The sequence below is a fragment of the Cupressus sempervirens genome, chromosome 2, assembly GCF_028749045.1.
Source record: "Cupressus sempervirens isolate cs-2001-9-10 chromosome 2, ASM2874904v1, whole genome shotgun sequence".
In the NCBI taxonomy this organism is placed as follows: domain Eukaryota; kingdom Viridiplantae; phylum Streptophyta; class Pinopsida; order Cupressales; family Cupressaceae; genus Cupressus; species Cupressus sempervirens.
In genome coordinates this window covers 82,903,079-82,975,167 of record NC_143119.1, presented here as the reverse complement: position 1 = coordinate 82,975,167, position 72,089 = coordinate 82,903,079, and the positions used below count along the sequence as shown (strand labels likewise).

Genomic DNA, 72,089 nt, shown 5'->3' with positions numbered 1-72,089 from the left:
AGTGTTCTTTGAAGAATACGTCATTTAGCTTGAGGCTTCTAGAATCTCCTGGTGGTGGCTGATTTTATTTTTTATTTTATTTTTCCGAACGCCTTAACCCCATCAAAATTAACATTGGCCAATCACAAAATTGAAATTGAAATTTCTGTACACAAAATATTTTATAAATAATAACAACGCTGACTGTATGGTTTTCGATTTTTGAATGCAACAAAATTAATGCCCATTGGCATCCCGCAACACCAGTCAAATTGAAATCTTCCTTAGGGACTAATAAAAGCCATCACCGTCAGGGAATTGTACAACGTCAAATTGAAATCTGTGAGGAAAGCTTTTGCCTTTTGCAGATTCTCGGAACCACGAGATAATGTCGAGAATACTACGTCACAAAGCTTGTGCCACTTGTGTTAAGCACCACATCCAATTAATTCTGCTGTCACTTCAATAGCCACATCTGGCAGGTTTGTACTCATCAATATCACATCAATTCCTCCCCACTTTCTATTTGCGGAAGCATCCTGAACATGCCCCTGTTAACCGCTGTACCACGCCCAGCCTTGCATTTGCATACATTGAATGCCTACAGCACTAAAGACTACTTTTAGCCATTATTTAATCCTCTCTTCTGAAACGATCCACACAGAAAATCTTGATTTTGACAGGTGTTATGGACTCAGATCGCAGAGGAGAGCCGAAGAAGCAGCAATCGCAGGAACAAGAAGAAGAAGCGGAAGTGGACCAATTTTTTGCTCTGATCCAGCGAATTAGGGAAACAAGTAAGCAATTTCCTGCTCTCCGAAAGCCAAATGCTGTTAGATCCCTAAATTCTTTAAAGGCGGGTTGTTCAAATCCTGCGTGGCGGCTGTCGTTCGAGTGGGAAGATTTTTGCAGCACCGGGAGTGGAACCCGCGACCTCAAACCCTGCACCGCATCAAAGGCGCAGCTGGTGATGACTCTGAACTCCAGACGAGGCGTGAAAAGGCAGAGCGCGTGTTTGGAAGAGGAAAAAAATGGCGATTCAGAGATGCCGGATCTCAACCTGCCCTCCACACCGCCAGTGCTGCAGCTCTTTCACTAAATCGGCATTCTTCTGGCTTTTTAACAGGTTTCTTTATCTGTTCTTGAGGTGCTTATTTAGTGCTTTAACGGCAAAATAGGGTTCTGAGTCAGGGTTTCAGTTGTAACACTTTTTCCCTTATTTTTACGAAGTCTTTTCTGGTTTCGGTTTAATGAGTGCTTCCGGACGTAAAATTATTAGTTACATCAATGGTTATGTTTTATGGTTTGAAATGTTTCTGTAAATCGTTTTCAGTCAATCTACTGAAATGAAATGAGGCGGTTGACGTAAATACAATTCTTTACATTATGTTTTTTATGGGCATTTCAGAGGTTATTTTTGGAGAAAATATGTGTAGCTCTGGCAAGGCATTAAAATTAAGGTGGCATGTTGGCTCTAAATGCACTTTGTTTATTCCGAAGAAGAAAACACTATTTATTCTGATGGATAAAACCCTAAATGTGAAGAATAGAGAAGGGGTTCCTAGTTGGTCAATCATATCCGAAAACTCACCAAGAAAGTTTCTCCAATACACTCGGGTTCCCTGCAAGGAAGATTCAAAATGCATCAATTTTTTAGCCAATTGAGAGTTGGACAATTGTGGACAATTGTGGTATGTGACTGCAAAGGTTTTCAATGGTTGTTGGGATGGAGTCATCTAGATTTTTCCTAACAAACACATGAAAGAGTCATTGATTGTGATATCTCATCATTAGATACAATACAAAATAGCTAAACCTCAAGGGTGGTTTCCAAATCTTCTATCATGGAATCTAATTAAGTGTAATACATATTTATGCATTTTAACTTGATAATAGTGAGATTGCATTCACAATGCAATATCATTTGAGCAGAGTGTGGGAAAAGCCATTTCTAGAAGTCCCTCAATATTATATCCTTTTGCTTGAGAGGATTCAAGCTTGAGTGAATGAATAAGAGTGTCATTTGTAACTGTAATTTGCAAGGTTTCTTTGATGATATTTATCTTAGGTGTCATTGTTCAATATTAATTGATAGCTCAATTTCATGGTCAACATCAATGTCGTGAAGCATGTTTGAAATGTTTATACTTGTATCAATAGAATTACAGAAATTGAAAGTAATCAAGGTTTCCTGCTTGATGATCTGAATGAGATATAACAAGAAACAATTTCTTTCTTTTGAAACTCTCTCTTAATAATTGAGACTTATTAGATCTTAATTCCAAACAAACCTTTCCAAACGGCATCCCTAAAACCCTTGATTATGTAGTCACCAAATCTATCCATCTTTTCTTTAATCACATAGAAACAAGTTTTTTTTTCCTCTTTTTAAATGCAGCCAGTTAATTGCACTCAATTCTTTAGAGAAAAATAAGCAATGTTGCATGACAAGTCATGATTAAAATAGTTCATGCTTGGTAGTCAATACTCCATTGGTTGATTGGTAATATGTAATGTCCCTTCAGTTTGAAGTGTAGGAAAAAATTGAGCAAGTCAAGTTGGCACTTTTATCGAGTGAGAATATAAGTTGGGAACACTTTGTAGAAACTCTTTGATCCAAGCAATATTTATTGGCCACATTGTAATGTTGAAAAAGGTAACATATTGTTCTACATATGTCCACTAGCAAAATCTATTTGACTTTACGACTGACTATGGCTAGTGGTTTTCTTGGTAGAGCTTTCAAGCTTGTGCAAATGGATCTTGTATTTCTGCTGCAAATTTCCGCACCATGGAATTATGAAGTGCTTTATGAGAAGTTTAATAGGAAAATAGGAAAAATCCTAAAGAAAATTAATAACCTAGTCAAAATATGACACCATTTTCATAACGCAAAAGATGAGTGTGCATTGATTGGTTGTTGTTATGTTGTAGTTTGTACTTTTGAAATTTTAATGTATATTAATCAAATGTTTTTAATTTGAATTGATTTTAATAGATATATCTTGGATGTTTTACTTAAAATCAAAGCTAGAATAGCTATTAGATCGCACAACACTTTTAAAATAGTTTAAGTCATGTTATTTGTATATTAGGAGGAAGTTACTATGAAAACCTTTTGGAATGTTTACTGATTTAAGTTTGGGGTTGAAAGTGGTTATTGAAAGAGCTTATTTATCCTCTAACCATTTCCTTTTTTTGACTATTTCTTTCTTGCAAACCACAAAAATAATGAATAATTTTAATTTATAGAATATATTTCCTTTCATTTTTGTCCTACACGTCTATTCAATTGTTAGATTTGTAAATTATAAACAAACAAGTTATAGGGTTTGTTGGCAATGTGTGCATTATTTTAATAGGTATATCTTGAATGTTTTACTCAAAGTCAAAGTTGGAATAACTATTAGATAACACAATTCTTTAAAAAAGGCATTGCTATTTATATATTAGGAGGAAGTTACTATGAAAGCCTTTTGGAATGTTTACTGATTCCATTTTGGAATCAAATGGTAATTAAAAGAGAATCCTTTTTGTCTAACCATTTTGTTTATTTATTATTGTTTCTTTCTTACAAACCACAAAAATAATGATTATTTTTTATTTGTATAATACATTTCCTTTCATTTTTGTCTTACACATATCTTCAATTGTTAGATTTGTGAAGTATAAACTAACACTATATGGTTCATTGGCAACTTCTAGATTTATAATCACTTGAGTAGCTAGATTAGATAAATTTGCATAAATAAACCACCTTATTATGAATAAGCCTAATATACTTATAGAAACATAAGTCCTTTGTATATTGTGGCACACTATCTATATCTTTTTTAGAAAATAAGAAATCTTTTCTTTATAATTCTAAAATGGTTTTTGGCTTTCATATGAATTAATTTATATATCCATATAGTCAACTTTTTTTCTGTATGGTCTACAAATTTATTTTAGTGTGGTTCCCAAAATTGAATTATTGAGTCTTCCTCTAACAAACTTGTCTTTTTTCACATCCAACATTCTTGTGCCATGAGTCATGTTGTGGTGAAAACCATATGGATTATAACAATTGACTCTATAGTCAAACCTTACTCCTTAGTCTCTCTTTTCTATTACCAACATAAGTTTTAAACTATAGTTGCATTATACATATGTGGAAAATCATAGGGCTAAATGCAATGCAATTGCATAGGCTTAAAATGAAAAAAAGTATTGGAAAAAAGGGGTAGTTTAGAAGTTGTCAAATGCTCATTTCATAGAAAAAGTAGCTGCAAATATTTTTTCACACCAAATAGAATGTGTAGAAAGAGAATAGTTATTATAAATTATCAATGTTTGAGAGAATCCTTACTCGAGAGTGATAAGTCCTTAGTCAATTTTCATAACTAATATATAAAACAAAATCCAAGAATACAATAATTCAAAATTCACAAAATTTCTGCTTTGCTAGACTTGTCTTTCATTCTCAAAATTCTACTTATCTCATACTTGATATACTATTATGTCATTATATACTATTCTTCTAATGACAGTGCTCTATTTCTATTGTTTAAAATTTATTCTAACACCTCATATTGTTTTCTCTTATGAGGAACATAAATGACCAATGTAAAAAATAGAAAATAAAAAAATTAGGCTAAATGCTTGTAAACATGAAGTCAATACTAGAAACTGAATTCTAGGGGTCTTTCGTACTTGAGAGATTCATAAACTAACTTAAATGATATTGCCTCTAAAACTTCAATGGTATCATTTTTTACTTTGATTGAGCTTGTGTGTGCATGTATCTCTATATTGCCCATTTTTCATAGAATTCATGTCTCCATTCCCATTATCCTAATTCAATAGGGAAAAACACATATAATACAAACATACAACATAGATAGTTTTCATGCAAATGTAGAGTTAAGAAAACTAGTCATACACATGCTAACACTAATAGTCATCATTTCTATTTGATTTTTAAAATTTTTCTATTTTAAATTTCTCTAGGAAAACTAAAAAATAGAGTTTAGATTTAGATTAGAAATGACATAAAAATGTGAAAAATCAAGCTCACTTGTTCATCAAAATCTGCATAGGCTTTAACAATCAAGACTTGGATCTTAGGAAACCTGCGCTACCCTAACTACTATGCCAATAGAAATGCAACAAACATTCAATGGTGATGTCTAAGGCAATGGAGGAGATTCATAGTGATTAGTGAGAGACTACTCTCTGGCCTCCACCCCCATTTTGTGATTATGTCACCATAGCCTAGCTCTATAGGGAATTTTTACTCTCACCAAGAGAGGTCATAAGATTAAGACCATGCAAGAAGCGATTTCACTACAATAAACTTGCCAAGACAACAAATGATTTTTTGAATTTAAAATTTAGCTATCAAATGTTTTCAACTTGGGAGAATGTGCTCAAGATTCAACACCACCTCCTCCAACAACATCAACATTGGTACCTCCAAGAGCGATGTTAATGCAAGATGCAACCCATATTCCATCAGAGTAAGTATCTCACAAAGGAGACTATCATGTTCAAGCAAGAAGAGATTCGAATGATTAAAATTGTTCAAGTTTAAGTAGGAAATCTCAAGAATATTTTCAAACCCTAGCTATTCTTGGAAAAACTCCTAGAAAACTAGTGTTGGGTCTATCCACTTGTCCTTTATCTTGTTATTTTTAATAATGCTTAGAAATCTGAAGACACATTGCTACATATCATCCAATTTGAAATGTAACTTTAATATGCACCCCCAAATTGGCCTAAGATAGGAACAAAATATGATCATGTAGAACACCATTGAAGCATGTAGAAGCTGTAAAAGTAATTATTGATCTGAAAAACCTCCATTGAAATTGAACCTGACCATGTAGAGAAGACTGTAATCTACATCGAATCAAGAGGCACATAAAGGAAAACATGTGAACTTGAATATACATATGACATGAAACACCAAAGCCTAAAGAGTTGATTAATTAAACCAATGAAGCATGAGAAACAACTAATTAACCACCCCTAATGCAAACAAGGGTGAGGTAATAGGCAATTGGAAAAGTGGACCAAAATAGCTGCATGTCAAGGAACCATGATCAAGATGCACAAAAGAGTACATATGTGTGTACTGAGTTGATCAATCTCAGACATGTCATGAGGCTAATGTCATGGAAGGGACCCTCACTGGACAAAGGATGATGGAAAACAAAGGAAAAATATCAACTCCCCATGAAACTTATTAGACTAGTGCATGTACAATAAGGCACAAGATATGGTGAATCTCAAGAATACAATAATCTACATGAGTGTCTTCAAATGACACTACTCGAATCAAAAGGAAAAGCAAGGAAAACAACTGAAATGAAAATATAGATGCAGTAGGACACTTTATCTCAGTGTGTTTGCAAGAATGCATACAAATGATATCTAAATAGACTAGAAGAGACATAAGAGTAATAAAATAGATAATACAAGTCATGACGAATCATCTAAAGAAAAGAAATCAATCCTTGGACTTGAAACAACCAAGATATCCACCAAAATGCAAAAATGCAAAAGATTAAATAGAATGTCTCTAGAGCAAAATCTGAAAAAACAACCAACATCACTGGAAAGATCTTGGAAAGAGCTTCCCAACAATATAAATAATTCCCAAATTAGAGATCGAATGCTCAAGATATGTCTCTCCGAGTGCAAAACTGAACTCTTAACTTTGATAGAAGAAAATGCTATCAAAACAAAAAACTAACTGTACTACTATGACAACCTAGGAACCAGCTTTCGAACAATATCTTGTTTGCAAAAACAGAGTTTGTGTGCTTGAGATATCAGCAAAAAAGCAAAGGTAGGTCCAAACAGAGCGCAAGGAGGTGACATGAAATGTTGATGTAGTGCTAACATGGAACTGATGTCAGCAAGTGATGAGCACAAATTTAATGGTCAAATGACCAGCGAGGCAAAGAAAAAAAGCTAGAAAATGAACCCTATTGGAAAAAATATTTGACCACTGGAAACACAATGCCAGACAAAGGGTCGATATTGGATTAAAAACTGATGGCCAAAAAAGGAAGTCAAAAAGCATTTACTTGCTAAATAAGGTAAACAAATAATAGCTTGACAATTAAACCCCCGTAGGTCACAAGTCCAAAATGTAAAACCACCAATCAAAAAATGAAACCATTATCTAGATGGAGGAAGATGTGGGATCTTATTTAAAATTGTGCACCCAAAACCATGCTAATGATGGAGTTCAACAAGTGCAATCCACATGCCGAACATGGAATTGATTGTATTAAAAGATTTCAAATTCATGGAGATTGCAGTGGCACCCTAAGGTGCTAATTTGGCACAAAACACACATGAAGGACAAGGGACAAAGCACTCCAAAGAAATATGTAGGCCCAGTCAAGTCCATCAATCATTTTTTTAAAATTAACAAAAGAACACCTTCAGAGGTGTGGAAATTGCAAAGCGGTATGAGAGATGGGCCTAAGGAATCACTGGAGTTGCATGCTGAATAAGGCGCATTGTGAGGAGCCCAAAAATTGCGTATCAAACTCCAAGAAACTCACATGCACTTAAAGCACTATCTAAATAATAGCCCACCAAACTTGGTGTGTGCACCAAAAATATTGTACTCCAAAAAGAAGCAGAGGATGTCGAAGATTGGGTTAGAAAATATTGCGATGGGCCTCTAAGGCAGGGGTCCCATGGGAGGTGCTTGGGCTCTATTTTTGTGGATCAAGTGGCTCCATGGTAATATTTCAGAGGGGGCTAAAATTTTAATTGGAATCTTTTTCCTGCAAAATAGGAGCCCCAGATTTTTAACCCTCTCAATTTGAGCGAGTGAAAATGGGGTGGGGCTGGATTTAGCCCCGCTAGCTTAGGGAAGATTAATGTCATTTGTCAATTCTACTCTTCATTTTCCCACCAAAAATAAAATAATCCCACTAAATTTTTTTATGAAGAAATATATTTTTAAAATTTTGAAATTCATGAGACAATCATCTTCCTTGAATTTAGGGGCTACTTTTTAAAGTGGATTCACATATAAATCCATAGGGCCGCTTCCCTTTTTAAATATGCCTAAAAAGTCTCAGTGGCACCCGCTCTACTTTTAAGGAAGCGGGTGCCCATGGGACCCTAGCTTAAGTCCACCAAATATAGAGTGCTCCAAGCCAAATTGGAACCAGACTAGTAGAGGGCACAAACAATCCTTGCTCCACCAAATACATCCATGTCTACGAGACACAGACTTCCATGTGGTTCTTGATTCACATAACCCATAACCATGACTAGTGGTGCAGAAGAAAGCCCACCAAAAGTGGCTTGTTCTCTAACAAATGATATGTCTCCACCAAAAACAATAGAGAGGGGACACAAAACAAATGGAGGTGATTGAGGCCTCACATGCATAGGCAATAGTGAACGGTAAGAAAAGACCTACAGAATGTCACGTTTTCTAAGGGAGTCGCTCCATAAAAGGTGGCATGAGTCCAAGATAAGGGGCACCATAACATATAGCACCTAAATGCAAAGGAGAGAGCATGCACACGGCAGAGAATCCTATGAGTAGCCAGAGATTCCATTCAATGTGGCATTGATGTGCATGTGTTGTCAGAGAAAGAATCCACATAAAGAGGTGGGGTCTGGGTCTCGTGTATTTTAAAAATTATCCCTCTAGTATAAAAACTAAACTCCACCATGCATTTGTGTCTATGTTGCAAATCACAGACAAGTCAACAAGGCTTGGGCTAAGCTTGGAGGGCAGATTGTTGACATGCATGTGGGGGTTGTAAAAAAATGGAGTATGGTTTGCAGGTCAACTCTTCGATTGCCTCACAAAAAATCATGTACACCTCAAAATTGTGTTTATAAAATTAAAAAAATTATTAATGCTGCTCCCAAACATATTTTGAAGAATAAAAAAAATATTCACTATCTCAGTTTGTGTGCCCAAGTCAATAGGACCTAGGTGCAAAAATATTTTGCCTCAAATTTCAACAACATCCAAAGTGGATGTATTTTATATAGAAATTGGGGTTTTCAAGCACTTTGAGCTTAATGGTGATGTTCATTTGGGCTCATAGTGCTCCAAAAATATGTCCCCTCAAATTCAATACAAAATCCTCTGAAAGTCACAGATTTGAAAACTGATGTCGAATCTCTTATGAACAGAATAGGGGCATGAAGATTTGGTGCTTTGATACCATGTTGGAGTTGATGAAAGATCAATCCCATAGCTCCCAAGAATCATTTGCATGCAAACACATGTCACATAAAGAGAGGAAAAAAGCTATGAAGGCATGAATTGTCAGATCCATAGATGAGACATTCTTGATGAGCAAAAAAGAAAGACTGTTATTATCAACAATGAATTAATCTCAATTCTTAATTTTTACAATGAGAGATCATCCTTATAAAGGAGATCAAAACCCTAAAAAGGTCTAACCTAGGTTGCATCATAATAATTAATAAAAATAATTAATTAGTAGATGCCTAAAGTTTAACTTAAGCAACTAGAGTTAATTAGGAAATATCTAATTACTCTAACAAAAATAATATAAGATTATTAGAATGAGAGAAAAAAGAACCAAATTAGTTATAAATTTTCTAAGAGGAGAACCAATGAGGATCCCCAACATTATTTTGATAATAGATCAAAGATCTCATAAATTAATGTACAAGTCCTACACAACTAAATCTATGAATTTAAATTTAACTAAGTATTAAAAAATTGTCACAATCATAAAGTGGGAACCACTACAACATTTGGGCTCAAATTGCGATGGTCCCCTATCGCCTAAGCGACAATACCAAGAATTGGCTCCCATCGGATGGGCGTCAAACTTTTGTTGTCGCAAATTGTGATGACAAGCGCTCCTGTCATAATTGCGACGCCTATAGCCATCACAATTTGAAAGAAAGAAAGGAAAGAGTCCATCTTCATGTCGTGGATATTGTGATGGTCTACTGTTACAAAAATAATGACTTACATTTTCAATATGTCATCGCTAGTGTGATGGTTGTGCTACATGGCTGACAACAACCCATCTGATAGGTCATCGCAATTATGACAACATGCAACGATAATGCTATTGGAGTGACAACTATGTGTTGGATAGGTCATCACAATTACGATGACTTGTTGAATTGTAGTTAAAAATTTGGTTAGGATGGAAAAGCTATGATCAATGTGCCCATTTAAAGATTGTGTGTGAATTATGTGAGCCAATGCCTCATGACTATGCTCTCGTAAGCTCTCTGGGGGGGTTAGATCCATTACTATAGAACTAGCTTGAGATAGATCTACATTCATAGGATTGTTCCATTATAAAGATCAAAAAATCTAATTTTCAGAAAGAAAATTGATGACAATGTGTGACTGAAATGAATATATGAATATGCTATTTGTAGTCTATTTAATGCATTTCAAAAGTTCTAATCAAAATTATGTACAATTTGAAATGACTTTGACAAAGTTGTCTCTTCATACATAATTGCTTAGTTGAAAGCAACTTTTGAATTGGATGTACTCTACTTCAAATTGTTATAAATTTTCTATTTAATGTTATAGTTGTTGACATCAAGAAAATAAGACAAGAAAACTATCAATATATATATATATATATATATATACAATGTGACCTTCTTACTGATCTCTCAAACTAATGTACATTACTATTTATGAAATATTTATGAACACTTAAAAAAATTACACTTAAAAATCATCAAAATTAAAATACAAAGCTTAACCAATTTAAACTGATGTGAGTTATCAAGTTGCTCAGTGTTATGACTACCAGAAGATATGTATATTTAGAGAGAGACAATGATGACAACATTCATTTGGTTTCACATTTCCCAAGCTCACTGCCTTTCAATACTTCTCAAAAACCATGGTTGTTGGCAATGGTTGTCCACAACTTTTTTTGAGGCCCACAACAACTATCAAATAGTACAAACCCTCCTCAAAAGATGATGTGTCTTACATCAATGGTGTCCTACATGATCAATGTGCCCATTTAAAGATCGCATGTGAATTATGTAAGTCAATGCCTCATGATTGTGCTCTCATAGGCATTCATCCAAAATGTGGAATCATTAATTTGGCTTGTATATAATTTTAGCCAAATACCCCAAATTGACATAGCCATCTTCAACATACTTCCACATGGGTTCAATTTCCTATTTCATCTATCATCATGGACTTCACTTGTAAATTTTTGGTAGCAAAAAAATGAAGAAGTTGGTAGAAAAAATTGTAAAAAGCATATGTGCAACATATGTAGATCTCTCACTTAAAATGTCTTCTCTCCATTCTAGTTGCGGTAGGAATGAGGTACTAGACTATTTGATAAAGTGTCCTCTGAGTAGTTATTTCCAATGCAAGGTGAAATTGTAGGAAAGTGCACAAAGCTGCCACCTCTTACATTTTCTCCATCTTGGTTGATATCTCCATGCACACAGACACACCCTAAATCTCATTCTGACCCATACGCTAGAGGACAAGCCTTGAATCAAGATTTTAATATTCTTTAAAGCATGATTGAAGTCATTGAAACAATATGGATCGTATTTTCCATAATCTAACTTTTATGTCCAAGTAAAGAATGCACAATGTACTTAGGCAATAACTTGTAAAGGAAAACATGAGCATTTTAAGTAACCAATATTCCTCAAACAAAGCACTGTCACAATTAAAGAGCAATTTAGGCATATAACTTAAAAGCTAAAACATAGATTACCTTGACACAAGAGAACAATAATGCAAGACTATAAGTATTGGCAACTACCTCAAAATTTGCTAGTGCATTTTCAGGGTATATTGCTTGAATAAATAGAGAGGAAAGTAAAAGTGTCATTTGATATCCACTCAACCTTAGAGAGCATGTTTCTTGAAAAAGCTTGGATAAGAGAGATCCTTTGTCTTGACAACCCTTGTGCCTCAAATGCTTAAAAAAGAAAAGCCCAAACTTTTGAGTAATTATCTAGTGATGCTAGCAACAACTAGGAATATAAGGAACAAAGACATGCCTTATTATAATATGAATGATTTGGTATAGATGATATGATAAGTGCAATAAGATACATTGCTGCAATTGTTTTTTGGCTACAACAGTGGTTGTAGAAAGATTATCCAATGAGACAACCATCCTGTCAAGAATTGGACCAGCATCACCAACTTGAAAACCCAAAAGTTATTGTGATGAAACTCCTTTACTATCTAACATCTATTTTTTTCTAGGAAAAACTCTACTTTCCTTGTCTATAGGCATTTCTTATTCTTTTAGACAATTTCTTGGCACTTCTTTAGGATTCTATCTAAACAAGTTGAACTTTGCAATTAGATTTACCAACTCTACATATTAGTGAATATTTAATACTAATTTCATATGTTTCTAATGACTTGTGCATTCAAGGAAGGAAAATAACTCTTAAATTTATCACATTTTTTGCAAATTGCACCAGCCACTCTCCAATTGCAGCTTAAAAAACACTTGTTCCAATTGCTTATATCATCACTAAGATTGGAAGCCTCATAAGTACAATGCATGCTCTTGGACAAATGCCTTGCCAAATCAAACATGGCCGCAACCATTGCTACATAAGCTTGTGATTTTGATTGTTATGCAAGGATAGCAAAAATTTCAATGATATTAATCTACATTTGAGGTTATTGCACCACACTCTTGTGATCAAGATGTTTAATGAGCATGGACAATAGCAAACAAGTAGAATGGCCTACAAATTGACCAATAGAAAAGCATGAAATATTATAAAATAAATTAAAATGAAAAGATGAATTTGGCTTTTGGAACCAGTACTGAAATATTCACATATAAATTATAATTTAACTAGAGTATTTTGAAAGTAAAATTCAAAATTCAAATCAGTTCTAGATATCATATAAAAATCATGTAATGAGGATGGTGGTATGCGATATATCATCTCTCCGACATAAAAATTAGTGTTTATTGGAGGAAGTTCATTGGGGACCCATTATTTCTGCAGATGTTTGTACCTAAAGGGCACATCAGAGTCACCTTCACTCTCATTATCATAAGAACATGAGCCCCCTTGAGCAAGGAAAAATTTCATGTGCTTATTGAATTTATTTTTGATATTTTGACCTCGAGTCGATCTCCTTGATTTAGACATATTAAATGTCTCACTTTCTTCTTCCATTCCTACATTTTCCTCGCTTGAGGAAGACAAATCTGAAAAATACCTATTCGCTGGTACCATATTTTGATCAAATTCCCTTGTATTATCTGACATGATCCTTCTTCATAGGAACAACTTATTCTTGTACTCTTATTGAGTTTGTTGCATATATCTGCAAAACTATTTCACATGTTGTACTTAATGTTAAATATCTTCACATATGGTTTTGATAGAAAAATTTGGTGTAATTAATTGTATATCTACAAAAATCATGGACATGTTGTACTTATTGTTTATATTTGCATATATGGTTTTGAAAGAAAAATTTGGTGTATTTATGCCTCTTCATTTTGATTTTGTTCAAGGGAAGCCCATCAATGGTAATGGAAAACAAGAATGCATCTTTTAAGAGTTTACAATTGTTCAAAAAAATTAATGTTTTACAATAAAATGCACCTAAAGACCTATTAGCTCATAAGGAACAACATGGTGTTGAAACAATACAAAAAGTGCTTAACATGAGAGGTCTGCAAGAGAGGGTGTTGACCAATCTTGAAAACTTGAATGCTAAAATGAAAGCTATCGAGGATCAAACACCTATGCCAAAGTTCATTTGGTTCTTGTACATCTTTCATTAGTTCATATTTCAATGAAATTCTATTTTCCTTCAACTTAGCCATCTATTGGTTTATCCACGTGTGAGTGAATGGTGTTAAACATGAAACATTATTGTGTCAAAACTTTATCTTTGCTCGAAATAGCATCTAATCACCTTGTAACTACAAATTGCAAAAAAAAAAACATGAAAATGACCAAAAATTACACCACCGTCACAAATTGACCCCAAATATACTAGTGAGAAATGAAAAATAAGAGCTCTGGGTGAGCAAAAGTCCCTGCCTTGTGCAAGGTTGGAAAATAGGGAATGAAGGTGCAAGGTGCAAGGTTTTGTTATGATAAAAGAGAGAATTAAAAGAAAGAGTGACTAAGTATATCTATACAAAATAATTGTAGGTATCAATGTTAGGAATAGAAATTTGTTAAATTTTACAATTTTTTCATATCTACAATTTTAAAAAACACATATGGAAGCATCATATCAATGTAGCCTCAGATTGAGAGATAGAGGCATAGTAAATGCATTCTTCATAAATTGCTATTTTGGTTGATGCTAAATGTAGGGATGCTTTATTTTATCAAAGCATTTGTTCTTCATCTTCCTTTTAAAAAATTTAAATCTTTTATTTTGTGGCAAAAAGTCATCTTAAGAGGGCGCATACAAGAAATCTACTCTGATCTGAATAACCTATATAGCTCTCAAAACTTTGTAACACATATAAACATGTAGAAAATATAGTGAAATTTATTCTGATAAGAATATTAGACTTGGAATCAACTGACTCTCAAAAGTTAAATACATTGAGAAACATTGGAAGTCAGATCCTTGCAAGTGAGTTCCATAGATTATAATACATCTAAGACACAACATGTTCAAAAAATAGGAAGATAATGTTGTACACAATTGTTCCTTTAGCCTTAGGATTGTATAACTAAAATATTCAAGAGCATAGTTTGAGAAGTAACTAGAACATATAGGTGTTCATTGAGGTCACACACCATGTTTTAGTCTAGTTGATGCAGTTGACTTTCATTATTTATTTAACTAATAAATTTGATAAGATCTAGTATACTCTAGAATAAAAACATTAAGCAACTCTAAAAAAAATGGACAATTTTTAACTTTTCATGTCTCCTAAAAAATGGAATCAATTAAGATGGCTTCTAGTTCTCATGTTCCAAAGACTTGAAAATTTCACATGTAAAAAGAAGCGTTAACCAAATTATGGATATGATATCAAATATCATTGTGTCATCATTAAATATTAGAAAGCATAAAATAAATTGTTAGAATGACTAATTCACATAGAGTGGACAATACATGGATTTAAATGTTTTGTTGTTCAATAGTGTTATTATATTATGTTTGTATAATAACAATTTAATGATTTTACGAACTAGTTATTTATTTAATCATAATATTACTATCTTGAACTATAGTTATATTTGTTTTTTTAATGTTATATTACTATATAATATATTATCACATTTAAGTAACATGATGTTACATTATTAATAAAAAATTATAATTATAATAATTAGTGGTGCATGTCCATGGGATGTACTCGCAGTTTGAGGGCATAAACAATAGAAGTAAACTTATGCATGTAGAGGACATTTGCCTTAGGTTGGTTACCTTGAAGTAACAATACTTCCTTTTTTAACAAATTACAGACATAATTTTGGGTGAAGAATATTTAAAGTTGGAACTTCTTTATCATTAACACCAGTTGAGCTTTTGTGAGCTATGTTTTGGATCTGGGTTCCAAAGAGAGTGCATTCTGTGATGAGGGAATGTGTGAGGCCAAAGTGTTGTGATAGAATGAAGGTCATTTCAGAAATGGCTAAGCTAATCATATCGATTGCTATAATAGTCTTTGGGTTCACAATGAAGATTATTAGTGACTTAGTTGTGTGAACATATTGGTGCAATTGTTTCTCATCTAGAGCATCTTCAAGAATAGGATTAAAAGACATGTAAAAGATAAAATTGATTGAGAGTTGCTAAAGAATTATTTAGGAGAACACAAAGGGTCTAATCAAACATTTTAGGCATGACATAATTTTTATAGCATTAAAAGAACTCTTTTATGTGCATAGTCACACTTGGTTTGTTAATTCTTTTTCCATACAAAAGGTATTTTAAAAATATCAAATTACAATGAAATTTCTTTTCTTCCAAATTTTAGCATATGATCTTACTTATCTGCACACATTGTTGTAAATTCAAACAAAAAGGTGAAGAAAACAAAGTGTTTTCCAAAAAAATTAATTTGAAAAAAAAAGAAGGATGTATAATTCAAAAGTACACATGTCAATTGCATTAGCTTGAAGATTTTCAACAATCTCAACAAATAAATTTGTGCAAATCTTGTTATTAATATGTTCATATATTATGCTTCTAATAGCCTATTCTAGGGCCCAGGCAAAGGGAATTTTGGCAAAGGTTATAACATAATTTCAAAATCTTAAATAGAAATCAAGGAAGAAAGATCAAGAAAAAACATATTTAGTAAGAAACCTATGGAAAATTGCTTTGTACTTTTAAAATGTCTAAAGGAACCAATAAAAGAAATGGAAACAAATGTTGCAAAATGTATATGATTTTGAAAATCCTGACAAGCGTACTTTGTAAGGGATATCTGCGCATGAGAAGCCTAATTTGCAGAGGATGTCCTGCCCAAACCTTTAGTTTTGTCTTTTATCCTTCACTCTCGGACTGCTCATATTGAGTCCCTTGGTTCCATAGTATTCTTTGAAGAATGAGTCATTGAGCTCCAGCGGCTTCCAGAATGTGTCGGTGTGGTGGCTGATTTTATTTTTTATTTTATTTTTTCCAATGCCTTAATCCCTAGCAAAAATAACATTGGCCAATCACAAAATTGAAATTTGTGTACAAAAAATACTTTTTAAATAATAACAACACGACTTTATATTTTTCAATTTTTAATACAAAAAAATTAATGCCCATTGGCATTCGGGAACTAGGCCTGAAATTTGATGGCTGCCCCTTCCTGATATATATTTTTTCATGACTGCTAATATTTTTAAGAAAAAGGTTGATTGTCAATTTTTTTGTTTTAAAACAATTCAATAGATCATTTTAAGTTTAAAATTTTAAAAATAATAAATATTAATTAATAATATATGCAAAATTATCTATGAATAACTTATAATTAGTAATTAGTAATCTATACAAAAGTCTCAAATAAAGAAACAAGTTTCTAAATTTATGTATATGCTTTAACATATTTAAAAATTAATATATTTATATTTAAAAAGAGTTTTTAAAATTTATTATATATTATATTTTAACAAATTTTTAAATTAATATAAATATGCAATTATCAAAATGCAAAATAAAAACATATCTAAACAGAAAAAAAAAGAGAAACATATAAATATAAACTATTATATATATATATATATATATATATCACATATATTATACATCACTAAATAAAATACTAAATTGCCTATAACAAATAACAAATATTGATAATTTACTGATAAATTTATTTGTCATATTGATAGTTCTATAAACATTTACCAGCAGAACGTCAAATTGAAAACTGCAAGGAAAGCTTTTTCCTTTTGCAGATTCTCGAGACCACGGGATGACGCGTCACAAAGCTTGTGCCGCGTGTCTAAACCACCGCACCCACACAATTCTGCTGTCACTGCAATAGCTACATTGGCAGGTTTGTACTTATCAATATCACATCAATTCCTCCCCACTTACTATTTACGGAAGCATCCTGAACATGCCCCTGTTAACCACTGTACCACGACCAGCCTTGCATTTGCATACATTGAATGCCTACAGCACTCGAGATCACTTTTAGCTATTATTTAATCCTCTCTTCTGAAAGGATCCACACAGAAAATCTTGATTTTGACAGGTGTTATGGACTCAGATCGCAGAGGAGACCCGAAAAAGCAGCCATCGCAAGAACAAGAAGAAGAAGCGGAAGTGGACGAATTTTTTGCTCTGATCCAGCGAATTAGGGAAACAAGTAAGCAATTTCCTGCTCTCCGAAAGCAAAATGCTGTTAAATCCCTAAATTCTTTGAAGGCGGGTGGTTCAAATCCTGCGTGGCGGCTGTCGTTCGAGTGGGAAGATTTTTGCAGCGCCGGGAATGGAAACCGCGACCTCAAACCCTGCACCGCATCAAAGGCACAGCCGGTGATGACTCTGAACTCCAGACGAGGCGTGAAAAGGCAGAGTGCGTCTTTGGAAGAGGAAGAAAATGGCGATTCAGAGATGCCGGATCTCAACCTGCCCTCGACACGGCCAGTGCTGCAGCTCTTTTGCTAAATCGGTATTCTTCTGGCTTTTTTACAGGTTTCTTTATCTGTTCTTGAGGTGCTTATTTAGTGCTTTAATGGCGAAATAGGGTTCTGAGTCAGGGTTTCAGTTTTAACGTTTTTTTTTTTTTCGTTTTTTTCACGAAGTCTTTTCTGGTTTCGGTTTAATGAGTGATTCCGGACAAAAAATTATTAGTTACATGAATGGTTGTGTTTTATGGTTTGAAATGTTTCTGTAAATCGTTTTTTCTACTGAAATGAAATGATGCGGTTGACGTAAATACAATTCTTCACATTATGTTTTTAATGGGCATTTTAGAGGTTATTTTTGGAGAAAATATGTGTAGCTCTGGCAAGGCATTAAAATTAAGGTGGCATGTTGGCTCTAAATGCACTTTGTTTATTCCGAAGAAGAAAACACTTAAATGCACTTTCATTATTCCGAAAAAGAAAACACTATTTATTTTGATGGATAAAACGCTGAATTATCAACCTCAATGACTAAAATCCACTTTTGAGCTTCCATTCCCTCCTTCATGACTAAAGCGCCTGCTTCAAAAAATAATAATTAAATTACTAAAGTGCCTGCTTCATTTAAAAACAAGAGCTCTGTATGAACGTAGTCCTTGCCTTGGGAGTCTGAAGGAGGGTTGTTATACGTATCAAAGTTAGATGTTTAAATATTTAATATTTATAGGATATGTAAGAATATGCAAGTCTGTGTGTTGTATGTATTGGTTTAGCCATAGTTGTTAATAAAATTTATATTGTCTAAAGTGTAGTATAGTAAACTGATAAACACATGAAGAAAAGTCATACAATTGTATCCATTGTATGCAAACTGTGGTCACAAAATACTTATGAAATAGTATTTTGATACATATACCCATTGCCCCTAAACAACAGGTTTGAAAAAAGGTCTTTCATTTGGGATGTTTGTGGAAAAATGACAAAAAAATCAAAGAAAAATATGAATTATGCAATTTTAATTAATAAATAGTTTTTAATTATAAAACTAAACATAAATATAATTGAGTTCTTTAGTAAATTAATTTTGAGAAATTAAAATAAGAATTCAAATTAAGATTTGAAATTGAAATAAAATATATAAAAAATGATAAATTGTAAATCTTAATTTTCTTTTAAAACAAAAGTTAAAAATATGTTATTAAAAAAATTGAATTTTAAAATCTTTTATTCATTTCATTAAAGTTGTTTCAATTTTTTTAATAATAGTTATTATATATTTTTGAAATTTTAAATAAATAGTTTTTAGTTATAAAACTAAACATAAATATAATTGAGTTCTTTAGTAAATTAACTTTGAGAAATTAAAATAAGTATTCAAATTAAGATATGAAATTAAAATAAAATATATAAAAATTGATAAATTTTAAATCTTAATTTTCTTTTAAAACAAAAGTTTAAAAAAATATGTCATTAAAAAAGTGAATTTTTGTAATCTTTCATTCATTTTATTAAAGTTGTTTCAATTTTTTTTTAATAATAGTTATTATATATTTTTGAAATTTTAAATAATAATAAATTTTAATACTTATAAACAATTATTCATACAACTTCCATTCTTTACAACTTTGTATATCTATACATATATCTAAAATTTTAAATTTTATATTTGTAATTGTTTTTTCTAAATACTACAAATATTACATTGAAACATATAGTAAAAAAATATGTAAGTTAAAATGTCTCGATGTTTAAATTGAGTTAGGTCTGAAAATTAAATTAGCTCTTTGGCTCAGATAGGAGTATTTTGAATTTTACTTTGCAGCCAATTGACACATTTGTGTTAGTAAATTTGTCAGACGTAGTATCAGAAACGAGCTCCATTACATGTGGAAATTGCACACAGTAAAGCATAACACATTGCTTTCTCTAAAACGTGGCAATTGAAATTTGTGACAGACATTAACATGATTCATTTAATGACACCCATCTGTTGTATTTCATTGTTCTACAGAGCCCTCCATTTCTAGCATCTATAGGTTTCTTATGCACCAAATTTCTACAGGGGCCTTCTCATTATGGATGCTGATGATGGTGCATGCAACAGCAAGGGCCTGATCAAAGGAACCAATCACTGGTTGGAGCCATTGTTCTTGCTCTCATCCACTGGTTGGACCAGCGGAATAGAGAAAGACACTATTAGACTATGGAAGGGCATTGCATTTTTGCACTCCTCCCACTTGAATATATAGATCCACAACAGTAGCCACAGCCCTACCAAGACCATGTAGAGATGACCGTGATAATTTTCAACATCCAGCTAGTTTAGCTGGAAGTAAGAATGCCTCCCACCAATTGTAGAAAGGACGGATATATTTCTCTCCATTTCATTTGCTGGGGAGAAAGATAAATGCATAGTGTTTTATTTTAGATTTCTTGTGGTTTCGAGGGGTAGGCATGCTATTTGTGCTCAAATTTTCTTTCAAACTTGGATAAGCATGGGCAGGAAGGTTTTTGGGCCTGGACTACAGGATTGTCCTTGTTATAATTAAAAAGGCAGGGAAAAGAAGGAGAACATGAAGAGGTCTTCTGAGAGAACTAGTGTTTGATGTTATTAATATCATATTTTTTATGGCTGATTGCTTATGGGGGTTTTTAAGCAATAACACTGGAGATTGGCACGGCAGGCAGGCAAGCACAACTGTTGCTCTCAGATCATGTTATTGCCAGTTGTTATTCATGTTGATCCCTGCTTCCTATATATCTGTGATTTGTGAGTGGAAGCTTGGGAATTGCAGAGTTTCAACAAGACCATAGAACTGTTGCACACCGACGAAGTTGGACTAAAAATTCTAGAATTCCTCTTGAAAAGAGAGAGAAGTTTCCGGAAACCTTTTTCCCCAATTTTTTTTGTGTAAAAATGGTATTTTTACCCAGCATAATTGCTATCAACCAATCACAAATTAGAAATTACTGACTCAAAATTAATTAAAAAATTAATTGATTTTCCAACTTTAAAAATACTTGTTGTAAAAAAAAAATAATCATGTCCATCACCGAAAACATTAGTACCCTAAGCGCAAGGCAGGGAGTAATAATTAAATTGTGATTCTGTAATTTGATGCCCTTCTTTTCCCAAAAGTTCAAATTGGTGTTTTTTTTTGGCAATTTTCATAATTATTAGAGGTTCCCTGATTTTCATATTTATTAGAGATTTCATATTTTGGGAAAATGTGACGGCTTAAGACATGACGTCCCCTCTTCCATATAGTTGACTAAAGATAACAAGAGCTCTATTCAAGCAGGAGTCCCTGCCTATTGTGAGAAGTACAAAGCGGGAAATTATAAAAAATGTTTTAAAAAGGTTAGAAGATACAAGGTTATCAAAATGTTGTTATATAGGAGATGAAATGGAAATAGTGATAAATAGGAAAAGAAACAAGAGAAAATAATATTCAAATCTTATGATAAATTGAAGGTAAAATATTAGTATTGTGGAAATAAATGCTACTGAAAAGCACAAAGCGGGAAATTATAAAAAATGTTTTAAAAAGGTTAGAAGATACAAGGTTATCAAAATGTTGTTATATAGGAGATGAAATGGAAATAGTGATAAATAGGAAAAGAAACAAGAGAAAATAATATTCAAATCTTATGATAAGTTGAAGGTAAAATATTAGTATTGTGGAAATAAATGCTACTGAAAAGTAATTATAGAACAAGGGAAATATAAAATGGATTTGGATAGTTAATTGTAGTGCATCTTTTCACAAAGATCCGCTACGAGTCACTAATTCATTGTGTCAAGAAATGTAATTAGCTCCTTAGTCTTTTTAGGGATTGCTAAATAGGGATAATTATTTTTTTAAATAAATTATATGTATAGTTTGTAATCTTTGTATATGATGTGCTATATAGACTAAATTATTAAAAGAATTATAAAATAAATTTAAAACTAATTATATTTGTATAAAATTAATTACATTTATAAAAATTAGCAATAATAGTAATAAAATTTTAATTTTTAAATAACCTATTTGTATAATATTAAAATATAATATATTTATTAGAATTCATTACAAAATGAACAAATGTACTCTCTTCACTATAACAAAATATACGCTTTTAAGTGCAATAAAATTTGAATGAAAAACAAAGTCTATCTTCCCTCAAATTGCTACCTAGTGTATTAAGAAACAAGTAATGTATTTCACCTATCTGAGTTGTGGTCACAAGATTGTGTTTGAAAGAAACAAGAACATAAACTAGTACCATCACCATTGGTAGAATAATGGTTTGCAAAATGCATAACATTCTAGTCATTTCTTCTAGCTAAAATAGGCTCAAAGAAATCAAGTCCGCCAAAGACATGAAACCCTCCTATTCTGATAGAAACAAGGGAAGCTCTAGAATTCCATATGAACATATACAACTCCTTAGCATCATGACTGCCCTTCACCTCCTGCATGGACCTTACATCTACAGTCGTTGGGACCTTCTTGCATTGTTAGGTTAGGATTTGACATAGGGTAAGATCCTATGACAACAATGTTTGAAGTAGTGGAGGCATTAGGGTAAGATCCTTCGTGTAAGGATTTGTGGGCCATGGGACAATATCAAATACTCTCAGTGGATTAAAAAGTCTTATTAGTATAATGTGTCATCCAAGAAACTTTCAGGTTTGATCCACGTGTCTCTAAATTCATTGAATTGGCTCCAAAGCTTGAACTTGTCTCTCAATAACTTCAATGGAGAAATCCCAAAAGTAGGCATCTTTAAGAATTTAATAGTTGCATCATTTGTGGGAAATATGGGTTTGTGTGGGAAATGGATGCAATTACCTACATGCATTGTTCATACTACTCAGCCTAAGGAGCCTATCTACATAATTCAAATGTTAGCACCGATATGTGCTGCAATTGCCTTCCTATTAGTTTGTCTATTGACCTTTGGACAGATTTACATGAAGCAAAAGGTCAAGCATGTTGTTGAAAGTGAAATTTTGACCCTGTTCAACTCATGGATGATGGGAATTTCCTATTAAGAAATCCTTGATGCAATAGATGGATTTAACCAGAAAAACTAACTGGTTGCTTTGGCACAATGTACAAAGGCATTATGGTTGATGGTAGAGTTACTGCTTTCAAACTGCTAAATTTGGAAAACAAGGAAGTCAACAAGAGCTTCATCAGGGAATGCAAAGTGTAGTGTTGGCAAAAGTAAGGCACATGAATCTAGTAAAAATCATATCTTTCTTTTTAGGGTTCATATTCAAATTATTTGTTTTAGAGTTCATGTGCAATGGAAATTTGGAGATAGTGTTGCATTCCATTGATTACAAATCAAGCTTAAGGGAGATAAGGGAGATATTGAGCATAGCAATCCATGGATTAGAATATCTGCATCATAATTATTTTCTACAAGTTGTACATTGTGATATAAAACCAAGCAACATTCTTATGGACGAGGATATGACAACACATGTGACAAATTTTGGCATTGTCACCCTTACAGTAGTATTACTGCAGATTTTGGAGGAAGTACGATCCAAACCTTAGAAAATTCATAGTTGTCACTATGGTGGAAATCCCTCTCCAAAAAATTTGAAGGTTGTAACATTAGAAATCTCTGAAAATCTCTCTTGATGGCAGTGGACATAGAAACCTAGCAATCATTCAAGACTAGTATAGAACTTTCCAGAAACGATGGATATTTTACTATTGTATTTTTTAGAATAAAAAAATAATAAAACCCTAGGAAAATATAGGCTAACCAATTGGAAAAAAAAAATTAATTTTAAAATAAACTTGTCTTTTAAACTTTAGTAGTGCAATAGTTATAGTGATCAAAATTAATTGACAAAAGCCACTAGGAACATTAGTTCCCTGCATATATATAGGTAGTGACTAATAAAGAATTTATCCTGAGAATGCTTCTACTTTATTTTTAACGTTGAATTAAATTGTTTTTAATAACAAATTTGTCTTTGTTACTTTTAAGATATTTTTAGAAGTTATTTAAATGTATGTTTTATAATTTAGGTTATATTTCTTTTTATTAATTGATTAATTATCTAACATATTTATATTTTAGAAATTAGGTAAACGATAATAAATAAATAGTAATCTAATATATTATTTTATTTTTTATTATTTCATTTAAAAATATTATATTATTTGATATCACAATTTTTTCTATGGATATCTTCTTATTCGTTTGGATGAGTCTTAAATTGTTAAACAAGTGCCACACAATGCTTTGTGTGTATTTGTCATAAGTTATAATAGTTTAAGATTACAAATTTTAAAAATTTAATAGAATTTTTAATGAAAATACTTAATATAATTTAATTATTATTTGATTAACATTAAAAAAATCAATTAAACTATATACATATTTAAATATTTTAAAATTTATATTGTTAAATATAAAAATATTTATAAGTGAAATAAATTTAATTTATCAAATTGAAATAAAGATTAAAAAATCTAAACTTGAAAATAAAAATAAAAATTAGTTAAATAGCAAAGATTAATCACTAGTTTAATCAACTAGAACATTGTCATATAAAAATAGAAATAAATAAATAATAAAACCTAAGCATCAAGCTATATATATATATATATATATATATATATATATATATATATAATTATGGATTTCATATTTATATATAGTTCATCCAAAAATACTAGTCATGTAAATCTCCCAAATTTTTTTAGCCTATCAAACAAAAAAGTAAAATTATTTTCATAATTTTAAAAACAAAAAATCTTGCATATAAACATTAGAAAAATATAAAATTTACATTAAAAATAAAAAAAATTAAGTTTCATTTGCTGAAGAATCAACAAATAACTAGAAACCTACCCCAAATACAATAAATAAAATCCATTCCAAAAAAACAAAGCTAGTAGATGGTGATCTTTAAAGTGCATTTTTAGCTTTATGTTTATCCTTATATTCTCTTTTTTAACTTACATTCTTTTTTTTCCCTTTCACAAATTCATGTTAAGCAATGTTGTCACTATCATTTTGAACTTGATGCTTATCTTGCATTTTACTTTTTCTTGCATTATGATGATTAGACCACATTTCTAACCACTTTATTTAAATGAAGTATTTATTATCTCTTTGCCTTCTTGCTAGAAAGTGTAATCAATTCTTCCATCTGTATAGAAGTAGCATATCCTCGTGTAAAATCTCAAATTTAACACTATAGTTTGAATCTCTGGCTCTGTGCTCTACAACTTTTTGCCATCTTTGGTCTTCATCCTAGTTCCATGCCCTCTTAGTCTTCAAGGAGAAAGATCTCCCCCACAGTTAACCCCCTCCTGGAGCCAACCCCTATGTGTCCGAGTCTGGAACTAGTTTTTTTGCTATGTACTAGAATGCTCACATCTTGCATGAAGGGGAAATTCTTGGTCTGACAAAACTAGGTGTTGTTCTTGATGACTGTACCTATTTGGGACCCAAACTCATAGGTGGTTCCATGGTGGCAATTGAAGTGGTGACGACCCCAAAGTCAAATTGTCTTGGGGTTGTTGTTGGATCCAAGATACCTATGGACTCTAGATAAAAACCCACATTTTCGTCTAGAGTTATCGAACCTCTAATTTCACTACTAGACTTAGTGGTTGATTTGATTTCCTTGGGTTTTACCCAATGCCTTGTTGGAAAGTTTGTCTAATTCCAACCTACAGTGGATGTGGTGAGAAAATGGTGCTCGATGAGGAAGAATCTTAAAAATTGGGTTTCCATCTCCATAATGGCTAGCTCCCTCTTTGTGTTCATATTCACTTCAAAAAGAGATCATGATTTGATCATGGTGGGCTCCTAGCACTTTGACAAGCACCAATTCTTGCTCGCGAAATGGAAATCGAGGTTGACCCTAGAGAGTGATCTCTTCATATATGCCCCGATCTAGATAAGATTGACGAGACTCCCCTTGGAGTTATGGGACGAGCATGTGTTTACATGGATTGGAAACTCCTTTGGACAGTTCATAAAAATGGATATAATGACTAGCTCCAAGACTAAACTAGGTTTGGCCAGGTTTTGTGTGAATGTAGGTATGAACAAACCATTGCTGACCACGTTGGATCTGAAATATAAATGGGCTACCTGGTCACAACTATTACTCTATGAGAATGCTACTTGCTTTTTCCAAAAATGCAACATGTTTGGTCATTTGTTTGTTGATTTCTTGAAGGGAAAGAAACTTAAGAACAAAGTTTCCTCACCAAGTGTGGTGGTGGTTGAAAGCTCAAAAATAGTTGAAATGGGTAACTAGTCCAAAAGATAAGAGAATATGGAATTGGTAAGTTAAGTTTGACAAAAACTTGCATGGTAGATCTGCATGATCTGAATAAAGCTACTAGTAAATAAGATGAGAGGTTTAGAACCCCTATAAAGGAGGATGTTGATGGGCAAGGTGAGGAGATCATTTGTGATCAAATTGACAGAAAGGATGTTGTTGAGCATGAAGAGGAGGAGATTGTTGACACGCTAGCCTTACAACTGGCTCAACCTGGTGGAGAACTGTTGAGCCAAGAGATGGAGGCAGATGGCATTCTTAGCCCTTGTAACACATCCCAAACATGGGAATTGGCTCACCAATCACAAATGGAACCCTGGTGGTCTCACTCCTAGGTAGTGTTGAAATACTTTCCCCCACCTCAGAGGTTCCAAGTCTTCACTTCTTCAGAAATGATGCTAAATAGATGGTCCTAAAGAGAAATCCCAAAGGAGGAATTAGGGTTGATGTTCGGTCAACCACGAGGGTTGGGAGACCTCTATTAAGGAACATCCACCAGAAGAAAAATAAAAAGGATATAACACAAGGGAAACAAAAATCCATGAAGGAAACCAAAAATCATAAGAGATGAAGATCATATACTGGAATATGAGAGGGCTTAATAGCCCCAAGAAGCATCATGAAATTAAACAAAAAATCATTGAACTTAATACTTATATGATTCTTTTGTAGGAAGTGAAAATGATAGAGTAGATTTTCTCTAGTGTGGCTACTTAAATTTTGCCAAGTGCTAAATTTTCTTATAGTAATTCTAATGGAGCTTCTAGTGGTATTGCTACACTATGGAGCCCTGATAAGGTGGTGGGGTTGGTTATCCTCCTTAATACACATTTTTTGGTCATGAGTTTCACCTTCCATTTTGGTAGTTGGAACCTATTTAATTTATATGCTCTCAATACTCCAAATTGTAGACTAGCTATCTAGGACGAGGCTACTAAGGTGGCTTATACTATGAGATAGGAAAATATTCTTTGCATGGGGGATTTCAGTACCTTGCTCTACCCTTTAGAGAAAATCGAGGGCTTGGAGGATTTTTTTGATAGCATGCAAGACTTGGAGGGATTCCTTAGAAGGAATGACTTGACTAATATTAATCTTCTAAGGTTCTTCTTTCACTTGATCCAACAATAGATTGGGGAAGAATTTAATTTAGGTAAGGCTTGGCAGGGCCCTTAACTCTTCTGGCTAGGACATTCTATAATATACATCCTTAATGGTAGGTTTGAGGACCATATCAGATCACTCTATGCTATTGTTCTCATGGACATCGAGTCAACCTACCAGAAGAAGGCCCTTCAAGTATGAGATTATGTGGTACTCGCACACAAAGTTCAGGGACTGTATTGTGCAGTGGTGGAAGGATTTGGTTGAAGGAAGAGCTATGCTCCATATTGCCAGAAAACTCAATAGAATATGGAAAGAGGTGAGTGGATGGAGTAAACCTTCATTTGGGAACATCTCCAAAGAAAAGAAGTCTACTAAAAAGAAGGTGGAATCTCTCCAAAATCAAATTGCACAAGACAATGCTAATACTAAGCACCAACAAGAGGAGAGGGAGTGTCGAGATAGGTGGAAGACTCTTGAATCTAGAGGAAATCTTCTGGAAATAGAGATCTAGGGTGCAGTGGTTGGAGGAGTGTGACCAAAATACAACCTTCTTCCATAGATCAACATCAAGGAGAAAAAAGAGAAACACTATAAACCTATTGGTGGACAATAGTGGTAAGGAGATAGAAGTGGAGGAGATAGAAGTTAAAGCCAATAACTATTTCTAGGAAATCTACAACCCCCCCTATTGTTTGGGCCAATAGTAACTTGCAAAATGATATTTTGAAGTTGTCTAATCCAGTGGTAAATAACTAGATGAATGAGGACATGACTGGTAAGGTTAAGGAGGAAGTTAGAAAGTCAGTGTTCAACATGAATCAATACAAATTCCCTAGTCTTGATGGGTTTCCCTAACTTTTTTTTTTCAGGAATTATGGGATATGGTTGAGTAAAATGTGGTCCATGCTGCTAGAGACTTTGTCAGAATGAGAAAACTATTGATAAAACTCAATCAAAATTTCATTGTTCTTGTCCCTAAGAAGCATGATCCTAGATGTCTCAAATATTTTAGACCCATTAGTCTTTGCAACATGATTTATAAAGTCCTCGTGAAGATCATGGTAAATCATCTCAAAACCCTTATTGATAAGTTAATATGACCCTACCTGAATGGTTTTGTACTAGAGAGACAGATTCTTGATGTAGTCATAACCACACATGAGATAATTCATTCTATGGAAAGGAGCAAGCAACCATGAATGACCCTTAAATTGGACATTTCTAAAGCTTATGATAAGGCTAGGAGGAATTTTCTTTTCACTATTCTCTCTAAACTTGGATTCAATGAGAATGTTATCAGAATTTAAAAAAATGTGGTGAACACTATCACATTTTTGGTGCTTGTTAATGGAGCTCCTGGCAGTTTCTTCTCTTCTTTGTCAAGGTGACCCCCTATCACCTTACCTATTCATCATTGTGGTGGAAGTCCTAAGAAAACATTTAGTGTGCATGACTAACTCTGGTAGAATTAAAGGAGTTAAACCTGTGTCCCTGTGCCCACCACAAACTATCCAACAATTTGTTGATGTCACCTTTTTATTTGGAATCTCTTATGCTCATGAAGCTAGGGAGTGGAAAGCAATCGTCAATTAGTATGCAATGGTTTTTGGGCAATGCATAAATAATCAAAAAAGAAAAGTGTATTTTTTCAACACTGTTGCTAGTCTGAGGGAAAGCTGACCAAAATTTCAAGAATGCCAAGAGTCATTTCTCTTGGATACTTATCTTGGTCTACCACTCACAATTAAAGAGGTCTATAATCAGTACTGGAATGGCCTGGTTGAACACTTCCAGAGAAAGCTAATAGGTTGGGAAGGAAAGATTCTAAGTAGAGTGGGGAAACTCCATCTTCTTTTAGCTTCATTGCAAGGCATCCTAGTGTACTTCCTCTTTATTTTTAAACTTCCTGGTAAACTTAGAGACATTCTTGAAAAAATTCATTGTAATTTCTTATGGTCTGACACTGAAGTGAAGTCTTGGATGATCTTGGTGAGGTGAGAAAAAATATGTCACTCTAAAGCCCTTGGAGGTTTGAATATAAGAAGGATAGGACATATGAATAAGGCCCTCCTACCAAAGATTGGTTGGAGATTATTGAATTCTCAGGGAAGTTGGTGCAACATTGTAAAGGCCAAGTACTTGGGAGGGGAACCATTCCATCACTCTCTATGAACACATGTTCTCCCCCTAGGTTCTAAAATCTGGAATAATGTGGTGCACACCTAGAAATTTTTGAAGATGGGTTGTCACTAGATTGTGTGGAATGGAAACACCATTGATTTCTATGAAGACCAATGACTCTAAGATAATCGCCTCATGCACACTAGGTTCCTACCCTTGCAATTGACTTGTATTCATGATTATGGTTCTTTGACTTGAAGCTATATCACCCTAGATCATCAATGGATTAAAATTCAGAATCAAGAGCTTACTGGGATGAGCCTTTCCCTCGAACTACAAAACCTCCTTTAGAGTTATAGGATCCCTTTCACCTCAATGGATGACTCCTTGGTTTGGAAACATACCCCCATGGGTGATTTTGCAGTGGAGTTTGCTTATATGTGTTGTCTTGGTAGGGGGATGGGGGGTGGCCTAGCGAGATTGGACAGAGGTTTGGCACCGTTGGATCCTACCAAAGATAAATTTCTTCTACTCAATTTCCTTATGTGAGTCTATCCTCACGATGGATAACCTTCAAAGGAGAGGATGTCATCTAGCTAACTATTGTGTTTTATGTTATTAGGATGTGGATTCTACCCTACACCTTCTTATCCATTACCCTTTTGCCTCAGATGTGTGGAGGGGGTTCCCTACCTTATGGGAGATCTAGTGGTGTTCTAATGAAAGCTTGTAACAATTTGTTCACTATGACAGTTCATTTTTACACCCTTATCTTAAAATTCTATGGAAAATAATCCCATCGTATGTTTCTTGGTAAATCTAAAAGGAGTGAATAACATAAACTTTAGAGATAAAGCCACTACCAGTTCAGTGGTGACCCAATAGGTTAGTAGACTTCTAAAAGAATGTAGTGGGATTTGGTAGTGGAAGCCCACCTTGAATCCCCTAGGAAAATATGATATGATGTGGGTATATGCTTAGGACTTAGGGCCAAAGGTGGCACAATTTGATAATTCCAAAGCTATGGCTAGGAGTAGAACAGTGTGGAACCCCCTTGTGTCTTGGCTAAAACTCAATTTTGACAGTTGGGCCATGGTGGGTAGCATTGCTGCTACGGGTGTTTTCTGCAATTGCATGGGGAAAATGGTGGTTTCCTATACTAGGAATAGTGGAGGAGGCTCAAATAATGAATCTGAAGCCTTGGTGCTTCTATGGGGAATGTGAATTGCTAGAACAAGAGGAATCAAAAGGTTAGCTATTGAGGGTGGTTCGATGTTAATTATTGAAGTTGTTAAAGGTGAAGGTCAGAGTAGCTAGTCAATCAAAGTCATTATTGACAAAATTTGCAAGTTGATGGGGGGATGCTAAGGGGTCTACATGGAGCACATTTATCATGAAGGTAATGGCATGGTGGTTGAGTGGCAAAATTTGGCCATAATGTCACATGGCTAATCAAATGGGAGGACATCATCCAAATTCCATGATCAACTCAAGTGATGATGGAAGGTGAGTGTACTCCTCAAAACACTGCATGATGCATCACAATAGGTGGCACATCTTCAAGTTTCAGCATGAGCAAGAAGGAAAGAAGTTTTCCCTTCATAAAGTGATCATTTGGAAATATTACATGAGGATTTTCTTTTATCATCCTCTTGTCGCAAGCTTTAATTATTTTTGTTAAAGGACAAATAGAGTGGATTTGCTTAGATATAAGAAAGCACACTTAAAAAGACAATAAAGACACCTTAACTAAACCCCACTTCAACTATAGCAGGTGACAGGTGATTACAAAACGAAAGGGATTGTTAAAATGTTCTATTGGGGGAGGTTTTTCAATTTTTGGGAAACCTTGCAGACTTATGATGTTTTTTTTTACTGCCTTTACATATTCATCTTTGATGCCTTTTATTTAACTTTCAATAACTGCCAAACTTGCAACAAGGCAATTTCAAATTTTTTTGAGGAGTTGGTGGTTGAGATTCATGGAGGTATGGGCACTAGTGATCAGATTGAACTTGTGGGAGTGGAGATTGCCAACTGTAAGAGTGAAGCTATGATGGTTTACTTGCGGGAGGGTGGCTTATTATGATTTATGGAAGGGATTTAAAAGAATGATGAGAATATCTTGATGCAGTACTTCAACTCATGGAATGATATAAAAGTGAACATCAATGGGATGGGGGTTTCAAAATCACAAAAGAGATTATTGCTAAGGTTGGAGGATTTATCCTAGGAAACAAGAATTGGTGCAAGCAAGACAAAGTGAATGATCAAACTAATCTATGGAAGTTCTTCAAGTTTGATGAGGAACTAGTTCAAATGCATGGTGGGTTCTACAAAGAAGATCTTCCTAAGCCCTAAGATTTTATTTTCCATGCCATTATGAGATATATTACCCTCGAGGATTGCTTTTAGGTACTTTATCACTATCATTTCCCCATTCTCAATCATTTTAGAAACCTAGATCATAATTTATTTTCGTATCTCTTTTTGAATTCTATGGAAGATAATATCTATAAGGCTAGGAAACAGAAAGAGGAGGGTAAACCCTTTTATCTCATTCACCAAGGTTTCATGAATAAATTGTATATCTACCACCTTGCCCTAAACCTGCCACTCCTGGTCAATCTACTGGCTACTGTCACTCCTTAAATTTCTTTGGACCCTAGCCTTGGTTCCAACCATAAAAAAACCAAGAAAATTAATGCCCCTAAGGATAAAATTAGCCTCATTGATTCAAATATGGATACGAGGAAGAGCAAGCAACATGCTTGGAGAACTAGCAAATGTCTCTAATTGGAGAAATTCAAGTCCTCCCCAAATAGGCTTTTAGGTCCGAGTCTATTGAGAGTGACATAAAACCCACCAAGAGGAAGAAACCTCATAAGGACATTGGGAAGAAACTTGTCTCCAGCCCTCCTAGTCCCTCCATATTTTTGATACCATTGATGTTGCCCCTTGCCCAACTAGAAGTGGCGGGGAGGGCATCACCTCGCCCATGAAAGGTACTCCTAAAGGTGGGGAAAAAAAGGGAAGCATAGCCATGGCCAGAGTCAAAACAAGTTTTGGTTAGATAGGATGGAGCAGTCAATGAAGGAGATGGTGAACAATCACATTGACATCTGCCAAAAATTTGACACTCTGGCAAAATTCTCCACAAAAGTTATACAAAAAGTTATACATTCTATTGCCACTACCCTTTATTTCCTGTAGGTGAATAAGGACGAGAAAGACTTTGGGAAGGAGAGTGAGACTACCTATTCCATCCACAGATTTTTTGCGAAGGACTGGTTGAAGACACTTCTGGACAAACTTGTCAAAGAGAAGGGGGTAGATGTGAACAAGGATGAGCTTGAGGAGAAGAAGGATGAGACACTAGAAAAGAATGAGGGAAGCAAGCCTTGGTTATGTTTTTTCCTTTTGTTGTTATGTTGTTAATCACTCTGAACTTGATTCCCTATGGGGTTTTAATTTTTATATATATGTCTAAATGTTGGATTGATAACAATAATAAGTTTCTTTACTGCTAGAATGTTTTTCCATTTTATTTACTAGTCAATAACAAAATTGATGGTAGTGATAGTTTTGTTCTTGAACTTATTTATTTATCAAAGTATAAAATAGGTATCAGTTAGTTGATTGGGAGGTTACCTCTAGCTGATTCTTCAACCTTTATGTACTCCGTACTTATTGGCTGCTATCTAATACTTCAAAAACATATTTCCATATGGCTTTTTTTTATTCTAGAGGGATAGTGTATTATTTAATAAATAATAACATATTATTATATAATTATTTTAAGCAAAGTTTATTTTGATTTCACTATGTATTCTATATATAAGATAAAATATGAAATGATACATTAGTTTCTAACTTAAAAATAAAACATATATTTAATATTTCACCCTAAATTTTTAAAATTTTAAAATTATATTATTTATTAAATATAATACACCATAAATATATAATTATTTTAATTATATAATAACATTTAAATATTATATCTCCACTATCTTTTCTGGGGTATAGAGAAATATATTGGCACTTATCAGAGTAGCAGAAACCTAGGTTTTCAAAGGCTTGAGAAGGGTTCTCAGAGGTCGACGCTTATGAGAATTGTTGGTGTGGGGGGTTCTAAAATGGTGGGGGAGCAAAGTAGGAAGGAACCTATTGGTGAAGTGGAAAAATGGAAACAGAGGGCAAAAGTTTTGGAGAAATTAGAGAAGGGAGGCATAGCAAATTATGTGCTAAACTCCATGGTTTTGACCTAGCGGTCACTAATAGTATGGTAAATTCTTGGAAGGATGGGAGGGTTAAAGTGGAGGGGGTTTCATTTTAGATTACAGAGGATTTCATTACCGTTGTTTCTAAAATTTCGGTTGAGGGGTTTAAATTTTATAGAGATAAGAAGTTGTCGGTGAATGCTGTCAAGGATTTTGCAAATAAATTAGAGGAGAGGAATGATTTGGTAAAATGTGAAACATATTATGAAATGGACTTTATCAAAAAAATATGGAGGTATGTTTTACATGCTATTATAGAGTACATTTCTTTGGATACTAGATTTGACCGAGTGAGAACTCACTACTTTATTTTTTTCAATCATTTCCACCATGGCATCAAGATTTGTTTCCCCTTTTATTTATTTACTTCCATGAATAAGGCAATCACTGGGTTCAAGAAAAAACCCTCAGTGAATCTTACCCTACATGAGGGTTTATTGCTTCTAATTTATGAGCATTTTAAAGCTCAGACCATTAGCAAATCTCCTTTGCAAGGTGTGGAAGCTTTTGTGGACTCAAGTAGCTCTAGCTTTTCCTCTGATATGGAGGATGTCCAAAGTATTATTTTGGAGGGTGAGGAAAACATTTCCTCTGGTAAGAAGGCCAAAGAGTCAAAAAAAGAAATTTCCCTCATCTATTACCCCAAGAAAGAAGAGCCCTAGAGGACATGGGTCTAAAACTTCAGGCAAGGGCGATGAAGATGACAATGAGGAAGGGGAGAACATGAAATCTGATGAAGAGGATGAGGAGGAGATGAAAATTAAGAAAGAGGAACCAGTGGCTAAAAAATGGAGGAGGTAAAAAGAGAAGGATGTTGAGGGGATGTTGGGTTTAGGGCCGAAAATCTCTACCATTCCTCTTTCCCCTATCCATCCTTAGGATCAGGAGAAGGAGAAGATTGATGGTGAGGGAGGAGAGGTGGTTATGAAGGATAGGTGAAAGGTCTGGAGAAATTTCAATGTTAGAACAACCAAAATGGGTATCGTCAGAGAGATAATTAACCCCCAAATTTTGGAAGAAAAACAAGGGCAACTCCAGTTCGAGGATCTCATTGATCCAGTAATGGTGGTAATAATGGATAATTCTAGGGAAACTGGCTTGAATTTGTTGAATAATGCTAGAAATAGTATGATCGACAACTTCAGGTCAATCAAATGGCTTTACCACGAATTGGAAGAGTTCAGAGAAAAAATTGGTTAACTGGAAAACAATAGGAAGGAGCCAGATTAGGGAAATTAGAAGGAATAGGGGGATCATCTTAGTTTGGCTGAGAAGAGAATCTAGAATTAGGAAAACTATAATCATAACCTAGCTAATCAAATGATTTCCATTCACAACTCTATCAATGATAACATTTTATCCCTCACTGGAATGTTGAAAGCCAAAGGTCCATTGGATGAGACTAAGGACAAAGAAAGAAAAAGAGCCAGGATGGAAGAGGACATGATGAGAAAATTAACTTTTAGTAGATTGGATCCGGAAGGTCAGAAGATTTAGGAGCAAATGGCTAAGGAGACTCACAAAGTCTATGAAGTAGCACAGACGATGCAAGAGCTCGAACAAAAGACAGATGAGTAATCTTGGTTCTTTTATTCCTATCTTTTGTTGTTAGTTTACTGTTGTTTTTTTGTCTAGTTGGCTTTTTCTAGTTCTGGCTTTTTGACTGTTAGTTGAGCTAGTCCTTTGGTTGGCCTTTGTTTTATGGCTAGGCTTAAGTTGCTTATTATTAGCCTTGTGACTTGTTAATTTTCAACTGGGCTTTTTCTGCTTATTATCAGCATTGGAAATGTTTTAACTTTTGGGTTTTAGGGTCCCTATAAAACCTGTTTATCTTATCAAAAATATTTAAATATTATATAATTAATTTGATTTTTTAAAATTTTGATTTCATTATGTATTCTATTTATATAAGATAAATATAAGAAATGATATTTTTATTTGTAATTCATTAATAAAACATATATTTTCTATTTCACCACATATTTATCATTTTCAAAAAAAATAATACTATTTATTGTATAATAGAAAATTATTATAAAATTATTTTTAGAAAAATATTTTAATTCCACTATGTATGCTATTTAATTAAGATAGATTTATAAAATGATAAATTAATTTCCAATTTAATAGTAAAACATATATTTCTTATTTCACTACAAATTAAGATTTTTTTAATTTATTATTTATTATTTATGAACTTTATTTAATGAACGAGTTATCATATGATTTGGTGAAACATTGGGATGAAAGTTACATTTATTGCATGTTACGAGATGGGATTCAATATCTTTGAGATATGTTTTATGGTAAGTATTGAAGTTCGATTGATTAAAGTATGAGTTTAGTTCAAGGAATGTTGAATTAGCCTTTAGGTTATTATAATATTTGGTGAAGTATTGAGATGAGAGTTACATTTTTTGGTTCTTACGTGATAGGATTCAATTTGTTTGAGATAAGTATGAAAAGCAACTTAATTTATTGTACTAAATAATGACAAATAATTAGCTTTAATTTTATTTTTGGTTTAATTATTGTGTTTAAGTTTATGGTTATAATTCATAATGGTTTAACATTGTAATACAATAATTTTATATGATATGGTTTGATTTTTTTTTTTTTTAATGATGTAAGGGTTCTTTTATTTTAGCGTTCAATTATGATTAATGCTATCATTTAACTTCACTTGGTGTTATAATATTAGGCTTCTAAGATTTATTGCAATAATTAATTTCATATAACATTTAATGAAAGCGTTCAATTTAATTTAATGTATAAGTATAAATTGGATTTAGTTTCAAGTACTAAATTATAAGGTTGACCTAGAAAATGAGTGAATTTGTTTATTATAATGGCTTCATTAAACATTGTTAAAAATTAGGATTTGAATTATGTTTGTATACTATCTATATAATAGCCTAACTTCATTAACTATCATCTTATATTTGCAATTTGCATGAAAATTTGACTTGAATGTTTATATTTAGGGTTAAGATTCAATATGCAATATTATTGTTACTATGTAGTGCTATACCATATCTGTGTGGTTTTATGTGTATGGTGGGTGCTAAGTAGCATGTATTAACTAGTATTAGATACCTCGATTAACCTAATATTCAATTTATATATCAGTTAATTTAAATAAATTTATTAAAGAATAGACATTTTATCTCCTTTAATATTATAATCTTATAATGGATTGACAAAGCATGTGGATCTCATGTCAAACCAACTAGGGCATTGATAAACTAGATGATTATGATGATAGGGTTATACAAAGTGATTTAAGAGACTCAAAAACTACGTTGATAGTCCTTTTTCTTCAATATATAAAATCCCTTTATGGGCGAATGCACCAAGTTTTGGTGCCAAGATCAACAAGCTATACACTTGTGGAGCCCAAGCCATATCGTGTGCATGTTATAGCGTGTATGTGTTATGGGAGTCAAATTTACATAACACATGCATGCTATGGAATTCAAATTTCCATATCATGTGTATGCGATAGCATGTACATGCTATTGGAAATGACATATAATGACAACAACCTATGACCCCATCCATTATAACTCATTATCTTTTTAATCTTTGCATTCTCTTCTCACGATAATGTGCACACATTCTTTACAAGGTCAAAGTATTTATTTCTACCCCCTCAAATGCCTACTCATTGTCAAAGATCAAGATCAGGTTCATCAAGTATGTCTTCTAACCTTGGTTTTGCATTGTTTTATATGTTTTAGCATTATTTGGTATGTTGTTTTTATTTTTGTATTTAGTTTTGTTTAAATTTTTTTTAGTTTTTTTTTAATGCAATTGATTTCTTATAAGGAAATGTGAATAATAAACCCCCAAACCCTACACCATCAAATGAACCAAATAGCCTACTTGATCAACAAATCCTCCACAAAATCAAAATGAAAACCCTCATGAGAAAGAGAAAGAAGCTTCAAGACCTCCATTGACATTAGCATGAATGTTGATGATACTATATTTGGGTTTGTCATTGATATGTTGTCATTGATACAATATTGATATGTTGCATTCATGATTGTGTTTGTCATTGATGTCAATGTAGCATGGTTTTTTTAAAGACTAAAAGAATAGAAGGACAAAGATCTTGATGGTACCGACAATGGTTTGATTGTTTGTTCATGCGTAGTTATGGACATGTACAACACAGTGTCCTGATGATGTGGTTAAGTGCATAGATCTTGAGTCAAAGATGTACAGAAGTTCTACTTTACTTACAAAGAGTAGTTTGGAGATAGGGTATTGGGAAAGTAGTTCTTGATGTTTGTTGGCTATCTTTCATTTGAGATGTAATAAAGAGATGGACACTTAGGTAGGGATAGAGGACAATTAGCTGATGACGTCAAAGAGTGTGCAAGCCTTAGTATCACACATGTGAAGTTTTGTATAGACTATGAGTTGAAAGTGCTATTTTAATTGTAATAAATTAATCATCTCTTTTTAATTAATTTGGAAAGCGTCAAGGCTGACTTAAGGAATTATTATGAAGATATGGTATAAAGGAAAGATGTTTTCCTTTATTGTAATGTGTGTTAAAATTATTGCAAGAATTGCGAAGTGCAAAAAAGAGTAGAGTGCTTCTTGAATGCATGTAAGCGATCTAAGGGTTTATTAGATGCACAATTCATGATCTAGTTACAAGATCTAAAGGAGTAGAAGTCTCGATGACAAGATAGAGATATAGGAAGGAAGTACGATTCAATTCTATTGTTCTACAAGAAATAATACAAAGATCATTTGGACGGTGGGTTCATTGATCTTATCCTCGAAGTTGTTTGGGCAGTGGGTCCAACTATCTTCCACAACTCCTAATAGGGTTGGCACAACTCCTAATAGGGTTGGAATATTCTAACAAGAATTCAAAGTCTCCTAACAAGGACTCATATGTATTGTATGTTGTAACAAACTTCTAACAGGGTCTATCCTCTAACAAGGAATATTTATATTAACACATCATCTTGTGTGTATCATCCACACCGGGGTTTTCCCTCTGATAAAGGGTTTCCCTCGTTAACATAAATTTGGTTTTATTGTGTATGAATATCTTATTGTGGTTTTAGTTTACATTACTTATATGGTTAAGATTGTTTAAAGTTGTTATTGATGACATTAGTTGGATAACTGATTCACGCCCCATCCCTCTCATTCATATCAGTGGACTATATTTTTTAACAATTGGTATCAGAGCATTAGGTCCTTAAAGGATAAGCTCAACAACTTTGGGAGACTAATGGAGAATCTTTTCAGAAAGGATAGACCTAGATTTGATGTAGCCAACTATGACAGTTGGAAGGAGAAGATGAAGACTCATCTATTGTGCATGGGTCTAGGATATTGGATCCTGACAAAAAGTCTAAAGACAATTGTTAAAGATAAGATAAGATAAGATAAATTTATTAATGTCCAACAAAAGACCACAACATGGGTCTATGGGACTGGAAGCTTACAACAAGGAAAAAGCAGACAAACGGTGTCCAAAAAAGAACAAGCACAAAAAAAGAAGAAGAAAGAAGGAAACATCACGAAAAAGATTAGGTATCCGTCTTCACAGGGCAAAATTCCAACAGTGACTGATCTATGCAGCTACTAGAAGCCCTGTGATGAAGCTGAGTGCCACGAGAGGAGTGCCACTGGCAAAAAGGTGCCCTGCGGGGTCTCACCGATCTGGAATAGCTAGTGTTAGGGAAACTATATGGTAGCTTCACACCCCGAGCTAGAGTTAAGGGCAAGAAGAAGGTCGTAATAAGCTATGCCTGGGTCAGACTCCTGGGAAATGAAAGCTGTAAAGTATGGTCATGAAGCTGTAAGGACTTGTGAAGATAGAGTGCAATACAACGCTGATCGGTGTACCTGAAAAAATTTGAGAGGGATCTGCAATCTCTAAACAAATAGTAAAATCTGATGCAAAGCCACACCTTGGAAAGCTTAGGAGGAATACTCACTCAACTGAGTTACTTCAAGGGGCACGACATCAATCAGCCAGGATCGAACTCAAAACAAACTCAAGATTGGATTAAATAGAATATATAAATCTCCATAGTTTATCTTCACCCGCACACCAAGATCTTTAACCCGGAATGTCCTCAAAGAAAATATATTTGCACTTTTACAAGAGAGACCAAGATCAAATTGTTGCCAAACTCCATAGTCGATTATCTATATCCTTTCTAAGGCAAAAACTGAAACTTTCTCTATTACCCAAATTCGAATGAATCTCTTACATAGCCAACCGGCTTATTTAAAACTAACTCTCCTTTTCTAATAAAAGGATGAGAAACATTTTTTTCGTCTTCTATCCAAGAAAAGGATAAGAATCCGAAAATTGCCTACTACCTATTATTGGAATCTGACAATCATGTAGTAGGCCACATGTTTTTCCGTCTTCCATCCAAGAAAAGGATAAGAATCTGAAACTTCCTACTACCTATTATTGGAATCTGACAATCATTAAAACTATTCTAATTTAAAGAATCTACACTCGGTCCTAGGTGGCTATATCTGGAGAGCTCATCGAACTGCTACTCTAGGTATGCCACCACATGTAGGACGTTATTACAAACTTCAAAAACTAAAAGAATTTAAAACATAACATTAAATTCCCTATTACATTTTCAACAATGTTGCCTCCTATAGCATTTCTTTTCTCTGCCACTGCAGCATACTCCCCTGTAGAATGAATCTCAAGTCCTCTTGAGATGATGTGTTGTAGAAATGAATCTCATTCTTCTTTCGAACTTTCCAATTTCTTTGAACTAGGATGAGCATATCTACAAGAAAAACAAAGATAATATCCAACTTCTCCACATTGTAGCTTTGATTCTTTAATGCTGTAAATGTCACATAAAATTCTCCAGCATGATTCACTATACATGAAATCTGCATCCCTGCATAAACATTATTAGAAGAAAACATATCATCAGCATTAAGATTATTTGAGTTCTTTTTTTGAATATGAGCTTCCTTATACACCATGTAATGTGCATCATATCTATCTTCATCAATAGTAACCATAAACTTACCTGCTTCTTGACTATCAACCAGTTTCACATCTTGAATTTTAAGAATCGTATTTATCTCTTCTTCCTTTATTAAACATTTATCATCATCTTGATCTTCTATAGTAATCTCACTTTCAAATATCTCTTTCTTATTACAACTTTGCTCAAGAACAATAATAGTATTGCATTCTTTCCTTTCTTCTTGAAGCTGAGTTTCCACACTACTGCCATGCCTTTTCCATTCTCCCACAATGGCTGCAAATTTTTCCCATAAATCAGATTCTTCTTTAGAACTTGCTGTTACACATTCCTTAGCTTCATCTTCATGCCATTCCTCTTGACATTTTTTTTCATTATGCATATTTAAGGCTTCATCAGTTGCCTCCAAAATATTTTCCATAGGAGTACCTTCCAACATTGTACTCTTCTCTATTTTCAAAGGACATGTTACTGTTCCAACCACAAATTGTTCACACTCAAATCCCATAGGACTTTCCTCTTTATTCTTGTCATCAACATTTACTTGCTGCAATTTATCTTCTTTCTGCTCTTCAGGTTCTTTCCCTTCTAAAGGACAACTTACATCTATCATTGTTGAGATTTTTGTACCAACTTCACATACATCTACACTCTTTATGGCTGCCTTCTCTGTAGTTTCATTTGCCTCTACCAAAACTTCTTTCACTTCCTCTTTCACTTCATCATGCATTGGAAATGCTATCCTATCAATAAGACCTATACTTCTTGATTCCTTCCATGTTGTATCATCCTTCAATGGAAGAAAAACCATCTTCTTCCCATTTTTGTTGACGTTATATGTGTTCTCTCTACAATCATATATGGTTGACCTGTCATATTGCCATGCTCTTCCCAAAACCAAGTGACAATCTTTTAAAGGCATAATATCACATTCAATGGTATCAAAATATGGTCCAATGTTAAAAGAAACATATGACTTTTCGAAGACATCAATCCACTGTTCATCTCCTAACCCATAAGCTCTGTAAGGTAAATCATGAGGTACTCTTGGAAGATTCATTTTCTCAACCATTTCTACTGAGATTATATTTTCAAAGGAACCACTGTCAACTATAACTTTGCATACCTTATTCTTGCACTTGCACTTTGTTTGGAATATAGAATGTCTTTTGCTATAGCTTTGTCTTTTTGCTTCTTCTTCTTCCATTTCTTCTTTTATTTCTTTCTTCTCAACTACATTCTTCCTATATTCCAACTTACTGGCTAGTTCTACCACTATCTCCTTCAACTCTCTATTCTCTTTCTGGATAAGTTCTTCTTGCTCCTTGACTTTCTTCACTAACTCTGCATTGGTCACCATCTTGCTTGACCCTATTGAGGAATCTTGATCAAGGGCATTCAACATATAACTTCACAACCTGCAACTCTCAAGCTCTGATACCAAAAATGATGCAAAGCCACACCTTGGAAAGCTCAGGAGGAATACTCACTCAACTGAGTTACTTCAAGGGGCACGATATCAATCAGCCGGAATCGAACTTGAACCAAACTCAAGATTGGATTAAACAGAATATATAAATCTCCATAGTTTATCTTCACCCGCACACCAAGATCTTTAACCCAGAATGTCCTCAAAGAAAATATATTTGCACTTTTACAAGAGAGACCAAGATCGAATTGCTGCCAAACTCCATAGTCGATTATCTATATCCTTTCTAAGGCAAAAACTGAAACTTTCTCTATTACCCAAATTCGAATGAATCTCTTACATAGCCAACCGGCTTATTTAAAACTAACTCTCCTTTTCTAATAAAAGGATGAGAAACATTTTTTTGGTCTTCTATCCAAGAAAAGGATAAGAATCCAAAAATCACCTACTACCTATTATTGGAATCTGACAATCATGTAGTAGGCCACATGTTTTTTCGTCTTCCATCCAAGAAAAGGATAAGAATCCGAAACTGCCTACTACCTATTATTGGAATCTGACAATCATTAAAACTATTCTAATTTAAAGAATCTACACCCGGTCCTAGGTGGCTATATCTGGAGAGCTCATCGAACTGCTACTCTAGGTATGCCACCACATGTAGGACGTTATTACAAACTTCAAAAACTAAAAGAATTTAAAACATAACATTAAATTCCCTATTACATTTTCAAAAATTTTGCCTCCTATAGCGTTTCTTTTCTCTAACACTGCAGCAAATCTCCCTCTAATCTCGTAGTATATGGGGCATCTGAAAAGAAAATGAATATCAAATTTTTCCTCTGCTAAGGTACAATGTGTACACACCCAATCCTCTCTAGCAATATGGTGATTGACCTGAATTCGAAGTTTTTGTGAGCCCACCCTAAAGGAGCCAAAGAAGATACGCAGGGCGTGAGTCCAGTATCTATGTAAGTACTTAGGGCGTACAATAATCCCATCTCAGATAACTAAGAAGTGCTCAGCGTAGAAAGCCATCCTTAGATGTAGTCCCCTTGGAGGATCCACCTAGGTCCGTGTGATATACTTCATGTAAATGTCAAGTTTGACATGCCCGTTCAACTCCTACCAAGAAGGGAGTAGATGAGCAAGGGCATCCAATGAGAATTGGTAGGGAGGAAGATGATCAATGTCGATCCCCACTGAACTCAGTATGATAGTAGCCTGAGCATACCAACCGCGGGCTCTGGTGGCAGGATCGATGTCAACAATAGAAACTGAGGAGTAGTAGGCTAAATAAGGGTATCTGTGTTGCCCTTCCTCTGAGTCAGCAAAGACATGAAGACGGTGGAGAAACCAGATCAAGTCAAAAATGGCTGCAAGTCTAAATGGGTGAGCACCGAACTCGGCCAAAATAATACTGTGGGGGGTAGAACCATGACATTTGATAATTCGACAGAGGAGCATAATCTAGGTATGTTCGATCATGGCCCAATCTGAGTCTAAAAGAGAAGGACCCCAAACCACAAAACCATAGAGCACTATGGGTCTTACTAAGGAATCTAGGAGGGATAGCTTAGATGATGTATCCTAAAAGTGGTGTCTAAAGCGCTATCTCTTGAGCATGGCAAGGGAACCCAACCGTTTACTGATCCGAGGCTGAATAGTTGATCTCAAACTTAAACGAGATCCAGAAAACTTAACCCCAAGGTATGTGTAAGATGATGTAATCTCAACTTCCCGACCTTGGAAGTGAAAATGGAGATGTGAAGTCTTCAGACCGTTGAAGACCATAACCCAAGTCTTCTCAAGGTTCACAACCAGCTATCTCATATCGCAAAAAGATGCAAGTCTATCTAAAAGCCTCTTAAGACCCTTAGGAGAGGAAGCAAGAAGAACCACATCATCAACAAAGAGAAGGATGGAGATCAATACCTGGTGTAGATGATAACCATCACCTGGAAGCGAGGAGTCACTAACAAAAGCCTCGAGTTCATCAATGTAAATCTTGAACAAGGTGGGTGAGAGAGGGTAGCCCTGCTTTACCCCAATGGTGATTTGGATAGGATCAGAGAGGCCCTCTATGGTCTTGAGTCTACCAATCACAGTCTCATATAACCTCATAATAGTCGTCAATAAGATCTCAGAAATACCAATATCTCTCAGTCTCTGAAAAAGGGCTGCTCTGGGGATGGAATAAAAAGCCTTACAAAAATCCACAAAACAACAATAGACTTTCTTTGAGTGATGTCGAGCCTCCTCGATAATAGCTCATAGTGTAAAGATATGATCTATGGTCTGGTAGTCTGTCTTGAATCCTGCTTCACCCTTAGCCCTGCAATTCCTCCTATCAAGCTCACTGGATAAAATAGTATTCAAAGCTATAGCATAAAGTTTGGCAAATTTATGCCCAATCATGATGGTCCTATAGTTTTCGGGATCATAGGTCAGCCCAAACTTATGGATCAGGTGAATAATGTGTCTCGACCAAGAGTTCCAAAAACCAAAACAAACCACTCTATTAAAGAGCATAGAGAGATAAGGACCCAAGATCATGGTACCGAGTTTGAAGAGCTCTGCCTAAAAACCCTCCTCATCAGCCGCCCTACTGCATCTCATAATTCTAATGGCCTCGTAAATGCTGGAGGTGGAGAATAAGTGACAATGGGGGAGCGGGCTGGGAAGGGGGGTGAGCTAACCCGAGATGTCATACAATGTGGAGATATGGGAAGCAAGGAGATGAAGGTCAGGGGTGGACTGGGTTGGCTACGCCTGGGGAACATGATGTGCCAAAACAACTTGGGATACTGAATAAGCATGTCTCGGAGGGATCTACCCTGTGAAGCAATAAAGAAGAAAACCTTGAAGGTTGCAATGAAGAAGAGAGAGATCTATTTATTTGTAACATGAGAGTAATAGAAGCTCTACTAACAACTCTTCCAGAGAATGAGATTACATAATTGGATATGGGCATTTCAACATGCTAGAATGATGGAAGATGAATATGTAAGAAGTTATATTGGTAGACTATCATAAATGGTTGTAGGAATTCAGTCTAATGGTGGAACCAAAGAAGATGATGAAGTCATATGGAAGATCTTGAAAAGTTTGACACCACCATTCAAGCCTATAGCTCAGATGATTCAACTAGTGATGCCTTGCACTAAGGATTTCACTAAGGAAACACTACTTGGAAGATTAGAATTAGTAGAAGTAGATCTGAGATATTCTAGAGAGCTTGCAAGAGTCAAAACAACTTTCAGTGCCCTAAACATTTGACCTAATTGACAAGAAATGCAAGCACTTGTGGAGATTTTGCTAGTAGCAACAGAGTTGATGAAGACAATAAGATTGAGGAAGGAATAGCCCTTCTGGTGAGAATAGAAAAATATGGTAAGAAAATATTTTTAATCTTGGAGTTGTAATGAGTTTGGTCATTACGCATCTAAATGTCCTAAAAGAGAGAAAAAGTATAAGGGAAGGTTTAACCCTAGAAGAGATAGAGATAGAAATTGTCTGTATGCAAATGAAGATGAAGAATCTGATGAGAAAGGTCAAATTGAAAGTGATGATGAATTAGGATTTTTGGATATTAAGGAAGATGATCTTGGTAGAGAAATTAGAGAAGAAAGAGCTCTAGTTATCCAAGTAGAAAAGAAATATGATTAGATAATTGATTGTGGTTGTTCACATCACATGACTGGTGATATGAATAAGTTTGTCAAGTTCAAGAATCATGATGGAGGAATTGTTATAGTTGGTAATAATGCAACCTATCATATAAATGGAATTGGATCCATTACTCTTGATGGTAAAACTAGCACTGATGATGTTTATTTTGTTGATGGATTGAAGTATAACTTGTTAAGTGTTGGATAGTTAGTGGAAAAAGGTTATTAGTTGGAATTTAATGAGAAGACCCGCACTATCAAAGATAGAGATGGTAAGATGATTGGAACTAGAACTAGATCCAAAGGTAATGTATTTCATTTAAATCCTATTGAGATGACATGTTTGGTAGCTAAAGTAGATAATGGTTGGTTGTGGCATAGATGATTTTGTCACATAAACTTTGATAATATTGTGAAGGTTAGTAGTACTTTTGTAGTCAGAGACTTGCCTAAGATTGTTAAGCCTATTAATGTTATGTGTAAGGAATGTATTTTTTTCCAAGAAGAAGAAAATATCATTTCTTCGCAAGAAGTTCACTACTAAAGAGAAGCTAGAGATCGTCCACATAGATCTTAGTGGTCTTTCTAGAACAACAGGATTATATGGTGAAAGGTATTTTATGATTTTTGTTGATGATTTCACTAGAATTATGTGCACATAGATTTTCTTAAATATAAATCTAAAGCTTTTGAGAAGTTTAAGATATTTAAGAATAGAGTTGAGAATGAATCTGGTGTTAAGATTAAGTGTTTGAGATCTGATAGAGGAGAATTCACCTCTAGAGAGTTTAACATATTCTATGAAGAAAATATAATCAAAAGGCAACTATCTGCACCTAGAAAACCTAAGAAAAATTTGATTATTAAGAGAAGAAATAAATCTATAGTAGAAGCATCCAGAGCAATGTTATTCGAGAATGATGTTTCTAAGACATTTTACAGAGAAGCAGTGAATACAATAGTATATACTCTGAACAACGTATAAATCAAAAAAGATATGGACAAGATATCTTATGAATTATGGTTTGGACATTCACCATTAGTCAAATATTTTAGGATACTTGGGAGAAAATGTTATATCAAGAGAGACGATGACATTGTTAAGTTTGATCCAAGCAGCGATGATGGTATGCTTCTTTACTATTCATTGAAAAGCAAGGCTTGCAGATTTTTCAACAACAGAACTAAGACAATAGTTGAATGCGCAAATGTAAGGATTGATGAGAAGGTTGGAACCAAAGAAAAGATGGTATATTATAATTCTAAAGAAGAAGAGGATAACTCTGGAATTGTTAGACAGAATGTTGGAGTTTTGTTTTAGACTAACAATAAATTGCAGAATGACGTGCTAACTTTTGACCATAGAGGAGAACATAGTTCTAAACCTAGAGAAGAGATAAGAGTTGAGATGTTAACTTCTACCCCTAATAAGAATTTGACAAGCTATCACCCTCTTGAGTAGATAATTGGAAGTAAATATAAAGGCATATTGACAATGAATAGAGTAAATGAGGAGATATGCTTGATATCTCAAGTTGAACCAAAGTGTGTGGAAGAAGCAGTCAAAGACAATCATTGGATCCAAGAAATGAAGGAAGAATTAAATAGATAATAAAGAATGACACATGGGAATTGGTTCCTAGATCAAAAGATAAGAATATGATAGGAACTAAATGGGTTTTCAACAATAAGATGAATCAACAAGGAGAAGTTGTGAGAAACAAGGCTAGACTTGTTTGTAAAGGTTAGTCATAGAAAGAAGGCATTGATTATGAGGAAACATGTGCACCTGTAGTGCGAATGGAAGTAGTAAGGATCTTACAGCTTATGTAGTGAACAAGAAATTTAAGGTTTATAAAATGGATGTTAAATCAGCCTTTCTCAATGGAGAATTAGAAGAGGAGGTTTATATTGAGCATCCTTAAGGATTTCCTTTATTAGAATATAAAGACATGGTATGCATATCGAAGAAATATCTTTATCGTCTAAAGCAAGCACCAAGAACCTAGTATGCGAGGTTAGATAGTTACTTGGCAAAGCTTGGATTTGCTAAAGGTACAATAGACAATAACTTGTACTTGAAAAAAATTGAAGATGGTTTATTAGTCCCTGCCTTATAAGGTAGGGAACTAATGTTTTCACTAGACCCTCTTCAATTTATTTTTCTATTTATTTTTCTGTCTATTCTATATCATATTATAAAGTTTGGAAAAGTTATATTTAAAAAATAATTATTGAACATAAATTCTTATTTTTAGATTGGTTGAATAAGATTTTCCTGGGGTATTTATCTTTTTTCCGAAATAAAAATTAAGGAAATTATGAAAGGATAGGCAAATAAAACGATAAACATGGATTTAGTATGTGTCGGAAAAGAAGCTCTGCAGTTGTACTACTGCACATTAAATGTTTGCAACTCTAGCAATCTGAAAACTCCACCACTCTCTTTCACAGGTGACCTTTCTTTCTTCACCAACACATCTTGCTCGAATAAGAAGATAAAAAGATTAGGATGGTGACTCAGCTGTTATGGCTCATGGTCACGTGGCCACTTTAATAATATTAGGTGTCTTGGCCCCACACCACAGATAAGATTTGATGGCCTACCTAAATTATCAAAGGAAATTTATATGAGTTTGAACTACAATATTATGTGTTCCACTTTTTCTCGCGTTCATATTCTTTGTAATCCTTTGTAACCAATAGTTGGAAAGACATAATATTTTATTTTTTATTTGTATTCAAATTTTATGATACAATAATTGGAAATAGTATACCTCCTCCTTGCCTATCTCAGTGTACTATTCTATTATTTTAAATAGATTACATTAGTACAAATTAATTTAGTACTTAAAGCTACCATGATAATAAATCAAACATAACATTATGTTTATACAATTTAAATTAGTAGTTAAAAGTGTCCATAATTACAAATCAAAACATAAAATAAAGGAATAGTTGAAAAAAATGCATATTAAAAAATTATTCGGAATTATTTGAACCATTTTTATTTTATTTTAATCTTTTGTAATCAGTTTTAATCAATTATTAAAATTAACAAAACTATATTGTAATTTTATATTTTTCAACATTATAAATTGTTTTTCATATAATATGTGGTATTTTTAGTGTCCTTTTAACTTTTTAAATATTTAGTGCTGACTACTTTTTATATGCATAGTTTGCTAGATGGAAATGTAAAGGTTAAAGTTAAGCATATTCATTTTCATATATTATTCAAAATTCACAACAATCCTCCATATTTTCCCCCTTTCAAAGATTGCTTTCTATAATAGGTAGGGACTCATGCTCGCACAGAGCTCTTGTTGATCATTGTAATATTTATTGATGACTTCTTTTTTGGATGTGTTGATGAAGTTAGTGATAAATTTTCTAAAGAGATGAAGAATGATTTTGAAATGAGCATGATAGGAGAAATGAAGTTTTTCTGAGGATCGCAGATTGTGCAAAATAATGATGGTATATTTATTTTACAAACTAAGTACCTATAAGATTTGTTGAAAAGGTTTGGTTTGGAAAATTTTAAATGTTTGGCACACCCATGATTACTGGTCACAAGTTATCCAGCTTAGATGAAACCCCTGCGAGTAGAACATAAGAACTATAGATCAATGATGGGGGTTTGTCATATCTAACTCACACATGAATAGATATAGAAAATGTAATTGAGATTGTAGCTAGATTCCAATATGATCCAAAGAAATATCATTTGTAGCAGTAAAGAGAATGTTTAGATATCTGACAAGGACATATAATTATGGAATTTGGTATGACAAATCAAGTGATTTCATTTTGTGAGCATATACTGATGTTGACTGGGTTGGTGGTATGGATGAAAGAAAGAGAACCAATGGTGAAGCATTATTTCTTGGAGGAAGATTAGTTTCTTGGTTAAGCAAGAAGTACAATTGCATTTCACAAAGCACTATTCAGGCAGAGTATGTTGCAGCAACAAACAATTGCAATCAAGTCATGTAGATGAAGAAAATGTTGAAAGATATCAAAATTGATATTGAAGAACCTGATATCATTTACTGTGATAACAAAAATATAGTGAGTATGTCTAAGAATCCTACATTTCATTCTAAGACAAAATATATATCTATTAAGTATCATGTGCTGAGAGAGAAAGCAATATAAAAGGAGATTAGATTGGAGTACGTAAGTACTAAGGATCAAATTGTAGATATATTTATGAAGCCTTTGCTTAAGATATTTTTGAGTACTTGAGAGGTATGCTTGGGGTTATGCCCCTACCTACTTCTGAATAAATGATGCAAAATGTACATTAGTCCAACCAATTGTTAGAAATAGATAATACTGAGAGGGGGGTGGGTGAATCAGTATTGTACATTTTTTTGCTTGCAACTGAATATTGTCAACTGCTTTATAACTTGCATATGAAAATAAACCAACAATGTTGAATAGTAAATATAACCATGCTCATAGATAACTCATAACACCATTATTTTTTAACTAGGAAAACCTTGGCCAAGGTAAAACCATAGTGGGGATGATACCCACTGGATGATTCACTAAACAATAGGATCCTATTAAGGATATTGACCTTGTTAGGAACCTATCAAGTAAATATAGTGTCTCCAGTCCTTGTAAGGAGACTAGGCCTTGTTAAAAGCCTCAACCCTATTAAGAGTTGCTTCAACCCTATTAGGAGTTGGTAGAAGAAATACAATGTATGCAAGAAGAACCCAGTTCCCTAACATGTAATTATACAATTCAGTTCTTCACAAGAATATATATACATACAAAACTTTTTGTCTGTTGTACTTTACACTAGTTCTAATCATACATCAAAATTTGCATCACATAAGGCTTGTCTATGTTATATATCATTCACACAATCATTTGCATATCACTTCACATTACTCCTTACTACGCAAGATAAAATTTCTACATATAACTTGCACATTTACAAAACTCTACTTAGTCAGCCTTCATGCATTCACACGCTTCACATAATATAAAATAATGTCCATAAAGTTGGCTCATCATAACCTAGTAATTATTTTGTAACCAAAATAATTCCGTAGGTTGTACAATCCAAATCTCTACTATGCTCCATTCTACACTATTAAATACTAGCATAGGTATTTTAATATTAACTCATGTCATATTATCTGTGCAGATCTGCACACTAGCACACATCATTATGATACTATCCTGAGGCTTTCCTTCATTGCACATAGGTAACTATCAATGAGTTGTCCTTACACTTAACATTTATTCACTATGTTGTTGCAAAACTATCTAACACTTAGACAATTTTCTATATCTAAATGCATAAATGAAATGTTGAATGTATGCTGCCATAAATGACAACCATTAAGACATCTAACTAATCATATTGACAATAATATCCCCCTTTGGCATTGATGGAAACATTTGGGAAAATTGGCTAAGTCCCAAAATGATGTCATACATAACAAAAGTAAAATAAACTACAAAATTGCCTCCAACACATAACAATTTTATTCATGTTTTGATCTATCATTACATCCCCATTTGGCCAATCTATTGTTTGTAATATCACCACATGTAGTAGCTTTGATGATGATGAGAAAGAAGATAAGAATAAACAAGAAGAAGAAGAGAAAAGAAAAGAGGTAGAAGAAAATAAAAGAAGAGAGGAAGAGGAGAAGAAAGGGAAAGACGAAGAGGAGATAAAGAAAAGAGAAGAAGAGAAGAAGAAGAAAGAAGAGGATGTAAAGAGGAAGAAAGCTAAAGAGGATGCAAAGAAGGATGCTGAGGAAAAGAAGAAAATAGGGGAAGAGAAGAATAAGATAGTTACACTTATTCCTACTATAGCTTCATTAGTAATAGTAACTAGAACATCAACAATAATATCTATTCCATGTGATGATGAACATTAGAAAGGCCTGATGAACACTTTGAGTAAGTTATTTGAGAAGAATAAATCTAAAAAGTCTTTGGAGAAGACATTAAATAAAGTTTTGGACATGATGTAGAGGACAATTACTACAAATTTAGTTATTCTAGACTTATAGTCAAAGGCCATGGAGTTGGTGAAAATCTTTTATAAGGAATTCACAACCCTAGTAGAAGTAGCTTCAACACAAGCTCAAGTTACTCATGATGTAATTCAACATAATTTGTACCAATGTGTGCAATGATATGAAGGCACTTGATGGAAACATCAAAGGACTCGGAAATCATATTGATGAGGGAAAAATATTGTATTGATAATGTGCACAGTCATACAAGTACCTTGCAAACTATGAGAGTTAGATAAAAGGTAAGACAAGTGAGCTTGAAACACTCATTGTCAAGTTACAACTCCCATAATCCATAATTAAAGACTATGGAGCGAAAGTGGAGAAGATACATGATATGGTCAGAAACTTGGAATCTGAGAAAGAGAGTGTGGGAAGAAGATTCTATAATCTTAGAGAAATTTTGTCATCTAAGATCAACATTTTGTAGAAGCAAATTGATGAATATCTTATTGCTAAGGCTTTCTATGAAAAGTTTTCCTATACTGATTTAAGTGTAGTAGAAGTGGTATGCTATGCACTTTGCACACTAATCGACATCTCAAAGACAATGAAGGACAATTGGAAGAAAGAGATAAAATGACTGAAGGTTTTATATGCAGATTGTATTTCCAGATTAACAGGTTGATCAATAGCAAAAAAACTAGATTTTTGTATACAAGTTTTGGCACCTTTTCGATTGATTTCAAAGGGGTAGAACAATTTGTAAGGAAAATTATATGTTTGTAATATGTAAGTACGAAGGTGTATACACAGAGGGGGAGTAATATTGTATATGTAAGCTAGAGTAAAGGGAGAATGTACTTATGTATCAATATAAAGGAGTGATAAGGTATGCAATGATCCATCAAAATATGAATAAAATTATTATGTTTTGAAGGCAATTTTTTAGTTACTTGATTTTTATTTATGTATGACATCATTTTGGGACTTAGCCAATTTTTCCAAATGTTGCCATCAATGCTAAAGGAGGAGATTGTTGGCAATTGTTGACAATTGGCTAACAAAGATATGCAATTATTATCATTTATGGAAACACATGATGTACATGTTCATAGGAAACCTTGGAAATAAATATACTTAGTGTTTGGTAATTAAAAAATTGTCGAAGTATAGAATTTGGTCTACAATAGTATATTGTTTTGTTTATAACTTGTTGCTGATGTCATATTATGACTAGAAAAGTTAGATAGAGATAGTATATATGTTAGTGATGATGTGTATAACCTCAGAAGTCAGTACAAACTGTATGGAATAGAGATAATCATGTTTGAAGTGAAACAGGATAGCAAAATTGAAGGAAAGAATTATTTTGTTTACAAGATAATTACTTGTCCAATTAGGGATAACATCCTAGATGTTATTCTAAGTTGAAAAAGTAGATTATGGCCTTAGCTGATCCAACAACAATTTGTGTAAAGACATGGTATTTATGCAAAGGACATCTTGTGATGAGAAGTGTGATTACATGTACTATGTTGTAATTGTGATTGTATGCAAACTTTTGTGAAAGAGATATATGCAAAGTTTTATATGAGCTATTTTGTGATCCAAGATTGAGTTGAAGATCAGAGATTAGTCAAGGAAGATGACATAGTACCTATATTCTAGAAGTTTGATTGCTTTTTTGGGCAGTGAGCTCTTCTTGTAATTAGAAGTGCATGCTTGGGCAATGAGCTCATCTTGCATTTTCTGTACCTCAACTCTTGATAGGGTTGGAACCCCCTAACAGGGATTCAAAGTCTCTTAGCAGGGACTCCTTATACTAAATTTTCTCATCGACTCCTAATAGGGTCCATCCTCTAACAAGGAACTTATATATCAATATATTATCTAGTGGGTATCATCCCCACTAGGGTTTTCCCTTGGCTAGGGTTTCCCTAGTTAACAAAATATGGTTTTATGAGTTATCTTTGTACATTGTTACTATTATTGTTCAACATTACTTTATTTCTTTGTTATGCATGGTTTAAAGTAAGAAATAATAACCAGTTAGCAACTAAATTTTGTGGATTACTAATTAGCCCCCCCTCTCAGTAATCCCTATTTCTAACAATTGGTATTAGAGCATAGTTACTTTGAAGAGGCTTAACAACTTGAGTAAGATCCCCATGGATATGGAATAGTTGATGAAGAACCTTGAAGAAGCTCTTGAACAAATTGATCTCGTTACTAAAGAAAGAGATAAGTTGAAAGATAGCTATGAAGACTTCAAAGTATACATTGGTCAATTGAAGGAAAAGATTGAACATCTCAAATCCAAGCTAGAATCTACTAAATCTAGAACTAGTGATGATGATTATTCAAAGTTGAAGATAGAATATGAGATCTTGAAGAATTAATTGAAGATTACAAATATGAAGTTGACTTTGAGAAATGCTCCTAGCAAAATTGAATTTGATTTGAAGACTAAAAATATAGATATGAGAGCACATCTAGCAAAGAAAACATCTGAGTTTGAAACATTAAAAGAAGATCACAAAGAACTACATAAGTATAATACTATTGTGAAAGGTGAATTAACTTAGTGTAAGCAACAACTTGAGAAGGTTTATTCTACTAGAGAAAAGCGTGACAATTCAATGTCAATACAGAGACCTACTTATGATAAGACTGGTCTTGGTTATCAAATTAACATGTCTCCAAAAAAACTTGAGATTAGATCAGATATGAAATCTGATGATAAGATTGAATTTAGTCAATCTTCTAAAGAGCAAAACAAGGAAATTGAAATTTTGAATGAACCAAAGTTTAATCTCCTAAAGAAACTAGGTATGAATTTAGAGGTAAGTGCTTTTTATGTAGTGAAATAAGTCATATGAAAAGAGATTGTAGTAATAAGTCATTTAATCATGTTAAGGACTTTTATTTTCATAATTGTCATGGTATGGGTCATAATGCAATTGATTGTAGGAAACCCAAGTATGATAATGATACAAGGAATAGTAGAATGTGTAGAAATAATAACCTTATAGATAGAAAATCTAATGAAAAAGACATCAAGAGAAGGAAGATCTTATGAAGATAGAACACAAATCATGTGTTATAAGTGTAACAACTTAGGACACATTGCTTAGAATTGTCATGCACTTGATGATCAACAGATCTTAGAATTGGAGCACCAGTATGTTAGTTATGCAATAACTTTGGACATACAACAAACTACTATAGAATGGACAAAAAATTTAGAAACAAAAGGAATGATGGAATAAATGTTGGAAATGACAGAAGGAACCATGAAAGGAACTCTAAAACTAATAGAGACAATGAGGAACATAGAAACATTGTTGGTGAACTTTGAGAAGAACTTAATGAGGAATTTGTGAAAGGAGTAGATATCTCAAAAGAAAAGCTAGATGATGATGATACAAGAAGATCAAAGTCAGTTGTTGAGTTTGATTCAACTAAGTTGAATTAAGCTTGTTCACATCATTAGAATTTGAGAACTTCATCTAGAGATGGAACTAGAGGTAGAGAAGTTGGGAAAAGGTGTATTTAGTTATGTTTAGATGATACCTAAGCTCACTTGTAATTTGGAGCTTATCTAAATAAGTTATGAAGGAATTCAAAGTCACTAGTATTACAAAATATTTAAATCTATAATAGAAGATGAAAAATATGTTTTTGCAATGAATTTCATGATGTGAAGTTTAGTAGAGTTTTTTCATGATAGAAAATAGCTATGGAAAAACTCAGGTGGCATTTGAAGATTGGACAAATGATCTCGAGTAGTTATTTGATTACAAAACATTTTTGACAACTTTTTCGTGTTTACAAAGTATGCAATTAATGCAAGTTCAATTTGATGGAATAAATGGAGTAAATAATTGATTTTCATCTCATTGTGAATTCATATGAAGTTAAGAGCACTCAGAAGTGACTTGTTCAGGAGATTTTGAAGTAAACCCTATTTTTGGAAAGAGGTATTTTATCATTTTTCTATAAATTTGTTCGATAAAAGTTCATATTTGATAGAATCATGGATATGTTAGTAGTGCACAATTTTGAGAATGAGGATATACCTAAGTTGAAGGTTGTCTCTATGAAACCTATTGAAGGAAACCCTAACTCAGTGTTATCTATCTCTGTTAACAACATAGTATATCTTGAAGATGTAGGAAGTTATTTGAATAATAAGTTTGAGTCTATTGGAAGTGAATACATGAACATAGATATGGAATTATTTTTCAATCATGAAAAGACTATGAAGCCCAAATTTTAACATCTAAAGGAACTAGACCTGTATAAATATCATCTATATCGTGATTTAGACATAGATAAGTGGACACAAATCATATTAAGTAGGATACGTGATGGAAAACTATGGATGTAAGACAATGTAATTGATATTTTTGCCAACCTTATTCATGAGGTAACTAGTCATAGTAAATAAGGCAGTGTACCTATAGGTGAGAAAATGGCCAAGAAGAAAGTTGAGAGTTATACTAAAGCAGTGTATAATAGAAAGACTATAGTGATTAGCTCCATCAAACAAGATGATGTAGGATTTTTGAGTAGAATCATTACCTATTCTATATCTGCAAGTTTAGAGATTGATGAAATTTTAGTGGGATTCATCTATGTAGCTTATAAGATACACATAGAGAAGGAATGAGTGAATCTTAGTGAAATTCTGAGAATGCAACTCTTAGAAAACCTAGAAAATATCAAGAGGACAAAGAATGGTGTGTTTAGATTTCAGTCATTGATCAATCACATATTCTTTCATGTGCTTAAAAAAATTCTTTATTTATCAGTCATAGACATAATGAGCCATGAAATATGTATAATGGAAAAGATTACAAAAGTATGCAGAAGGAATCTTGCAGATAAGATATTGGACAGTGGCAACTTGATAATGAGAACATTTTAAAATGAAATGAAAAAGAGATTCAACATTGCACCTACAATTTTAGATAGGTTTAAAGAAGACATTTATGTTTTGGTTGATACATATTTCACCTATATTCAAGCAGTGGAACCTTGGGAAACATTTCTTGATCCCTTAGGTTATGAACTGAATGATAATACAAGAGTTAGTTATATTGATCTATGATTAAAGTCAGAGAAAAATAATGCATAATACAAATTTGGTACCTATGATGAGATTACCTAGTCAGCTCATCATGCAACCTTGGAGGAGGCATTACATAATAAAATAGAATCTATTATGAAGAAAGCACTATCTAAGGCCAAAATGATTGAGAGTGAGTCACAAGCTATAAGGAAAACTATGAAGAAAGGTATACTGAATGTGAAACTTTTATTGGTAGATGTTGTAGAATCATCTTCAAAACAAAGCATTCTATATGCAACAGTGCCAGATGTGCATCCTAGCGAGCCTAAGAGAAAATATAAAAGATTGGTGGAAGTAGTGACTACTAAGACAAAGGGTAAAACAACCATCCACCAAACTAGGAAAAAGACAAAAAACATTGTTGACAATATTTTTGTCCACTGATGAAGAGGAAGAAGAACATGAGGATAAGAAAGAAAAGAAAGCAACATTGTCAAAGCAATCAATAGGAAAAGCTCACCAACCCTAGAAGCCAAAGATAGAGAAGATAAATATAGCTATTGCTAATGAAGGTAACTTTGTTCAAATGAACAAATTTTATGATTTTAATAATAGTTTTGAGAAGGATCAGATTGACATCTCTACTATGACATATATTATAGCAAACTATCTGAAATTAAAGGATTTTGAGTGTGTAGTAAACTAGAAAGTCCATGATAGACTCATAGAGAAGAAGGCACTTGCAAGAGAAGATGATCTAGAACTTCAAAAGTCTATGCTTAGAACTATTTGCAAGACTGATGATGAAGAAGAGATTAAAATATTGTTGAATAATCTTGGACCATAGTTGAGAAATAAAGTGAGACCATTTCTTGTAATGGTTGGAGAAAAAGATAAACTAAGAAGTGAGACTATGAAAACAATCAATCAAATGTTGACAGAGTCAAAGACAACATCTCCTCTAGCACCTAGAACCCCAGAAGTGTCAATAAGTGGTGACAATATGAAAATTGATCAAACAATTGTTACCATTAATATTGATGATACCAATCCTTCTGAGGATTGTGAACTTAATGAACTTGATAACGAGGATATTGAAGACAAACTAAGACAAATAGTAGAGGAAAATAGGTTACTTGGAAGAAGAGAAAAAGAAAATAGATAAGGCCAAGTAGAAATTTCTTGAGGATGACAAGAGAACAAATGAAGAGGAGGAAAAGAAGATAATAGCAGAAGAAGAAATGAGAAAGAAAAATAGAGGAAAATGAGAAGAAGAGATTGGAAGAGAAGACAGAAAAGGAAAGAGAGGAAAGAGAAAAGAAAGAGGAAGAAGAGTGAATAATAAAAGAAGTAGCTAAGAAACAAAGGGAGGATGACACTAAACAATCTATTTCATCTACTCTACTCTCTCTTGCCAATTTAGCTACTGATGATGATGATAAAATTGATTTGATCTTATCCCTATCAAAGCTTATATAGAAAAATAGAACAGTAAAGAGCTTATAGAAAACCTTGATGGAAGTTACTGATAGAATGCATAGTACTTTGGTAGTGCAGCACACCGAATTAGATCTTGAATAGAGGACACAAGTAGTGCTAAAATAATTTGATGAAGATTTTACTAACTAGGGAAAAGGAAAAGACACAAATCTCACATGATGCTAACTTGTTTAGCACCATCTATTAGAACATCAATAATGATTTGGTTAATCTTGATACTTTTATCAAGAAACTTTGGTAATGTCAACATGATGGGAAAACATTATATAGCAAGTGTACCTTATCATACAAGCTGACCAAGGAAATCAACAGTCAAACAGAAAGAAAGATCAATGAGCTAGAGGCTTTATCTAGATAGATCCAACATCTATCTTGCAAAGTTGATATTTTGAAGGACAAGTGACTAGTATTCATAGTGATATTGAGGAACTAGAACTTTAGAGGGAACACATCTTGAAGAGGATATTATATTTTGGAGAGTCTATTGCTCTAAAGATGTCTTTTTTTGATAAACAATTGGAGGAATGTGTCAAGGCCAAGGACACATATTCTAACTTTTTGTATTAAGATTGTAATGCAATTGAGATTGCATCATATGCTCTATGTGCAATTCTCATCTCAACTAAATCCACCAAGGAGACATGTACTAAGGGTATGGATAGTCTAAAGGAAAAATTTGATGATTTCATGAAGATCCTATTGGCATACGGAAGGATAGCATTTTTGATAGTTTTGAACAAATTTATGACATTTTGACCTTTGTCATTGATGTCAAAGGGGGAGTAGTTGCAGAGAATTGGAAAGTAGAAAATTGGAAATACTTGAATTGTCAAAAATGGGAGAATACTATAAGTACATAATGTGAAACATATTTTAATGGGGAGCATATGTAAATTTGGACAAATTGTGATAGATGTAATGTTATATGTTTATTTTTGTTGTGTTAAGTTTTTGCCACTTAGGCAATTTTCCCTATTTTGTTGCCATCAATGCCAAAGGGGGGGATTGTTGACAATTGGCTAATAGAGATATGCAATTGTTTTCATTTATGGAAACACATGATGTGCATACTCACAGGAAATCTCAGAAATAAAGATGCTTAGTGTTTGGTAATCAAAAAATTGTCTAAGTATAGAATTTGGTTTACAACAATATATTGTTTTGTTTATAACTTGTTGCTGACATCATATTATGACCAGTGAAGTTAGATGAAGATAGTATACATGTTGGTGATGATGTGTATAACCTTAGAAGTCAGTACAAACTGTACAAAATAGCGATAATTATGTTTAAAGTGAAACAAAATAATAGACTTGAAGGAAAGAATGATTTTGTTTACAAGATAATTACTTTTCCAATTAGGGCCGACATTCTAGATGTTTAGTCTAAGAAAATTGGATTGTAGTCTTAGCTAACCTAGCAGCAATTTGTGTAAAGACATGATATTTATGCAAAGGAAATCTTGTGATGAGAAGTGTGATTACACGTGCTATGTTTTAATTATGATTGTTTGCAAACTTTTGTGAAAGTGATATATGCCAAGTTTTATATGAGCTATTTTGTGATTGGAGATCAAATTGAAGATCAAAGATTAGTCAAGAAAGAAGATACAATACCTATATTCTATAAGTTTGATTACTTGTTTGGGTAGTAAGCTCTTCTTGTAATTAGAAGTGCATGTTTGGGTAGTGATCTCATCTTGCATTTACCGTACCTCAACTCCTAATAGGGTTGGAATCTCCTAACAAGGATTCAAAGTCTCCTAACATGGACTCCTTATATTGAATTTTCTCATTGACTCCTAGCTAGGTTCATCCTCTAACAAGGAATTTATATATTAGTATATTATTTAGTGGGTACCATCCCCACTGGTGTTTTCCCTTGGCTAGGGTTTCCCTAGTTAACAAAATATGGCGTTATGAGTTATCTTTGTGCATTTTTATTGTTACTGTTCAACATTACCTTATTGCTTTGCTATGCATGGTTTAAAGTAAGAAATAATATCCAATTGGAAACTAAAGTTTGTGGATTATTGATTCACCCCCCTCTCAGTAATCCCTATTTCTAATATCAATATGGTCAGATAGATGTCTTAATGATTTTCATTTATGGAAAAATACATTCAACATTTCATTTATGCATTTAGATATAGAAAATTGTTTAAGTGTTAAATAGGTTGCAACACTACAATGAACATATATTAAGTGTAGGGATGACTTGTTGAGGGTTAGCTCTTGCATAATTAAGGACAACTTCATGATAGTATCATGATGATGTGTGTCAATATAAAGATGTTTATGGATAGTATGACATGAGTTATTATTAAAATACCAATGCAGGTATTCAACAATGCAAAATAGAGCACAACATAGATTTTGATTGTACGGCCTTAGGAATCATTCGAGTTATGAAATAATTACTAAGTTATGATGAGCTGACTTTATGGACATTATTTTATATTATGTCAAGCGTGTGGACACATGAAGGCTGACTAAGAAGAGATTTTTAAATATGTAAGCAAGGTATAACTAGAAATCTTATCTTGCACAATAAGGTGTGATGTGAAGTGATATGTGAATGATTGTGTGAATGATCTATAAGATATGCAAGCCTTATGTGATCCAAATTCTAATGTATGATCAAAACTAGTGCGAAGTACAACGCACTACAAGTATTGTATGTTTATCTATTCTTGTGAAGAACTAAATTGTATAATTGCATATTAGGGTAGTGGAATCTTCTTGCATAAATTATATTTTTTCTACTAACTCCTAATAGGGTTGAAGCAACTCCTAACAAGGTTGAGGCTTCTAACAAGGCCTAGTCTCCTAACAGTGACTCAAAACACCATATGTACTTCATAGACTTCTAATAGGGTCAATATCCTTAATAGGATCCTATTGTTTAGTGAATTATTTAGTGGGTATCATCCCCACCTAGATTTTCCCTTAGCCAAGTTTCCCTAGTTAACAAATAATGGTGTTATGAGTTATCTATGTGCATGGTTATATTTACTGTTCAATATTGTTGGTTTACCTTCATATGCAAGTTTATAAAGTAATTAAAAATATTTAGCTACGGGCAAAAGTTTGTAGGATACTAATTCACCCACTCCCCCTCTTAGTATATCTATTTCTAACAATTTTTATCAGAGCACTATTATTTGACCGAACTAGACAATGAGGGAGTATCTAGTATGTATCGAGTCGTTGAGGACTCTTGTTATTTAGTACTAAACAATGTCTTTGGATAGTTGAGTTGGTTGATGAATTAGAGCAATTGATTAGAAATTGGTATGTAATAATTGAGATTGAGATTGACACCTTTGGCATTGATGTCAATGGGGGAGAGATATGCATGAAAAACATCTCCTAAGGCAAGGGGAGAGTATGTATGAGTAATACTTATTTAAAGAGATCTAGAAAGATTCATGTAAGGAAGAAATAATGTGCATCTAATGTATTGTGAATTGTTTAGTGTAAAGTAAATAATTGATATCTAAGAAGGAGTATACAGCTATTGTTTTGAGTTTCTTTTAGTGTGTGGACAATTGATGCTAGTCCATAGCAACAACAACAAAACATTGTTTGTTATTCTTGGAACTTGGATGTTTTTTAATCTATGCTGCCATCAATGCCAAAGGGGGAGACTATTAGCGTGAATGTTGATGATACTACATTTGGGGAGTATCCACAAATGTCGGAGAGCATTGATATGTTGCATTCATAAATTTTTTTTATCATTGATGTCAATATAACATTTTTCTGTAAAGATTGGTAGAATAGCAGGATGAAGACCTTGATGATACACACAATGGATTGATTTTCTAGTCATGTGTAGTTATGGAAATGTACATCACAATGTCTTGATGACGTGGTTAAGTGTGCATAGATTGAGTTGAAAATGTATGGAAGTTTTACCTTACTTAGAGAGGAGTTCAGAGATAGAGTATTGGGAAAGCAGTTCCTGATGTTTGTTGGCTATCTTTCATCTGAGATGTAATGAAGAGATGCACAGTTAGGTAATGACATAGGATAGTCAAGTGATGACATTAGAGAGTGCACAAGCCTTAGTATCACACATGTGAAGTTTTGTATAGACTGAGAGCCAAAAATGCTATTATAATTGTAATTAATTAATTATCTTATTTTAATTAATTAGGAAAGCCTCAAGGTTGACTCAAAGGATTATTATGAAGATATGGTATAAAGGAAAGACTTTTTTCCTTTATTTTAATGTGTGTAAAAATTATTGTAAGAAGTGTGAAGTGTGAAAAGGAGCATAGTTCTTAGTAAATATGTGTAAGAGATCCAAGGGATTATTGGATGTGTAGTTCATGATCTAGTTACAAGATTTGAAGGAGCAAAAGTTTGGTTGATAGGATAGAGATAGATGAAGGAAGTATAATTAAGTTATATTATTCTATAAGGAATAATACATAGATTATTTGGACAGTGGGTTCATTCTAGTCTTATCTTTGATGACTCTTAATAGGGTTGGCACAAATCCTAATAGGGTTGGAATCTTTTAACAAGGATTCAAAGTCTCCTAAAAGTGACTCATATGTACTAAATGTTGTGAAATATTCCTAACAGGGTCTATTCTCTAACAAGGAATATTTATATTAGTACATCATCTTGTGGGCCAGGGTTTTCCCTCTAATTAAGGGTTTTCCTAGTTAACATATCTAGTGTTATTGTGTATGGGTACCTTGTTGTGGTTTCAATTTACATTACTCATATGGTTTAGATTATTTAAAGTTGTTATTGATGACATTAGTTGGATAATTGGTTCACCCCCCCCCCCCCCCCCCCCCCCCCCCCCAACTCAATTATATCAGTGGACTATATATTCTAACAACTAATTGCAAGACCTCCTCATGGTAGCCAAGACAATATAATGAATGAAATAGAAAGATGAAAAATTCAATTAGAAGGAAGTAGTGGTAGGCTAAAAAATTATAGGAAAAATAATCTTATGAGAGAATAATTGGCATCCTCCCTTGAGTCCATTGTGATCTAGGTAGCTTTTATTAGTGGTCAGTGGAATATTTGGCATGTTAAGATTGAAGAACAAAAAATATATTATGCTAACAAATTATCCTATGAAGATGTAAAAAATAAGAACATAATGAAAGATGATATATGTGCGTTATTTAAAAGTCTAGGAGAATAAGACATTGCTAGAACTACAATTAAAAGGTTCCCCATCCACTGGTGCATCCATAATGATATTAAAAAAAATTTTTGGGATAGATGATGGATGATCTTTGATATCCTGCCCTACAATAATCATGAGCTTCCAATGTATTTCTTGAGAAATTTGTATTGTGAATTTGTCCTTAGGTAGATCCCCAATTATTCTGACATGTTAGATTCTTAGGATAGAGGTTGGGGATCATTTGAGATGTCATGGGCACATTGTGACCCTAATATAGTTAGGGTACCTATTGTCAAGCCATAAGGTGAGCATGTTGTTTTTCCTTTTTTATGAAGGAACATGTAGAGACTGATACACTAGGGACTATCAATGCTTTGATGCAAACACTCATTCATTGTTCTAAGAATTTTCCTTAGGGAAAGATCACCTAAGATCAAGAAGCTCAAGCACTAGCACAATATGGACCAATAAAGTATGATCAGAATAAAAATATGAGATTGAATTGATGTACATACACACTAGGGGTGCCTAAATATAAAGGCCTTTAGAATGACTAGGAGTCAACACAATGTTAAGTCTCACAACTAAGCACATGTCCATTAAGAGTGGATTATCCTCCATTGAGCACAGAAGTTAGTGTGATGATGAGAGGATTAGCTTAACATGGGTGTGTCATGTAAAAAGATGTTGTAGATACCATACGCTTAATTAGAGTGTGAACAACTATGTTGTCTACATGACAACTCAAATGATTATGCAAACTCCTATGTTGTCGATACCATGTGCTAAATTAGAGTTGTTAACTCCTATGTTGTCAACAAGACAACAACTCATATGTGTACACATACTCTTAGGTGTCTAAATAAAATAATGCATTAACCTAAGTAAACTTAAGTAAAGTGTAATAATAATTAATTATTTACACTAACAATTGCACCAATATATTAGTTATGGAGGTGCCTTCTTTTCACTATGGTCACATCTGCACATCATGTTGATTGCCATGCATGTTTGGCAGTCATGTTGGAGATATTGTGGATGATGGGCTAGTCATTGACGACTTCTTGACTGAGACATTTGGCATTGACACACTAGTAAATATTTACAATTATAATTAACTAATTTTATCAGATTTCATATGTATAATGAATGACTAATAAATTATTTTGTCTTGACATTGTTCAAAATTCAAGGTAAGAGTATTATTGGCCCTAACACAAATTCTCTAATCCCATTTTATGTCTCATGGATAAGTCCATAGGTATGTATCAATTTAATTATTTTAATTAATACATCTATTTATTAATTAATTATATGCAGTATTGACAACAAAATATAAATCCATGTGCATTAGTTCTCTATTGGACCATTGACATTCACAATGTACTCTAAGCCTAGGCATGATATGAGCTTCATAGAAGTACCCTTTTTCATGTTAATTAGATTTGTTAGATTATATTATATTCTATAGATAAATATGTAAATTGTATTATATGATTTTTAGTTGTTGATGTCAGAAACTCCTCCATATCTTCACCAATCCATCAATCATGGAGTTGCTTCCACGATGGCTAGTTTATAGTCATTCACTGAGGTATGAAGAGTTTGCATAGTTTTAGTTGTTATTTATAATAGTTAGTATTGAAATTTCAAATAGTATTCATAAGTATGATCAAGTGATTATATTGTAATTGAATTGTTTTAGGGCCTTCTTATAGTGAGCATAACAATTGAGTACCACTCCTTTAGTGACTGAGTCCAAAACTCGAAAGCCCTGCAACATGCAGGATTTTCAGCCAACCAAGGATGCTCCTACATTAGACACCTCAAGTTTGAAAACATGTTCCCAAAAGCTAGAAGAACTTCTTATGGATTCAACACATAAATGCCAAATTGGTTCTTCACATACATATCCTACAATTCCTCAACTTGTACACTCCTTCCCTTGCTTTTATACTTTGTCACATCCATCCTTGATGTGCTACAAGTCTTCTTTCCACACTAATCTCTAATCCTCTCATGATCCTTCAACTCAACTCAGATGCCAATACTCAGGTTACTCTTACCGAGTTCTTCATTCTGTAAAGGAATCAGGGAATGATTCCTACCACCATTCTTAATAGTGAACACATTGTTGACACAATCATGCATAGCCCTACAATCATATTTCCAAGGTTGACTAAGAAAAAAATTACAATTATCCATGTCCACAATATCACACAACATTTGATCCTTATACTGCCCAATTTGGAAATTAGTCAAGCACTGCTCCCTCACTTCCAAAGCATGCTCACCTTGCAACCACCCAATACTATAAGGACAAGGATGTCCCACTCTCTTTAAACCAAGTTTCTAAACCATCTCCTCAACAACAAGGTTATCACTACTACCACCATCGACAATCACATTTCAAACTTTACCACTATACTTACAATGAGTCCTAAACAAATTACTCTTACAAGATTCTAGTGTCTTCTAACCAACTAGTACTTGTTGAGCCAATAACTTCTCTCCTTTCTTAGGTTCACTGGTAGGGTTTTGAGCCTCATTCACAGTAATAGTTCTTCTATCACTAGCCTTCTATAGAGACTCATAAGCTCTATGTTCCTCTTCATGACATCTGAAACAAGTACCCTTAAAATAACCTCTTCCTATCCTCCTCTTCTGACCAATATGTTTTGATTCATCTTTTTCACTTGATTTATCCTTTTCCAAGTAGTCTAACTTCTCCTTCCCCTAGAAACTACTTTTACTTTTTCTCTTCAACTTATATTATGCCTTCAGGGCATATTGATAAGCATCATCAATTGAATCAATCTTCAACGTACCAACCTCATCTTGGATATTGAATCTCAAACCATTAATGTACCAAACTACTTTCTCCTTTGACAATTCTTTATGCCTAGACTGAACAATCAACTCGTAGAACTCCTTAGTATAATCTTTCATAGACATATCCCTCTACTTCAAATTTTGCAATCTCTTAAAGAACTCAAGTTCATAATCAAAAAGAATGAATGTAGCCTTCAACTTAGTTATCATCAATCTTCATCTAGTGATCTTTGTTTCACCTTCCTCCTCTCTATCTCTATGCAACTCCTTCCACCAAAGAGCAACATTTCCCTTCAGCTTAGTTTGTGCTGACCTTACTCTGAGCAGATTTCCAATATCTTCTAACTCAAAGTAGTCTTCCAATTCACCAATCCAATCAATCAAGTCTTTAGGATTCAAAGTACCTAAGAAATTACAAACCTACATCTTATGCTTTAGCTTTAATTGAGATCCAAGTATAGCAAACTGACCAACTCTATTTCCCATAGGTCTCTCCACATGATCAATTATGTCCTCACCACTTGATAAAAAAACTTCTCAGTCTTCAACAACTTCCTCTTAACCATCTTCACTACCCACATGTTGAGGAACACTACCTATAGGAATTTCGATCTCAACGATCATATTACTCTTCACCAATGCCATCTTAGATTTGAAATTGGCTTTAACCTCCTCTAGTTTAGATGTAAAATATATTTTAACCTTCTTAGAGATCCTTTCTTCCATAAAATCACTAAAATCATCAATTTACCTAGGGTCCAATCTTCTTGTAGACATCTTCCAATGTTTTCATAAACCCAATGAAATAAATCCACAAATCTAGAAGATCAATCAGCTCCACAAGATCAACCTTCTCTCCCAACCTTTATCCAAGTGCTAGTGCAAACTGCCTCAACTTCGGTGCTCAGTCTACACACTTAGGAAAACCTTCACTCTGATATCATCTGATTCAGTGCAAGGAAAGATAATACCTAAAAGAGATTTCCTAGTCCCCAGGAAATAACCACACAATGGAAACACCACAACAATGCAAGATGTGATACTAAATCACAACTCGTTATTCATAAAATAATTGATTACATGCAATCTGCTAGGCTATAAGGCCTTCCTGGTTACGACCAAATAAAAAGAAAGTAATAGTTCTGCAAGAACCCTTCAGATCCAACCCAAACACTAGCTATTCTAGATCCACACTCTGGTAGAAACCTCCAAGGAAAGATCTCAACTTATGCTTGCAAGCCCACCAAGCAATCTCCTTGTTTCCCAAGCCTCGGCTACTAGCCCTCCTCAAAATTTTCTCTTCTGTGACATCCTCTTCTCCAAGTTGGATGAAACCAATGACTAAAGATGCCACAAGATCCCCTACTTATACCCAACTAAGCAAAAAGTTGGCCTAGTAAGCTACGAATTAAATAAACCCTATATTAAATACATGTTGAGCGACAAGTTGCATGCACAACAAACAATATGTTTAATTATGAATCCTTACAAGGTGTAGCATCTTTCTTGTTAGATATAAATGACTATCGAACATAGATAAATTAAAAGAATCCCAAAATTACATATTTCAGTCATGTTCTATAGATTTTATTTGGAAAACAATACTGCACAAACATTGTTTGAAAAACATATAAGTATACTTACAAGGGTTATAGTTTTAAACAATTTTGCACATTTAGTAGTTTAATTTTCCATTATGTGCAAACTCAAGTAAAAATTGAGTTGAGATTCTATGATTTCAAAACCATAGTGATTAAAGAATATAAGGAAGACTATGTTCAAAGAATATAAGGAAGACTATGTTCAGTGATTAGGGTAGTGGCTAAGTGATTAGGGTAGTGGTTATGCAGTCTAGGTTCTATTTTGTCAAGTCTAACACATGTTCAAGCACACCAATCAATAAATTTCCATTCTAATTTTCACAATAAGATAATTTGAAGATTAATAAAACTAAGACAAGTATAAGAAGTAGTAAATGCATCCTTCCATAAATTCAATGATATAAAATTCAAATACAATGCCAAAACCAATAGCCATAACAATCAGTGTACGGAGAAAATTATTTCATATTTTGTGATTTTGGGGTCCACTGTATATAGGAACATTCTCATTCCTACGATTCATGTCAAGTCAACCACGATTACAAAGGATGTTCACACAATATTTTAAATTTATAGTGGAACCTAGAGGTTTTTTGGTGTTGACTATTTTTGACAATCCAGAGTTTGTTCTTCTTGCTTTCCACCATGCTAAGAAAGAAGAGCCCCATATAATTTTTGGCTAAATTTTTTCCTAATAGTGCTTCATCGGCAAACATTTGACAAGATTCCTTTCTCTTGGTGCTTCTTAAACCAAATTGAAGAACCAATTCTTTAAAAAATTTAATAGAGAAATAAAAAGGAAACAATGTACAAATGATAATTAATTACAAAATGAAATAAATAAATTTCCTGCGAATATAAATGGAAAATTTGTAGCGTTCAATCAATCCAAGAATTAAAGAATTAGGGAATCAACTTAGGTTTCATGTCGTCTAATAATAGAAAATAGTTGCAATGTCATTATATCAAATTAGTTATTTAACATGTTGAAATCCAAAAAATAAAAAGTAAATATTATTCAAAACTATAGTTTCTTATAGATTTAGGGGATCTGAAGAGCCTCTTGACTAATTAATGAATGTTATGATCTAAATTTAAGTATAAAACATTTCAAATTGCATGGTAAGGTGTCTTTATGGACAAACCTAGATTCATTTAACTCATTTAGAGATGAAACAAGTGGCTTGTACTTGCCATTAGTAAATAGTTTTAAATTATATTATACAAAGAAATTATAAATTATAAATTGTATTAGAAAATGTCTATATATATATATATATATATATATAATTTTATTTCGATATATTAAATAAAATCATTATATCATATATAGGTTATATAATAATATATTTTAATATTATTAAAAATATAACAATAATATATAATAAAATTCTATGTATAACAACAATAGATTTATTTATTCAATATAATTTTAATGAATATAATTATATATTTGTAATGTCACTCAAACTTCAAATAACAAAAATTTAAAATAATAATAAATTATATACATTTATCATAAAAAAATTATTATCATTATTATAACCATTGATAAAAGTTAGTGCAATTAGCTTGATAGTTGTTGTGGTAACATTAGTAGTTGTTATCATATTATTAATTTTGCTGGTCATTTGTCATAAGCAAATGTATCTACATTTTAGAAAGAAGAAAAACCACCTAATCTAAAGAGAGAACTAAACTTGATATAGGTATGAAATTCTTTCAAATTGATACATTATAAAATTTATTTTTTATATTTTTTAATAAATTTTATATTTTTTAATTTCATTCTTTTATTTTGATTGAACAATTTTAATCATAAGCTCAATCGTGGAGGATTTGACATAATTTATTCGATGAAATAATATTTTTCTATCTAAATTTTCTCAAAATATTAATTGTATATTAAAAGTGAATCATAAGAATTATTTTAAGAATATGAATGATATCTTTAGAATTTATTATATTTAGATAAAAATATTACTTACAAAATGAAAGGTATTGAAATTATGTTCTAATTATATATCCTTATATATAAGAATAAAATCATCTCAATAATTATCATTTGACCAACTACTCTTTTTATATAAGAAAATTATAAAGCATTGACTCATTTGTTTCTTATGTAGGGAACCCTTCAAGATGGATCAATTGTGGCAATCAAGAAACTAAGAGAGCCAGTCAAGGTGATCCAAAATTTAGTAAAATTTAGTAGGAAAGTAAAGTTGATCACAAGAATTCATCAAAAAGAACCTGGTTCGCCTAATTGATTGGTGTGGGTCTAAAAGATTGTTGGGTTATGAATATATGTCTAAAAATTCCTTATATATGAGATGTAAATTCAAAATTATTTAACTCTTTTGGATCTTATAGTTACATATTATTTTTAATTGAATTAATTTAGTGCGAACTTATTAATGTAATTCACAAGAGCTTTAGATTTTAACTTCAGAATTAACAGAGTTAAAAGTAATGCTATTAAATTGTATATATAGAAAAATTGAATTGATTTCTTTTTAATATTTTAGACTTAAAAAGTAATTGTTTTTCAATAATAAAAAATTGTGAATGTTGTCAAATAATTTATGGATCTTTTTTAGGTTCAAAGTAAAATTTTCTATATCATTTTTAAAAGTGAAAATTGTGTTTGTTCATTAGTAAAAATATTGAGTATTATATAAGAAGTAATATGATTTGAGAAATATACTAAAAGCCTTTCACATTTCATACAAAAAACTTTAATATCTTAGTGGTATAATGACCAAAATAACAAGGACACAATGCGTCTAGTTTTTGTCGTTGTGTTGTTGAATTGGAGATTGTAGTTTAAAATAAAGTTTCTCATTACAACTTTTTTTTTGCAAGGATTCCTTTTCCACTAGTGATATAGATGCCAAGTAAAATATTTCTAATAGAAATCAAATGTCATGATAATTCATAAGTTGTTTGGATCAAATTTATTATAAGAAACAAAACTATAATTTAAACTTTAAAATCTTATCATTTCCATGACATTTATGTCACTCTAATTTTAATAAAAAATAGTCTTTTAATATCTCAACATCATTTCATATTCTTCCAAACTTTTTTTTTTTACCAAAAATTTTAAATTGCGGAAGCAGAACAAAAATTCTGTTAAAAATTGAAAGGCTGTAAGAATTCTGCAAATATTTCATAAACACTTTTGTGATTCTTCAAGTGTCAATTATCCTAATTGGTTTTTTTCTCTAAATAAATATGATAATATTATTATTGAGGCAAGAGGATCTTCCCCTAAAGTACTCTTTAGTCACCAAGTTTAGCAGGACAAAAGAGATCAGAAAGATGTGAAATATTTAATGAAATGGGGTTTGATATGGGGACGAGAAAAAGATACACACAATACTTGGAAGCAGGCATGCACTTATGATGGGTAAGGTAGTTTAATGTTAATAAAAATTATAGAAAAAATGGATCATGTATTATCATTAAGTTTTCAACTGAGGCAAGGTAAATTAGTTTAATTTGTTGCTTTGTATGGAGACAACCCTATAGTCAACACACTGCACCGTGACATTTTCTAAAATATATGTACAATAGGCATTTTGGGAAAGAAAACAATACTTAAAAAATAGAAAGTCTTATAAAGCCACAAAATTTTAAATATGTAGACTTTCTATTCAAAATAACCACATTGTATGTTTTTAAAAAATACAGAGAAATTGCAAGCTAACTGGAAGAGTATTTTTACTTTTAGAAGTGAACTACAACATGTAGTCAGTAGAAATGGATGGTAAAATCTAGAGTAAGAAGTAATGCTACACATATATATGTTTCTATAGTTAACACATTGATATCTCTGTGTGGAAAATTACTAATATTGTCTAAAGCACAAGTGCCATAGTAATTCTATGTGATCAAATGCTAACTAGACAACTCTAATGTTGTATACCCTCTTGCAAAAAAATTGGAAAGGAAAAATTGC

The 72,089-nt window shown here is 33.1% G+C and overlaps 2 protein-coding genes across 3 annotated transcripts; both read left to right on the top strand.

The window, feature by feature from the left end:
* The first annotated feature begins 486 nt into the window (after positions 1-486).
* LOC149571148 (uncharacterized) lies at positions 487-1,373 on the top strand. The gene has a single exon (XM_089808567.1). It carries the CDS (start codon positions 668-670, stop codon positions 1,076-1,078), a length of 411 nt encoding a protein of 136 aa, XP_089664693.1. The 5' UTR covers positions 487-667; the 3' UTR covers positions 1,079-1,373.
* Positions 1,374-17,431: 16,058 nt separating this feature from the next.
* Positions 17,432-70,548, top strand: LOC149571147 (uncharacterized). Of its 2 annotated transcripts, none has more exons than XM_089812720.1 (2): positions 17,432-18,074; positions 20,042-20,658. In XM_089812720.1, exon 1 carries the CDS (start codon positions 17,660-17,662, stop codon positions 18,068-18,070), a length of 411 nt encoding a protein of 136 aa, XP_089668846.1. In that variant the 5' UTR covers positions 17,432-17,659; the 3' UTR covers positions 18,071-18,074; positions 20,042-20,658. The 2 variants fall into 2 exon arrangements, with proteins under 2 accessions (XP_089668846.1, XP_089668845.1); XM_089812719.1 differs by lacking the exon at positions 20,042-20,658 and adding an exon at positions 70,255-70,548 and having other exon boundaries at positions 17,433-18,074.
* Positions 70,549-72,089: the final 1,541 nt, after the last annotated feature.

Coding starts and splice junctions, on each gene's coding strand:
- LOC149571147 (XM_089812719.1), top strand. CDS start 17,660: ATGGACTCAGATCGCAGAGGAGACCCGAAAAAGCAGCCATCGCAAGAA.
- LOC149571148 (XM_089808567.1), top strand. CDS start 668: ATGGACTCAGATCGCAGAGGAGAGCCGAAGAAGCAGCAATCGCAGGAA.